Here is a 71643-nt window from a genome sequence, read left to right as displayed (position 1 = left end):
AACTGAATGATCACGGAAAGGTCACGGGAAAGGGTCTTTCCAGCGACCTTTCAGTGACCATTCCGTGGGCATTCAGTTACCATTCATTCGACTGAATGGTGGATTTTCATCCTGTGTTTAAAATACCTCTCGTCATTGTGATCTAAAGAAAGCACTTTTTGATAAAAAGACAAAGAACATGTTCAGAAGTTCATATTTCGATTAGTTTTCAGATGATATTCGTAGCTAGGTGCCAGGAGTTTTATTAAACTTTTTACTTCGATCATTTTACTATGCTTAATGAATAAAGATTTTCCTATCATTGCAAAACACCATATATATAATACTTTTTATTTTATGTCATGTTAATTAACATTGATACCTACGTTTAGATGTAAATTAATCTTAATATCTTTAAATTTGAAATTTTAAAATACTTTTATGGGGTAAAAATTTCGACTTTTTATAAAACCTTTCTGAGAACCTTGAAGTACATTGAGAAATGTTAAAGAAAAATTGTTGCATTAAAAGAATTAATTTCCAAGCTTTATTTTAAGCTTTTTGAATTGAATTATAGATTGAAGAGTTATCCGTCCTGGCTTTATCTATAGCTGAGGATAGAAGTGCCTTAAATATCTTGTAAAACAAAGACATCTAATAAAAATTGAAAATTGTCATGCAATCCAAATGTCAGTTGAAATTACATCCTTAAGGTAACAGATTCAATCATCATCACAAAAAGCATAGTTATGCAAATGAAAGCCGGAAGAAAAAGAAAGAAAAAAGTTCTGTTGTATGCATTCATAAAAGCTGTATTTGCTTTCCAATATCAGTTTAACAAATAATTATTTACTATTTGCAATGTATTACCAGGAAATCTAATTCTAAGGGGAAAATATTTATATAATGAAATACCTTCTTTGTTTGTTATTACTGGAATTAACGGTAGCAGCTGTTGCAGGAAAAATACATAACCCGCGTAAGCGGGTTATGTATTTTTTTCTGCAATAGCTAGCTGCTAACGTTAAGTCCAGTAATAACAAACAAAGAAAGACATTTTATTGTTCATGTTTATATCTGTTTAAATAATCATTTAAAATAGGATTAAAAAGATTAATTATTGTATTAATGATGCGAGCACCTTAATACGTTTCATTGATGGAACAGCCACTGATCAAGAAATCTGAACAGGCGACATGCCTGCTATAGTTCATGCAGAGATTAATGCAATTGGTTTTCTTAAAGAAAAAAGGGAGAAATATTTAATTAGTGGATGTAAATATTTCAATATCAAAATAGTTCCTCCTATATATATATATATATATATATATATATATATATATATATATATATATATATATATATATATATTTGGTGTACATGGTAAGGATACCGGTATTCAACAAATTCTTCTGGAAAATGGCTTAATTATTTTATACCCCTGTCTATTTGCATTTTAATTTCTGCCTATGTTTACTTTTAAAATTTATAATGCACATCCATTGTTTTTATTGTTTTTTCCTTATGATTATCGCTTTATTGTGTTAAGTTAATTGTTTTCAAGTCTAAAACATCTACGCACGGTCAATTTTGAAAACAAGGTAAGCTATTGACAAACAAGTTGATAAAACAAGGATATCAACAACCTCGTTTAAAGTCATCATTTCGCAAGTTCTATGGTCGGGGATACAATCACCTTGTCAGCAAATGCAATCTATCATAAAGTTGAATGCTGACTGACGTTTTTATACTCATTATTTGGCTACTACATGTATTTACACGCACCATTGTTTCTGAATTTTTGTTTTCGCTAAATCTTCTCAGAGTTCTTTGTATGTTATTGAAAATCCACAAATGATTTAAGCCAACTCTATAATGTACTGTATGGAACAGTACGTCTGAAGTTCCTCCCCAACAGCAGATATTTTCATTAATATACTATTTTCAACTATATCACCATTAAAATCCTCTATCAATTGATTTTAGCTAAATCATAAAAGAAAGCCTTTGTTTAAGGCTTGGTTTCAATCATAATGTAGACCTTTATGTGTACAAGGCACTATAGTCTCAACGCAAACGCCTACCCAGACAAAGAGCCTCGGTTTTTTAAGGCTTCATCCAAAGAATTCGCAACTTTCACTTCAAAATGCCAAGTGCTTTGCGAAGGAACAGTTGCCACATAATTTAAGCCCTACAGGTCAGACACCAGAAGGGCTTATGCAATAGTAAGGTGTCCGTCGTCAATATGCCTGTCCATCTTTCGATCTCTAAACACTTTTTTCAAAATGCTACTCCTCCTACAGTTTTGATCTGAATTCAATATAACTTGGCACACAAGTAGATTACACTAAGATACTTAATCTAGTGCATCGGTTTTTGATTTCAACGAACGGTGTTGTCATGTTCACTAAAAATAAACATTTCTGTGAAATTCTTTTTAAACGCTACTCATCCTACAGATTTGATATATGATTCAATATTACTTGGCACGCAAGTATACTGTACTAAGATACATAATTCTATTATTTGCTGCCTGCTGCAAAGATTCAAATCAAAGTGCTACTTTTCCTTTCTTATACGTACAGACCAGTAGAGCTACAGTCTCATCAGAGTCTTCTGGTTTTTATATGACTTAGGTCAGTCGCGGTTTTGACTTGAACTCATGACCTTCCGATCATGAAGAGAGCGCTCTACCTACTGAGCTACCGTGACGGTTGTTTGTGTCGTTTACTGATTTTTATTTGAAAATTAAAATAAGCACACGACTATATACTAATTTTGATTTTCAAATAAAAATCAGTAAACGACATTTGTGTTAGACAATACGTAGTTTTGGAAATCAGATCTTCTAGCATTCAATCAGAATCCTCATTGATACTAATTTATTAGCATACCCTTTTATATTCATTTAAAGCATAATTCATTAAAAACTGATCCTTGAGAAAAGGGAGCACTTGCTTGGACCTTTACTCGAATAAGTATATATCGACGACATATTTTCATTGAACAATACACATTCATTCATTCATACGTCGATTCAATAATACCCTTGTGATTTTTTAAAAATAAAAGATACCAAAGAGTCTGACACAACTACAATATAACTTATTGATAAACGTAATGATTTCAACCTGTCAATACTAGAAGTCAACCTCTCTTACTTATGTACTTGGCAATAATACCTTATATTATCACCTACATTTGGAATTTTTAGTTGGTTCCCATAGGAATTCAAATAAATTGTTAGAAGAGCTGTGGCCCTTTTCACAAAAAATCTTATGACTAAGACAAAAAACACTTCTATTCCCTAGCAATTACTGTGAACCAACTTTTATTCGCGACGACTTTATTTCGCGATTTACCGGAGTAAACCAGTTTGCGACGATTATTTTTCGCGACCAAGCATTTCTGGAACTATTTTAAATTGAAAACGAGACTTTAAGGACCAGTTCGCGGCGAGAAATATTCGCGATGACGAGGCTCTCGCGAACCTCGCCAAAATTTCTCGCACGCGAATAAAAGTTGGTTTACAGTATCTAAGGCCTAAAAAATAAGTTTTTTTCCTGTAACCCGACCGACCCATTCAAATTACCCCCGGGTGGATTTTTTTTCTGACAAATGGCAAAACTTCGTTTGATCAATCAGCTGATTCAATTTATTAAAAAAAGAAAATTAGCTTGTAGCTTGAATTGAGACATAAAATATGCAAACCTAGTTTACATTTACATTAGTTATAATGAGTAATCATTATTATAACAACAATTTTCCCCAACAACTTTCTGAAGTTTGTTTTCTGCCGCTTGGCAGCCATTTTTGATGCCATGTTGGGTGTCCACTGTAAATATGACACCTAGTATATTCAGTCCAGGGATGATTGACCATTCATAAGCAAAAAAAAAAAAAAAAAATTCCCGACCTACCGACCCTTAATTTTTTGGGAATGTTACAGGAAACAAACATATTTTTTTTTAAGCCTAAGCCATTGTATGGTACAAAATTCTTCGTTTCTATCTCAAATATTGCAAATAGTATTTAAGAAATAAATGAATATCTTTATTAAACAAAAACTAAAGATGTGTCAAACTATTATCTTAATCGTAAGATCTTTTCTGTAAAGGGCCACTGGTCTCCAAACAGTGGATATATATTGTAAATCAAAAACTCAAGAATCTTTTATAACGAAATTTTATTTTATAGTAAAAATTAAGTGTTTTGGTTGAGCTGTGAATCCTCTTGGCTTGTGAGGGATGATTGATTAACTTGAACTCAGCCTCTGTAATTTTCGGCTTTAAAAAAAACAAGTAATATTTTACAAATTTATTTTAGAGAAACCGCACTCTAATGACAATAAAATAATTAATTTTACAAAACATTCTGAAAAAGAAATAAATTATAAATAACATTTCATTTTTTAAACATATTACAGGCTAGTTGTGTTTACTTTAAAAAAATATATAAATATGTTTAACATATAGATGATTGAATATACATGTACGTACATGTACTTAAACGAAAACAAGTTGTAATATTTTACAAATTTATTTTAGAAAACCGCAACTGAGGTTGTAAGGGCCCATACGACCATTATATACCCCATAACCGGTTTCCATGACAGTTCCACAACTATTTTACTTTTTCAGTACCCATCTGACATGACCGTATGTTGTCATCGTGTGATCGGTGTTTACGTAATTTTAATTAAGAATTAACCTTTGTCATATTTAGAGTTCGTATTTAATAAATTCAATTTAAGATTTGTTTAAAGTCAATTAGTTTGAAAAAATCAACATTGTCATCCCCTGTGAACACTGATCACTTACATGAAATATTTGATCTATAGATAGTGATTGGGTTTCTTACTCAATATACGGTCCGAATACACAATTTGTAAATAAGGGTAAGGTAAAAGCTGAAAACATCTTTACATTACCAAAAAGTTACATAACATCTGACCCAGCACTAGATATATGAGTAACACATTGAAAATCAAGAGATATTGAATTAGTACAAAAATTGACATAAAAAATTGAAAAAAACCAAAAAATATAAATTATTTACACAGCAGACTAGTGTGTACAATCAGAATGTTTTTTAACAAAGTTATTTTGCAAATGACAGATGACAAAGTAAGTAATTTTTTTTATTGCAAAAGCAGCTGTCAATATATAAATATAGTATAGAATCTTGTATATAGTTTTGATAAAAGAATATAGTATAGAAACTGATAACGGAAAAATCATGTGCTAATGTTGACATTCCACTTCCATGAAATTTAAATGTATCCGCCTATTTGCAAGTACCTTAATTTCGAAAGTGGTCCAGTTCCATTTTCTGGATAAGACTTTTGAAAAGTTCTTTTCAATAACGTTTTTTTAATCATAAGAATATATAGGAAAAAAAATTCAAGGCATAAATTTCAAATAAATATGCATGCAAAAAATTATAGAATAACTAAGCAATACATTGCTTCAATATTTTAAATGGATGATTGAAGAGGTTCCAATATGACATACCAAAGTGCATTAATTCTTTAGAAACTTTCAGTAAAATCAAGTATTAAACATATGAACTAATCTGGAATGTTATTTATTCTACAGCCAATGTTCATGGAACCAGTAGTATCCTGATTAGATGAGATTTTGAGTACAAAATATATAAAATATGATACTTGTATCTCCTGTTCTAAAGGGGTATGTAAAAGATTTTGGAATAAAAGCTTGGTTTTAATATACCAGTTTGACAAATTTTGTTTACTGTACAAGTATGATGAAATATACAACCTGAAAGTGTATGTTTATTTTATATTTCTAAATCCTTTGTCTCTACATGAAAGCAAATCTCTTATGTATCTGAAGAAAACTGCTAAATAGCGTGCATTTCTGTCATCATCACATTGATTCCCGATAACGTTTCGCACATTTGGATTTGAACTTCTTCAGGGAACTAGTTGATAAGATCTTGTAAAACCTTTAAAAGTTCTTTCAATGGAAACATAAGTGGTCCCCATGCATATGCGTTGCATGTCTCTAGTTTAATTATATCCATTGCACCAGAAACACTGTTAACCGATAGACATACTCTCCTTATCTCGGAAAGTAAGTCGGCAATGTTATTGATTTGTTCTTTTACCTGTTCTTTTTCATTGGCGATTTTGTCATTCTTTTCTCTGGCTTCATTTAATTTCTTAATGGAATGCGTTTGCTCTTTTCGTTAATTGCCAATTTTTTTTTTCTTTTGTCTGATGCTTTTATTGCAATATTCTTTTTCTGACAATTGAAAATCAAGTTGTTCAGACAGCTTGGATTTTTCTGCTTCAAAAAAACCGATAGCTGAACTAGCAGTTGGAGCCGTTACGAAGATTGTTCCTACATTGATGACTGCCAAAACTACAGTTGTGCCTAAGGTGAATAATTGTTTTGCGACAGAATTCCATGGCTTGATCGATGGATGCCTGTTCCTCATTGTAAGCTTCGTGCACTGTTGCTTGAATTTCTGTTATTCTGGCTTCTGGAATCGGAGGCAAAATTGCCTCAACTTCGGTTTTTATACGATTTACGCGTTTTTCAATTTTACTGTCAACCTCTTTTTTATTTTTCTCCATGATATTTGAAATAGCCTTTTGAGCTCTCTCCATCATTGCATGAAGCTCAGCTCTTTTTTGAACCATTTCTGCTGCATTGTCTTTAGGATGAAGAGGAATTAACTTTCCAAGAGATGTAATACCATCCATTAAATAGTTGCTCGATATTTCAACGTAAGCAGTAGAAATACTTTGAACAACAAATGCGACTCGATTTGCCTCTGTCGCTTGTTCGATGATGGTGTCTTTGTAAATCGATGACAACTTGTCTCCCTCAATAATCATGTCCCGACCCTCGCGAGAATAATCCACAAAATTTTGCAAAGATGATTTCAAGCAACATTTAATAATGTTTGATATCATTTGGAAAAATTCGCAAAGTTTTCCCCATTGATCTCTGACCTCAGCAAGAGCACGTATACCTTTGCATAATGTACGTTGAATTTCTTAAAATTCAATTTTTGACAAGTCCAAACTTTGTAATTCTACGAGAGTTTTACGCAATCTTTCACTTTCTTTTCGCATTTCTTCATAAGTCTGCTCATGCTTCCGCCTAGCGTTTGATAAGTTCTCTTTTGCCATTTCTGTTTTAAATCGGGCGTTCTCACTCAGTGCCTCTGTTTAGGTCTGAGGTGAATTCGTGCCTTTTGCAGCTGAACGTGAGGGCTCCATTGGATATGCTGAAACTTTCTTTATGTTTGCTTCAAGTAATAGAATTTTGTTTGTGAGACTTTTGTAACTTTCGGAGATGATTTTAGCCTTTTCATATTGTCATGTTGTCCCCTTTTTGAATATCCAATCAAATCCGAGCATATCATTGTTGCGTCATCAATACATTGCCGCACATCAATGTGAATTTCGGAATGTTCACCTTCTAATCTTTCTCTTTCTTTATGTAGATGTTGACATATTTCATTTGCACTTCCTTTAGCAATTTCATTTAAATTTGGCTTTTCATCTTTAAAAAGTTTCTGAATAGCTTTTATATAAGCCAGGACTCTATTGGTGTTTCCAATTGCTATATCATTTGGAACAGGCGAATCTTTTTTATGTTCAGAACTAATTATGTTGGCAATCTTGACTACAGCAGTCGATTGAAGAACTAAAACTGAGCTAGCGGCATTTTTCATTGTATCTACCAAACCTTGTGCCATAAAAGCACCGACCACTGCGAATGAGGATGGCATTTCTTTTAAAGCAGAGTCAAAATCTTCTTTTGCCTGAGACATTTCTTTGTCCATTTTTTTGAAAGTGTTCTTCCAGTTGCTTTTTTGATTCCTCTGACAATCGCTCTTGCTCTTTTGCAACCCGAATAGCAATTTCTGTTTCCCTGTCCTTTTCTTCATAATGGCCTTTTACTGCTGTGCACGCCTCCAAAGCTTCTTCTGTCTACTGCATTACATAAATGAATTTTTGTTCCGTGCTGCTTGCAAATTCTTTACATGTGTCAGCAATTTCGGCAACTTTATTCAAAGATAATGGCAGTAATTTCTCAACTTCCTTGACTGATCAACCGAATAGAATTCTAACTGCATACTTTATATGGTTTTCTACGTTGCTTGTCTGCAAGCGAATCTGATCCATGCTTGTATGGGCCTCATTAAATGCATTCCAACCACTATTACTTATCTGAACAAGGCATGCTCTTAGTGAATCTGGGTACTTCAGGTAAGAAAAACCTCCTTTCGGACATCTCTCCCTTAGACTAATATCTCTTTCTGCAGACACTAGAAGTAATTCCCCCAGCAGTGATATTGAAATTGGTGCAGGAATAAAAACCTGTCCCAATTTGAATTAGCATTCATAATCAACATCAAGTCCTCCTTCTTATCAGGGCCCTTTGTAATATTGGCGATGGCCATTCTCAGGATAAGCCTCTTTCGCAACGTTATCCATTTTAAAATCTAAAAACATAACGATCAGTAAGGAAACTTATTTTGTAGCAATATAAATTGAGACGAATTAAGAGAATTTATTTATAAAACAAGATGTGTTTGTGAAACACCGATGCTGTTTTATGGCAGCTTATTTCGAGGGTTGAATTTCTCAAATACAATTCAAACTCCAAAGATCAAGGTCAACATTAATGATGCCTAAATGAGGGTTTTGTCACAAGGAATACACATGCGAAAAATGAAAGTCCTAGTTTTAAAAGTTCACAAGTTATGGCATAGAACAGTTGTGTAACTGCTTGAATACTACTATGGCTTAGGTTAAAGTTATTAAAAGTGAGTCAAACCCCTAGGTCAAGGTCATAAGGTAAAAATATTTATACCATTGAAAAGCCTTGTTATTATGAATACACATGTGAAGTATGCAAGTACTTAGCTTGCACAACTGTTCAAAACTTATGAAAAATATTAATGTGTAAATTTATTGTAAAAGTGGGTCAAACTCCAAGGTCAATGTCAAGAGGTCAAAGAATTTGTGACAACCAAAGAAAGGTATTGTCACAAGGAATACACCCATAAAATATTAAAGTCATAACCACATATGCTCAAAAGCTTTGAGCAAGGTTAAAGTTTTTGCAGACAAATAAACAGACAGGACGGATAGGGCAAAACTTGATTGATTATTTATTAAAATATTATTTCATGTCAGGAGGTACATGTAATATTGATATTCTTTTGGTGTGTTATAAAGAAAGTATATTCCAATTTGATTATTGGATGAAATATGAAGAGTTTTGTATGCCCCTATAATCAAAGATTCGATGGTACAGTGTATATAGTTTTTGCACTGCACGTCCATCTGTCTGTCTGCTTGATTGTCTGCTTATCTGCAAAATTATAATCCTTGCCTATAACTTCTGACCGGGTGGGGCTGTGGCTTTCAAATTTCATATATATGATTTCTTTTAACACCATATTTGACCTTGGAGTTTGACCTACTTTTACGAAATAATAATAATAAAAAAATTCCCTTTAAACTTGGTCAAACCATTTGAATAGTTTGTGCTAGAGCTTTCAGATTATACACCTCTATTCATTAATTTCAATTGATATAAATATTTTGACCTTTTGACCTTGGCCTTAGAGTTTGACCTACGTCGTAAACAAACTTTATCCTTGGCCAAATCCTTCAAATTTCACATGCGAATTCCTTATGACAAGACTTTCCTCTTCATACCAAAAATTTTGACCTTTTGACATTGACCTTTGAGTTTGTATTTTATTTGAGAAACTTCAACCTTCGCCATAAGCATTTGTGTTTCACAAACACATCTTATTTCTCATAATTAATTTTCATGAATTAAAAAAAAATAAAGATTAACAATCTCCAAACACAAGGAGAAAATTTCATATTTGGTGTCTTTACTTTCTTACTGCTTTTGTTTTAAACACACAGTGTAAAAAGTTATATAATTACGCATTGAATTCCTATTTTTGAATATTGTTAGTCTTATAACACACCTGGCCTTGCCGACAAATTGAAGAACGTGCGGTGCGTAAGCTCTGAATGATAATTTGTTGGCAAGGACATTACCAGAATGACGATATCAAAAAGTAGGAATTCAATACTTATCTTCAGATAATCAAATTTGTCTTTTTATATTATTGTTTCATTTTTTAAAATCTTAATTATGAATTTGGCGTCTTTCCGAACTGGTGTGCTAAACAGACGAAGGAGCTGCATGTTTGTGACGTGGATAGTTAAATAATATAAATGAATATTGAGAGGGAGAAAAGACAAATCTTTAACGCAAAGATCTTCAATTTATAAAATAACAGGTGAATTGATCTTAATTCAATTGAATCAAAACAATACACATGCTTGGTGTTCCTAGAGTATTGAAAATGCAAGTGGAAATGAGTTCCTGTTCCGAGAGTACTACATATATATTCTACCGCGCAGAGACAAGTTTTCGCTTGTGTTATAGAGTATTGAATGTTGCAGATTTCCAGTGAAAATTTTAAGAAAATTATACTAATTTTAATATTGAATTCTATTCTTTCTAACTGACTTAAACATAAAATATAATTGTACTCTTATGATTTTTGAAAACAAAAAATCCCATTTTGAAGATACAATTTTGTCACCTTAATTCATAAAAACACAATTTTCTGCTTCACAGACCTTTTTTAATTTAAGGTTTTCATTTTAGGAAAATATGCATTTAACAATTATCATCGAATTATGAATATAGAATTATTTTAAAGATCTCTTTCTACAAAACTGCAAGGCTAACTAGATGTTGTCATAAGACATTGAAACCAACACGGAAGTGTTTGCTTCTAACTTCATACCTCTTCTTTGATTGTGTAAAACTCATAAAGTAGTTATTCTATTAACTACATAAAATATATTCATGCATTAAATTGAATTAAAAATACACAGGTGAGCATTAAGCAAATAAACCTCTTGTTTAGCATTTCAAAAAAGATTAAATATCATAAAGAAACAAGATATATTTGCCAATTTTTATCATCTAATCCTCTTTTGCGTCCAAAAATCTAGAGAGTGAAAAGTTATATTAAACTGCAAATTTTCATTGTTTCAGATTTTGTTCACAAGTAGCCTTTGCAATAGCTTCTGAGGACAATATAGGATTTAACTTCTACGTTTAAATGTAGCGAAAAAGTCTTATATTTACATTACACATGTATTTTGCACCTGAAAGGTGTGGAAATCTAAGGCATTCAAAACACCATAACACAGAAAGGGGGTCAAAAATTTCAAGCACGGTTTTTATTTTGGTGTCACAAAGGTTAATCGCCGATGAAAATGAAATGTCATTAGCGGAAATCGAAAATCACGCTCAGTTTGAACTTAGACTTTTGGACTGGTTCTTCCATTAACCGTAGCTTACCCAAAGAATGGTATGGTACATGCATTTTGAAATATAAATCATATTTGCATTCAAGGTACCGATCGAGTAAAAATATAAATATAAGCAACGGATCATATATTTTTTTAAAAAATATATAGTGTCATAACTGCTAACTCGCGATACTCAAATTTGTTTGCACACAACGTTGCAGTTACGAGACTATATCTTTCAAAAAATGATGATTCATTACTTAATTAAACATTTTATCTATACATAATTTACAGGTCAATGATAAGTCATGATCTTTTAAAGAAACAATAATTCTTAAAGCAGATTCAATTTCTGTTGAATCAGCTTATCATCTTTTGTCTCATTAAAATCTTTGAAAAGGAATATACAGAAAAGAGGGCAAAAACAATTGGAAATTTGTTTTTAAACGAAATCTAAACCCAAGCTGTTCTATATAATTCTACTTGTAAATTATTTTCTACAGGATGCATTAAAACCCTTGTTCTATGTATAAAAGCACATATGCAAAAATATATGAGTAGAGACTGTTAATCTCAGGAAGGTATTCCATAGTCTTATCTATCAAAAGATTTTTTTCATTAAATTAGCAACATATTTTTGATCATTTAATGCAAATGTAAGGCTCCTGAAAGAAACCTCAAAAAGCGCACCTTATAGTTTTTGTTCTTGAGATATACATAAACTAAACGTAGCTATTTAAGTTTTCTACATACTTTGTCAAAAAAAAAAGGAATTAAAAAAGTGTCATTTCAACATTTTTTTTCAGTCTATATATAAATTTTTTTATTGAATCAATATTGATACAAACATTGTTTTTCTCTGATTTTTCATTTAAAAAATACAGGACACATGAAAAGAAATATATAGATCAAGTGAAACACACTCATAAATTTCATGGAAAACCGAATTTTTGTCAATTAAAGAAAATCCCTGGAAATTTCACTTCCCTGAACGTTAACCTTCTAGGGATCAATCTTTCAAAGTGTAAAACCTACGTATAAAACTTTAAGTTTCTTTCAATTTTACAAATATTTGTAAATTGATTATGTTACATACTGAACCCTAAAATTCCAAATTTCGTTATAATTTCATATACACTGTAACTTCCTTAACATGAGGAAACATGTTTAAGTACCTAGCCGTAAATGACGAATTCGTGACAAACATTTTATATTTTTGAAGAATGTGTCGTCTGTTGGGGAAGTTAGATGTGAATGATCTCTGGAAGACTGTTATTGAAAGCACATGTATAAAGACAAGACCCTTATAAAATCCACCATGTGCAATTTACTTTTGGTTTCAAATCTAACATTTGGACATAATAAACGCGGGAAACAACTTAAGAGGGGAAGTCGAAGTCCAACTTGCCCTTCATTGATAAAACACAATGTATATTGTTTCTGCAATGGTGGTTTTCAATAAAAGCACGGAAGAGATTAGGTGTAGTTTTTGAAAATATATGCTTTTTTCAAAAAGAATTTTTCTCAATATTTTTTTTTCTAAGTATTAAATGTAATTAAGTTATATTTTCTATCTGTTAATCAATGATATATTTATAAACTGGTAAAGTTTTTATTTAATTTTAAGTTTAATTTTCACCTCACATAGCATTTTAGCTATTATTAGAATACATATTTGGAAATTTTGACCTTTGACGAAAACTTAGACAAGCTGATTGGACACAGATTTAAAGCTCACATGTTCTCAAATTTTCTGTATAATTAAATGTTAAATGTTGCTATAGTTTTTCATATTACAATATAATAAATGTTATAAAAATCGATCTTTTTTATTTCGAAGTTATTGGAATTGAATTTCTGGACTCGTTTGAATGACACATTCTAACACTTTAACAAATTTTGATTTTATTCTTAATACTTAAAAAAAGCTGCACTTTTGTTGTGTATAAATGAAAAATATTAGAACTATAATCCAGAAAATTCAGAGAAGAAATGTTTGAAAGCAAAACCCACTCACAGTATGTTTTAAGTCTGTGCTCAGATGTGAGAGCAGACTGTAACAATTGAACACACCCGTTGAATCGTAAACATATTAACAGTAATAGAGCCCGTGCCCTGTTTATAAAAACAGTTCATTAATGTATTCAATTTGTTTAACGCTTGCTGTACACAACACTGATCACGGGTTGGCGATACTAGTGAAGGGATTTTGCTTTCGAGCATTTCTTCCCTGAATTTTCTGGATAAAAGTTGTAATATTTTCATTAATACACAAAATGAAAGTCATCTTAAGTAATCAATCGCTATTTGTATTTAATGGTAATTTAACAAGCAAGCTCTATTATAAACGTGGTGCCTTTAACTTTTCAAATGTCAAAGCCTCTTACATATACAGCAATATACCTTCATCATCTGCATTTAGAGTTTATGTATCTTAGTTGATTCGATACGCAAGAGCATGCTCTGGGTATGAAAAATTTCTAAAACAAGGTATATTATTAACCAGAAAGTTGATGAAACAATAATATCAGTAACCTCGTTGAAAGTCATCATTTCTTATGAATGTGGTAGCGGCGTATATAGCTACATAATTAAGGAAATTTAACGACCAAAAAACTGCAGTTATCTTGTTTGTCATAAAATAGCATTTATTTCTCCAAAGAGTACATGCGCTTATTTTATGAAGAAAACTTTGCTATTTGAGTTGGGTTAGCTTGAATATAAATTAGATCGGGATCAGGAAATTTTAAATCACCTCTCTTTGTTTTGGATCTTGAAATGGTACACAAATTCTGTAGCAAACAAAATAAAAAAAAGGATTCTTTCAATCACGTGTTTTCCCAATAATATTTTATCAAGTAAATTGACCAATTTTTGATTCAATGATTAAATGCATGGTTGGATTATTCTTATTCGGGGAAATACACGATTGGCTTAGATTGAAAATTTTCTATGTCAGCGTAATACTGAAACTTTTTGTTTTATTTTAATTTTTTAATAAAATCAGATTGATTAATTTATTCATTGTATGTTGTTTAACGTCCTTCTCGAGAATTTTTCACTCATATGGACACGCCACCACTTTGCGGTGGAGAGCTGCAAATTTTGTCCTATGCTCGGCACTTAGGGCCATTGAGCAGCGAGGGATCTTTTTCGTACCAGCACCTACTGCGACACGAGATCTCGGTTTATACGGCCTCATCCGAAGGACCGGTTTCCAGGTCCCACAGTGGGATTCAAACCCGCGACGTAAGGATTGACTCCTTACTTCGCGACTCTAGAGACAGACGCTCTAACCACTGCGCCATGCTGGCGACTCAGATAAATTAAAGAAATCGATATGACTCTGTGTTTCTAATATTTATAAACTCTTGAATGATTTTACAAAAGAAAGGGGGATGGTAGGGGTAACACTGATCACAACATTATAATCGGTGTTTATCATTGTTCGTAATTGTTATTCTTAATGTTACAACAAGGGAATTGTAAATACTACTTGTATGTTTATCAAGAAAAATGAAATAGTAAAAAGAAACCCAGATGTTTACAATGGATTGAGAATAAACAAATCATTTAGTGTAAAACCTACGTTTGAAACTTTGTTTATAATTTTACAAATATTTGTAAATTGATTATGTTACATACTGAACTCTGAAATTCCTAATTTCGTTATTATTATTTCATATACACAGGAACTTCCTTAAAAAAAGGAAACACGTTTAAGTACCTAGCCGTCGATGACAAATTCGTGACAAAAAATATATATTTTAAATACATCTGTTAGGGAAGTTGGAAGTTGGACGTCAATGATCTCTGAAAGACTGTTATTGAAAGCATGACATGTATAAAGACAAGACCCTTATAAAATTCGCCATTTGCAATTTACTTTTGGTTTCAAATCTTAACATTTGGACATAATGAACAGGTAAAACAACTTACCAGAGGATGTCGAAGTCCAACTTGCCCTTCACTGATAAACACACAGTGAAAACTGTCTAATCCGACACCTGAATAATCCAGCACACTGTGGTTTCCGACGATAAAATCATTTCCCATTTTTATATTTTCCATTTTTTCAACACTGTCTATCCGACAAAAAATTTGTCTTCCAGTGCATATCGGATAAGACAGGTTTTAACTGTATATTGTTTCTGCAATGCCGGCTTTCATTAAAAGCACGGATTTAATTAGGTGTAGTTTTTTTTTAAAGAAAAAGAAAACTTCTGGTATATGCATTTTTTTTTTTTATTTTTCAGTAAATATTTTTCTAAGTATTAAATGCTATCAAGTGATGACTGATCACAACATTATAATCGGTGTTTATCATTGTTCGCAATTTTTAATCAATTGAACATTCTTAATGTTACAACAAGGATTTTTTAAAATACATTTTTAATAGAGGGCATTTAGATATGTTAAAAAAGAGGAGGGGTGGTTTGAAGCAAAGTTGATGATTAACAGGGAAAATTCAAATATTGTAATTTGTAAGGGTTATACTGACCATAAATCAAGTTATATGTTGTTATCATGCATTTGGGGCTTACGTTCATATTTGGTTGAAATAATGTCCTCCACATTATACATAATAATCAACAGTATATAATACAAAGCTAATGCTTTATTTCAAACCTCAGATGTACACAATGTCCTCTAAATCCAGATATTTTCAAGTGTATACTTGCCCCTAAGTTGCTTTGGCAATAGCATAAGTTTTATCATTTTCAATGGCAATGTATTTCTTTCGTCTAAGTATTGTGATGAGACATCTTAACTTAAGCATAGTATTGGCTTGTGGATTTCATTCAAGAAACGTTAATCATAGAGTTTTAATTTTATTTCTTATCATATATTCAACAAAACGTTGGAAACCACTAGTTATAAGATCGAGGGGTAGAAACATCGGAATTTCACGAACAGCTTCAGTCAAAAATCTATAACAAGCCTTATTGTAGTTAAATACAAAATTATTGTTGATAGATTATAAATTAAAGCATTTGTCAAAATTTTTCCACTGTTATAGAAGGTTCATGCCATTTAAACATATCATTCAGCATCAACAGCAAAATTCTATTTGTCGTTGGTTAATATGGTTCACATTGATTTAACAGAATGTTTTACCTTGGAATTTGTTCAGTGTATGAATAAAGCCTTTTTAACAGAAAGTGCTAATAATCACCAATTCAATTTCGGTGAATTAGAAAAAAAAATTAAATTTGTTTTACCCTCCACTACCGTTTGGAAAGTTATAGAGTACTGTTTAGGATTTAGAAATAATGCACTGTCAGTCAAGGTCTACACAATAATTCCCCTTTTTATAAATACATGGATAATTAAAATACACCTGTATTCTTACAAGTAAGTTTGATATGTAAAAGTTTTTTCTCTTTGTATGAGCCGCCATTTAGTAGTAATATTGTCCTGTTTCTATCATAGTTCTTAGTAGTGACGTAACACTATATTTTAGTAGGCATACATGTAGATCTATAAAAGTCATTAGTGGTTACCTTTTAAAAATTCTATATTCTTTGTACATGTAATTGAGTAGCTGGAAGGATCCAGTTTATAATCTGTAGGCGCCATTTAAAAAGATTAGTTTGGTTGAAAAAGCAGTAATTAGAAAACAGTTAGGAACTCATGCAAATAAAGATAAAATATTATGCCAAAGTTAATTTTCTACTTTTATTCTAAACAAGAAAAAGATGGAATCTCAAGTATTGGAAATTTCAGGATTCTATTGTAGTCAATGGGGGGACGTTGGATACTGTAATCCCTTTTGTACGTACATGTACGAACTGTAAGCTAGACTTAAATTCTCTATAAAGTCTACCTATTAGAAATACATTTAAGGTTTCACCAAAGCTCAACAATTCATTTTTACAATAGCTCCAAAACTAAATAATGCTTTATAAAGTTGACACTCTATAGTTTATAAATATTTGATTATTTAACAGATAGAAAGTATCACTTGAAAACAGATATTTAAAAAAATACCGGGGGTATTTATTGAGAAAAATGTAATAAAAAAATTAACATATTTTTTAAAAAAATGCATCTGCTTTATTCCGCACCTTTTATAAAACCATCATCGCAGAAATAATGTGTGTTTATCAATGAAGGGTAAATTGGACGTGAATGGTCTGAAAGACTCTTATTGAAAGCATGACATGTATAAAGACAAGACGCCTTTAAATCCGGCACTTACAATGTACCTTTGGATTAAAATCTTTTTAAAAGACATTTGGACCAAATAAACACGGAAAACAACTTACTAGAGGATATCAAAGTCCAAATTGCCCTTCTTTGAAAAGCATTTATTTTTTTCTGCAATGATGGCTTTCACTAAAAGCACAAAATTGTGTTTTTTTTAAATCGGCATTTGTTAAAGCAATTTTTCTCGATAAATATCTTTATTCAGTATTCGTTATCAAGTGATACTTTCTATCCGTTCATCAAAGATATATTTATAAACTGTGAAAGTTTCAAATTTCAAACACGGAGTTTTTGAGCTATTGTAAAAATGAAGTTTTGGACATGTCGACCTGTGATGAAACATTAACATGATATATTTCCAAAGATAATCTAACACTGTCAGTAAAATAGTTTTTTGTCTAGAACAGTGTTGCTTGAAACCATTTAAAACTGCGACCTTAAGATCAACTCCTTACTCCGCAACACTAGAGAATACGCTCTAACCACTAACTTATGCTTTGGTATGCGTTAAAAGGAAGTGTGGATATCAGCATAAACAAATTACTAAATACGTGCCCATGTAACATATTTGTCTTAAAAATTCTTTCTTCGAGATATTTATGCATAAAATTTGAAAAAAGTTTTCCAAAATAAAAATTGAATGCATCAAATAAGTAATAAATCACAAAAATGCTCTTGTCTGCAAATATTTTTTTCTTTTGGATTAATCGAGATATGCCGTCCACAGTTAATGAAGTTTATGATCTTTATATAAATACTTGTCTTTTCAATGCACTTTCATCCGCCTTCATCGGTAGTTGTTACAATATGGATACTTTTAACTGCTACAAATCTATTCTGATGACCTGGCTCATTCAATGTATGTTAGTATATGGTGAAAATAATTTGATTGCATCTGTCTATAGTGGCAGATTTGTGCCACCGTTAAGGTCCGCTTTACTTTAGGGTTTTACTAATATAAAACAAAAGTACATGCAACCCAAATATTGATGACCTTATATTCTGAGAAACCGTTTTGTTAATAAAACATAACATTTTTTTCTATTCAATAATTTTCCCACATGTAACCCAAGATGAAGAATTATGACTGTATACTAAAGGAAATGTTTCCCTTAAGCTTTTTAAGTGGAAATCAAATTGGATTTAAACTGGAAATTTCTATTCCCTTTGAAAAATAAACTTCGATGGCCTTGAAAATAAATAAAATAAAAAAATGTCAACAATTCTAATGAAACAAACATTTAATAAAAGTCTTAACATTATTGACATCCAGCGGAAAATGACTCAATAAGAGCAAATATTGTTATATAAAAAAATGAACTACAGATGCATTTAACTGTAAAATCAAACATTTTAAGAAACAAGTAATAAATTATTGAAAATGACAGTAGAGAATGTTCACGAACAAGGAATTTGGGCAAATAAAAAAGGACTTTTATCCCTCTTATCTTATAAAAATTTACTTGCATTCGTTATGACATCTAAACCATCGATTTTGATTTTGCACCAATGAAGGACAAACGTTTAGGAACTATATTATGTAAACAATAATTAAAACTAGTTACATGTATCGACCACATACTATGCTTTTATCTATGAAAAGGGTTCGACACCTTCGAATTTGTTTTGCTTGAAGGCAAAGTTGGAAGATTCTAGATTCTTATCCCTTAAGCAAAGCATAAGCAGAGAGAGAGAGAGAGAGAGAGAGAGAGAGTATTTTTAGGTTACGGTACTGGTTTAAATACTTGTTATGAACATTTCTAATTCTAGTCTGATTTTCAAAACAAAGGTCTGGCATTGCTCTTCTTTGCCCAATGTTTCATTGAAAAATGGTGACAAAATTTATGATAGAAAAAAAATTAAGTAAGTTAAAATTCTGCCCAAAGCCGATTTTTAAAAATTGAATCGGGATCTCACACAAAATAGGAATCCATACAGGTTCAGATCTCTTATACTGTATTACTCACTAGAAATTTATGATAAGCACAATATAATATGTAAAAAATATTTGTTTTGTTGATTTATGAAGTTTCATTCCATTCGATTTAACAGAAATCAGTTTACTTCATTTTAAAATCAACATGTTTTGTACCCGCGGAGTAGACTTAAGGTGGAATGCCTATTTATTTTATAGATATTTGAGTCATCCTTCATTTTTTTATTTTATAGATCTTTGAGTCATCATTTTTAAACAATGATTTCAGCATTGAAAGGCCGATATTAGCTAAATTATTTTATATAAATTTTTTTCTCAATTTCGTTTCAAATTCTTTTAAAAATATAAATGACAAATATGTTGTCCTTAGTTGTGACTAGTTTTATGGTGTTTTTAACCATAGGTTTAAAAATTATTCACAAATTATGTGTTTTATTTTCATAAATAATTTTAAAAAAATTGAAAAGTCTATTCATATGATGCATTCATTTACAGCAAAAATTTTACAAGAAAGCATCTAATTTAGATGTAAATAATTTTTTTGTTTTCTTTGAAAAAATACCAAAAAAATCATATAAAATGATTAAAAGCTAATAACGGCCTTTCAATGCTGAAACCATTGTTTAAAAAGGATGACTCAAAGATCTATAAAATAAAATAATGGTGTGGCATTCCACCTTAACAGCAATGTAACGTCAAAACATAGTGTCAAGAATTTCAGAAAAAAAACCTATCAATATACATGTCATGCGGTTTAATCAAATGCCCACTCATTAAATCTTTTTTCTAATACTTGAAATAGATTTTTTAAAGAATTATTGCACTCGTTGTATAATTTCCTTTGTTAAGGTTTTAATTACTTTTATTACTCTGTTTTCACATAATACGTAACTCAGGAGCGCCTACGTCTTACCTTGTTAAAAGCGATTAAATTATTTAGAAATGGTTTTGTAATGCAAATATAGGCATTTAGTCTTTATAAAATTGTGTAAAAATTTATTTGGTCTAGATGAAAGGATGGAGGTAACCAGCAGATTAATACAGGAGTATTTTTTTTTAATTTCAGTAAAAGTGCTGATCCACTGCTTTGAATTTTAAACGTTTTTGGCTTCCGATTCGAGAACATTTGCTGTTCCGTCTAGGGTATTAACAGAATGACAATTTTTTTCTTATGATTATCAAGGCATTTGAACTTATTTCTGTTTACTTTGTACAACTGATTTATGTTTATTTTCAATGTCAGAAATCATTCGTTTCATTTTTCTTCTCTTTCAAGTCTAGTTTTCTCTTTCTTGAATTCATTGTGATCTCTCTTTTTTTGTTTAAATCTCTCTTATAAATTACGACAATTAGCTTCAGCACGCCTTACCCTATTTTGCCTGTTAGATATGTCACGTTTAGACGCAGCTGCAGAAAACGCAGCATCAGGAACAGCTCCAACTGGTCCTAAGAGGGAACCAAAACGTACAACCTACAATGGCTCTTACTGGTTGGCTCCTTCTGGCTTCTCTCTTTTTTTCTTCTAGTCTGTTTACTTCCCCCTGAGCATTGCTTAAATCATGTCTGGCATTTTGAAGATTTCCAGACAGGGTGGTTAATAATTCATTATGTTGTGATATTCTCGTATCCAGTGATGTCTTATTTTCCCTTAACATTCGTAATTCTTCATCAATAGTGGCTTTTTCTTGCACTAAGTCTTCCAGATCTTTGCTTTCCTTCTTTTCTGTATCCATAAAAAATGTAACAAGTTCATTTAGAGACGTCGTCAATTTTCTACAACTTATTGAAATTTCGTTGTTGTGATTGTCATCCTGGACATTTATATGAGCTTGTTGAATAAATTCCACATTTTGTCTCGTACATTGAGAGCCTTTCCTTTGCATTAAAGATATTTGGTCTCTAATTTGTTGTAAGGTTTCAAAGATGGATTTCAAAGGAAGATTTTTCAGTTGTTCCATTGTACAAGCTTCAATGAGTAAAATTCCCACAAATTTTAATGAGTCCAACTTTATACAGGTTTACTGTATAGATTTCTTTCTTTCTTTCACCAAAGTAAACTTGATTTTCTTAATAAGTTAGGGAAGTTAAGGATTGAAAAGTTGAATTCATCACGTTTATTATAGGGCATTTTTGTTAGGCTACCATTAATATATTTTTTAAGGAAAATATCCAAACATGAAACAAATGTGTCAGGCTCTGTGTTATATCAAATTTTATGTCAAGCTCACGCAGGGAGATCTATTGAATCGACATATGAATGAATGTAACTAATGTTTATTGATAATACGTCGAAGATTTATCTAACTATCTAAAGTTAAAGGCCAAAGCAAGATTTTTCTTCTTCTCAAATTTACGATTTAAAATAAATTCGAACGGAAAAATAGGTCTACTAATGATAACAGAGAAATCTTGTATAACTGGAAAAATTGCTTGAAAGTTGTATCTCTAGAGATGTTACCAGAGAATTTGCTTTACTTTCATACTAATTTTGACAAATATTTCATCATGTTTGGTCAGTAATCTAAATTAAGTAAACTAAACTGATAACTTATTTTGCTAACAAGTAAAGCAAGCGATTTTTAGTATGCGAAATCATATATGTTTTTTAGAAATATATCGAAGAAAATTGTACTAAAGTTTGACACGTTTTTCCCCAGCTCGACAACATGATTGAATTTTCTGCATTATTTTATGATACGTTCATATACTTTTATACCAAAAAAGTAAATAGATAAATAAAATAAAATGTAAATGTATGCATATGTATATTTTTATTATTTTAAAGAGCGTGTCTACGAGAAAACCATGCAGATATATAGAAAAATGCTCTGGTAGGCAGTCTCAAGAACAAACTAATTTTTATTATGAACTTTAAGGACACCCATTGAGAGTCAGAAATATGTTGTTTATTTTTGCATCGGTTGTTTCTATTTTTAGTAACAGCCAATAATCCATTTTGGTCAATATTCAAGGGAAAATGCAAAAAAATTGGTGAAAAACGACCATATCTATATTTAAAAGTAAACAAGAAAAAAACAATTATATGAAGAAAATGGCAATGTTTTCTCACAGAATTGAGTCGTAAGATTAAGTTGGAATCAAAATTTTTGTAATACCCCTGTACAAAAGGCTGCCCCAAGAGCACAAATATTGGCATGGTGACAAGAAATGATAATGATTCATTTTTTGTCAATATTCAGGGATATATTTCTTAGAAAGTGACGCTTCTTTTTTCAATATTTTGTTCATTTAAAAATCTCTAAGATATTATCTCAAAAATATATAAAATCCACCTTTGGACTCTCAAGGACATAAAAGTTACATCGTAATAAAATCATCTCAAATTCAAATGATAGAAAAAAGGGTGATTTTAAAAGTTTAACTTTTACAGTAATTTAAATGAATTTTGTGCAATATATTTACAAATATAAACAATAAAAATTATTTTGAATTTTATACAAGCTATAAATTAATTTTCCCCTGCTTTTCATGTGAAAAAAACGTATTTTACAGTTATTTTAGATTTTGTAAGAATTATCTCCCCTGTTGCACTCTTCTGTAGAGAAGGTAGATAATGATTATGTTTATGAAGATGTCTGTCATTTAATCGTTTTAGGCATACATTATGTTTGGTTTTAAGAAAATTGTCCTTCCTGTAAATTTAATTTGTTACATATATGCTAGTGGCCTAAGTAAAAAATACATAAAATATTATGAAATCCATCGGGATCGATGTACGGTTCCGTAACCACATGTAAACATTATGGCTTCCTGCGACGTTTGCAGAAGGATAAAACGTACGCTGAACTAGGACCTGTGGTCCCCTGCTCAGTTCACGACTATCGGGCCTGTTTACTCCGATACAAAATGTAGTGCCTTGTATACGTAAAGTGAAAATACAATAAATCGATATACTGTGAAGCCTTTACAGTGTAAAGAAAAACCCAGAAAATTTATTTTTGTCATAGGAATAACCATCTGATGGGTATTAGAAAAGATAAAGGGGGGGGGGGGGTGCTGAGCAAACATTAACTGCAATATTATGATATATCAGAGTTTAACATTTCTGGATTATGTTGGGTGACCTGTGGTCTCCCCTATGATTTTATTATTCCATGTAAGGTTATAGTATCTATATAACACAGTGCCTAACCTCTGATTTCCTTACTAATAGTAAGCGACTCAGAGTACAAACGATTTCCAGTCTCTGCATTCGCAGATCTCTAACAAGCAGGGGGAGGATGAAGATCTTGCCCCCTACCACCCCAGGCTACCTTTTCATTTCGCTCGGACTTTCCACCAATCCTTTAACATAATAGAATAATTATTTGTTAATAAATTATTTAATGTCTCCTTTGTCTTCCTTATGAGGTCATGCTTCAATAGGCGACCCCATCACTTTAACAATTTTTTGTAAACCCCTGATTTTATTTATCTTACAAGGAATATTTACCCCCTGTATTGCGAAGTTTGGGGCTGCATGGAGTTCTCCTCCCCTTGGCCTGGAATAAATCCAATCAAAACTACATTTAAAAAAAAAATTTAACTTTAAAAAATGCACATATTGTTATTTATATTTAGGATACATATACTGTATTTGAAGTCAGGCAAGTTGACTAATCCTTCAAATTCCAATTACATACATTAAGAGAATTTGGAGAAATTGTGCACTTTTTCCCTGTCAACAAATTAGGGTCGCAACTTTGAAGAATAATTTTACAAATACCATGATTTAAAATTATTGGCTACTTACAACTTTCAGTCCCATTGTAATAATGTACAATATAAAATTACCATTGTCTCATTCATATATTTGTGAAGTATGAAATCCTTATTAATGTACAATATAAGACTTACGCTTCTTCCCATAATCATAATGCGGATACCAGAGGTAAAAAAGTTAATAAGACCAGATCTAGAGGTTACTTTATATTGTAAATCTTTAGGGCGACCATAGGTCACCTTATGTTGTACAACAGAAGGGAGACAAGATGTAATCTTCTGTTCTACATCACATGGGAGACCAGAGGCCACCTTATATTGTACATCAGTAGGGGGACCAGAGGCCACCTTATATTGAACATCAGTAGGGGGACTAGGGGTCACCTTATATTGTTCATCAGTAGGGGGTCCAAAGGACACCTTATATTGTACATCAGTTGTGGAACCAGGGGTCACCTTATATTGTACACCAGTAGGGAGACCAGGGGTCACCTTATATTGTACATCAGTAGGGGGACCAGGGGTCACCTAATTTACACCAGTAGGGGGACCAATGGACACCTTATATTATACATCAGCAGGGGGACCAGGGGACGCCTTATATTGTACATCAGTAAGGGGACCAGAGGTCACTTTATATTGTACATAAGTAGGGGACATCAGTAGGGGGACCGACCAGGGGTCACCTTATATTATACATCAGTACGGGGACCAAGGTTCACCTTATATTGTACATCAGTAGGGGGACCAAAGGACACCTTATATTGTACATCAGTAGGGGGACCAGAAGACACCTTATATCATACATCAGCAGGGGGACCAGGGGTCATCTTATATTGTACATCGGTAGGGGGACTATAGGATACCTTATATTGTACAACAGTAGGGTGACCAGGGGACATCTTATATTGTACATTAGTAGGGGATATCAGTAGGGGGACCAGAGGACACCTTATATTGTACATGAGTAGGGGGTGCCAGGGGACATCTTATATTGTACATATGTGGGGGACATCAGTAGGGGGACCAGAGGACACCCTATATTGTACATCAATAGGGGTACCGGGGGTCACCTTATTTTGTACACCAGTAGGGGGACCAGATGTCACCTTATATTGTACATCAGTAGTGGGACCATAGGACACCTTTAATGTACATCAGAAGGGGGAACAGAGGTCACCTCACATTGTACATAACTAGGGAAGATCAGTAGGGGTACCAGAGATCACCTTATATTGTATATCGGTAGGGGGACCAGGGGTCACCTTATATTGCACATAAGTAGGGGGACAAGAGGTCACTTTATATTGTACATAAGTAAGGGACATCAGAAGGGGGACCGACCAGGTTTCACCTTATATTATACATCAGTAGGGGTCTAAAGGACACCTTATATTGTACATCAATTGTGGAACCAGGGGTCACCTTATATTGTACACCAGTAGGGAGACCAGGGGTCACCTTATGTTGTACATCAGTAGGGGGACCAGGGGTCACCTTATTTTGTACACCAGTGGGGGAACAGAGGACACCTTATATTATACATCAGCAGGGGGACCAGGGGTCACCTTATATTGTACATAAGTAGGGGGACCAGAGGTTACTTTATATTGTACATAAATAGGGGACATCAGTAGGGGGATCGACTAGGGGTCACCTTATCATACATCAGTAGGGGGACCAGGGGTCACCTTATATTGTACATCAGTAGGGGGACCAAAGGACACCTTATATTGTACATCAGTTGTGGAACCAGGGGTCACCTTATATTATACACCAGTAGGGAGACCAGGGGTTATCTTATATTGTTCATCAGAATGGGGACCAGGGGTCACCTTATTTTGTACACCAGTAGGGGGACCAGAGGACACCTAATATTATATATCAGCAGGGGGACCAGGGTTCACCTTATATTGTACATCAGTAGGGGGACCAGAGGCCACCTTATATTGTACATTAGCAGGGGGACCAGAGGTCACCTTATATTGAACATCAGTAGGGGGACCAGAGGTAACCTTATATTGTACATCAGTGGGGGACATCAGTAGGGGGACCAGAGGACACCTTATTCTGTACATCAGTAGGAGGACCAAGGGTCACCTTATATTGTACACCAGTAGGGTGACCAGAGCTCACCGTATATTGTACATCAGTAGTGGACCATAGGACACCTTTTATGCACATCAGAAGGGGGAACAGAGGTCACCTCATATTGTACATAAGTAGGGAACATCAGTAGGTTGACCAGAGATCACCTTATATTGTATATCAGTAGAGGGACCAGAGGTCACCTTATATTGTACAGCAATAGGGGGACCAGGGGTCACCTTATATTGTACAACCGTAGGGGGAGCAGGGGTTACCTTATATTGTACATCATTAGGGGGACGAAAGGACACCTTATATTGTACATCAGTAGGAGATAACAGTAGGGGGACCAGAGGTCACCTTATATTGTACATCAGTAGGGGGACAGAGCCTTCAGGTCAGTTTTGACGTTCGTTACTAGGTGGACCAGAGGTAAACTAATATTGTACATCAATAAGTTGACCAAAGGTCACCTTATATGTTATTTTATTATGGAGACTAAAGGTCACCTTTATATTGTAGAACAGAGAGGGGACTATAGGTCACCTTATACTGTACAAGAGCAGACGTCAGATTATATTGTACATCATAAGGGGAAACGGAGGTCACCTTATACATCAATAGGGGTTCAGAGGTCACCCTATGTTGTTAATCATTATGAGGACCTTAGGTCACTCTATATTTTACATCACAAGGGGGACCAGAGGTCACCTTGTATTGTACATAAATAGGGAGACCAGTGGTCCCTTTTGTTGTACATTTTTAAGGAAATCAGACCTAAAATAAAATTTATATGAATGCAGAGATAAAGCATCAACGATTCTAGACACCTAAAAAGAAAACAAGGGCGGACCAGAGGTTACAGATAAAATGCATATTAACGAGATGCTAGATATTCACTTAAGAACACGACAAGAGGACTATGGATCTTATAGGTCATCTGAACATCTTGTAAAACTTTAAAACTTTCGTTTCAAATAATCGGTAATACTTAGCAATAATTAGTAGTGCTCATCGACAAAAAAAACCCTCATCCTGAGGTCATACATTTCACAATTTTGAAAAAAGGACCATTGTTCATAAAAAAAATTGGTTTATACCAAAGAACAAATTTCAAAGCATTTATTCAATTACAGTATTGTTTACAAATTACATGGTACCCATGAGCCAGGGGCCTTGAAATTTATAATTCTGGAAGACGCTCCCTTGCTTATCATAAATATATGTAGTTAGTTTAATTAATATCCAGGAATTTCAAAACTTTGGAGAGAATACCCTTCCTCATCACAACTTTGCATGTAGTTAGTTTGTTTAATATCCAGGGGCAGAGGGAAATATTTTTAAAGAATAAATGCATTTTATAAATTAATATAAATTTTTATAGCCCTGTCCTAACCACAGGGCCCCTGACCTTGGGACAAAAAATTTCACAATTTTGGTATGGAGTCAATGCTTAAAATAATTATGCCAACAGTTCGACGGCTTGATGTTAATGAGTAAAGAAGATTTTTAAAGATTTCATCAATTGTAGTAGTTTCGCCCAAACTTTCTTGCCTTAGGGGGTGGAGAGCAGGGACCATGAATTAAAAAATCTCCCCTTCGCCCATAGATGCTTTATGCCAAAATTGGTTGTAAATGATTGAGGGATTACAGAGAAAAGCTGAAAATGTTCGAATGTTATCGCAAAATGCACAGCGCACGACGGCAGAAAAAAAACTGATAGCAATATGTCACATGAGTTGATTCAGGTGACCAAATAAGGAGTCCTTTGGTCTCAATATTTATGTAAAATATTAGGTGTCTTCTGGTCTCCCTGTTGACTTACAATATAAGATGACCTCTGGTCTTCTTATTGATGTAAAATATATAAAGTGTCTTCCGGTTTCTTCATTCTTCATTGTCGTTCAAAATAGTGTTATCATTAGTTTTAATGATGTACAATATAATGTGACCTCTTGTCCCCCTACTGATGTACAAATTACGAGGGCTGTTCAATTAATAATGTCCTGAACTGTATGACATACAATACAGATATCATATGGCATTAAGCTTCAATTTTTTGCATTATTGCATCTTTAATGAATTTACAACAATTGATGTGACTACTTTTCATCACATAGTTTAATTGTGAGAAGCTGGAAAACAAGGGTATTCGAGACACTGCATTAAAAATGAATTGTAAAGAATCAGTAAATTAGAGTGAATTTAAACCGTTCATTAAAGCTGCTGTAAAACTTGTTAAGAATCCCAAAGAAATACTCACTGAAATATGTAAAAATTTACTGCAATCAATGTCTGTTTTATAGACAATTGAGCTTTGGATTTCAATGATAAAAAATATATATATAATGGGCATCAATAATGGATACCGTACTTGCAAACAAAAATTATACAAATAATGTACTGTTTGCCAAATTTCAACAAATAATCACTGATGGTGTATGATTGACACATAGCAAAGAATGGAGGCGTACAAGGCGAGGACAATCCCCCGCTATGATAAAAGACATTTCTCAATTCGAAAAGTAGTATTTTTTCAAAATTTTATCGTTTATAACATCTTTTACATATCAAATTCTGTATTACATTGTTTTAATAAACTATGAATAATTTATTTTTTACTCATGTTTTTAAGACATTTGAAAACAAAAAAAAGAAGAAAAATCTTCATGTATGATTCGAACTCTCTTCATAGCTCAGGTTTAGTCCAAGACCAACCGCTTTTTTTTATCTTTTATTAACCATCCGCTTTAACCAAGACGCTACGAAATATATTCACTTTTGACGTCTTTCAGTGTGATTTAAATGGACGGGTTTGTTGAAGCGGAATTTTTTTCAGAAAAGTTCGATTTTCATATAGAATGGGTTCAGATTTCATTTTTTGGACACATGAAATAGATTTCACATTTACATTTCCATCATTTAAGCGTTCACAAAGAATGGAGACTTAACCCATTCAATTTCAAAATTCGTTTTTTATAGCCCTATTAAACCCATTTTCCACTAAATATGCTTAACTGTCAACTTTGAAATAAATATTATCAAATGATAAGTCGTTCAGAAAAATAAAATAATAAAATATTTTGAAGATGACATTACTGATAACATGATTTTAGAAAAATATAACTTTTTTGTGATTTTTGAAAATTGAAAAACATTTTGTCTCAGAGTGGGGGATTGTACACGCCTTATACGCCCTCTTTCAAAATAGACATCGCCCGTGGGGATCCGGGTTAGAATAGGTCCTCAGTACCCCCTTGCTTGTCGTAAAAGGCGACTAAATGGGGAGGTCCTTCGGATGAGACCGTATAAACCGAGGCCCCGTGTCACAGCAGGTGTGGCACGATAAAGATCCCTCCCTGCTCAAAGGCCGTAAGTGCCGAGCATAGGCCTAAATTTTCAGCCCTTCACCGGCAATGGCGACGTCTCCATTTCAGTGAAATATTCTGGAGAGGGACGTTAAACAGTACGCAGCTAGGATAAGGCTGCCCGTAAAATATCAAACTGTTCAAACTGTAGTTACTTCTCTGAACTACCTAGATATGACGTCATAATAGAATATGACGTCAAGTCACTGCATACTTGAGCTGACATGACGTGGAAAGTGTCATAATTATTACATGGCATGTAGATTTATTTTGGGGACTTTTTGTTTAATTCAAGTGTAAGGATTGTTTTAAACTCGAGTGTGCTGTTATGATTTGAACATTTGAAATTTAAAATATCTTTATACCTTTTGCTTGTCCGATATGCACATATTCAAACAATAGCAAAAATGATGTGTGATACGCTCCCCTTACACGTCCGTAGACGGAGTTAAAATTTATGAATCGTGTTTATATTGGACTGGCACAAGTGATAAACAAGGCCTAGGACAAATTAAAAGTATTCTGTGTAAATCTAGAAGAGAAATATGTCCTCTAACTGAATTTTGCTGGGGGGTTGTGTGCAGTTGAGCCATTTTTGAATAAATCGCGATAAAGAGTGGAAAATACCCCTTCTTATGTTGGTAAGTTGAATTTCTCGTAAAATATTTTCTACACGAGTAAAGGTAAAACCTACCCCCAGCACTTTCTATGTACCAGAGGTCACGATGAAGTGATCCATGCAACAAACTTTGCACAATGATTTTGTTTTGCACTTGTGCCGAAGCGATTTTTGTGCAACAATTAGGATATCATAAAACTCCGTCACGTGATTATCACAGTCATGTGACATCACTAAAATGCATGAAAATAAAACCTGATTAAACTATTATCTCAAGTTGACTGCAATTTCACAACAAGGATTACACATTAAAATTAAAATTTCGCTCAAAATAAAATGTATATTTATAAGGCATTTTAAGCCTTCGGACAGCCTTATCATAACTGCGTATACAATCAATCAATCAAAATAGACATCATTTCGGGAGTAGTTCACACTGTTTTAAAAACGTTTGACAGAAAAAAAGCTTAGAACTCAAAAAAAACCCTTTTTAAAAAAAAAATTGAGTGAAAACGACTATGTATAAGAATATATGAACAATTATTAAAAATGTCAGTAATTGTAGCTATCCACGTTTACTTGAATTTCAAAAAGATAATGAAACTTGAATCTATTGCTTAAAACCCTCAAAACAAAATTTACAATAAGATGTACTTGACAAAAAACAGCAAAGGTCTGAGAAGAGCAGAGCATTGCTAGAGCACAAAAATAGATTTATAGGCAATTTTCTTATTCGTATTCGGGGATGCAGTTTAATTTCTGGAGGAATCCAGAAAGCAATTTTTTTTTGCAAAAAAATCAAAAGGTTAATGAGAATCAGAAATCCACAACATTAGATTTTTTTCATGACAGCGTCCAAACCCGAAAGCCCTGAAGAGTAAAGGAGTCTTGGGGAAAAACGAAAGTTAATGTTCATTAACATTAACAATATTCGCCAGATCTTTCGCCTTTTGACTTCTTCCATTTGCCAAACTGGAGAAAACGCCTTTCAGAAGGAAGAAACAAGTCCAGGAAATCATAGGATGTGCAATATTCCAGTATACAAAGGTTCATACCCGAAAATGAGTTCAAAAACAATTGAAAATGAATCAGAAATTGAATAAAAAATGTTACTTACATGTGTTTTAATGAAAAGATAATTTTAGGTTAAATCATTATAACTAAATTATTGAAAAGCGACTTTTGTTTCTTTCCGAGCACCGAAGACACTATTCATTAAACGACCCTTGTATAAGGTTACCTACCGATGTCAATATCAGGCGTCCTCTGGTCCCCCTACTGATGTACAATATGAAGTGACCTCTAGTCCCCCTACTGATGTACAATATACGGTGACCTCTGGTCCCCCTACTGATGTGCAATATAAAGTGGCCTCTGATCCCCTTACTGATGTACAATATAAGGTGACATCTGGTCCCCCTTCTGATGTACAATATGAGGTGACCTCTAGTCCTCCTACTGATGTACAATGTAAGGTGACCTCTGGTCCCCTTACTGGTCCCCTACTGATGTACAATATGAGGTGACCTCTGGTCCCCATACTGGTGTACATTATAAGGTGACCCCTGGTCCCCCTGCTGATGTTCAATATAAGGTGGCCTCTGGTCCTACTGATTCACAATATAAGGTGACCCCTGGTCCCCCTGCTGATGTACAATATAAAGTGTCCTCTGATCCCCTTACTGATGTACAATATAAGGTGACCTCTGGTCCCCATTCTGATGTTAAAAAGAAGGTAACCGCTGGTCCCCCTACTGATATACAATAAAAAGTGGCCTCTGGTCAACATACTGATGTACAATATAAGATGTTCTCTGGTCCCCTTCTAATGTACAATGTAAGGGGACCTCTGGTCCCCCTACTGATGTACAATATAACATGACCCTGGTACCCCTGCTGATGATCAATATAAAGTGACCTCTGATCCCCTTACTGATGTACAATATAAGATGACCTCTAGTCCCCCTTCTGATTTTAAATATAAGGTGAACCCTGGCCCCCTGCTGATATACAATATAAAGTGGCCTCTGGTCCCCCTACTTATGTACAATATAAGGTGTCCTCTGGTCCCCCTACAGATGTATAGTGTAAGGTGTCCTCTGGTCCCCCTACTGATGTACAATATAAGGTGTCTTCTGGTCCCTCTACTGATGTACAATATAAGGCGTCCTCTGGTCTCCCTACTGATGTACAATATAAGGTGTCCTCTGGTCCCTCTACTGATGTAAAGTACAATATTAGGTTACCTGTAGTCCCCCTACTGATGTACAATATTGGGTGACCTCTGGTCCCCCAAATGATGTACGATATAAGGTATCCCCAGGTCCCCCTTCTTATGTGCAATAAAAGATTACCTTTGGACCCCTATTAATTTAAAATGTCAGGTGACCTATGATCCCTCTGATGATGTACAATATAAGGTGACCACTGGTCTCCCTAATGATGTAAAATATAAGGTGGCCTCTGGTCCCCCTACTGATGTACAATGTAAGGTGATCTCTGTTCCCCATATTGATATACAATATGAGGTTACCTCTGGTCACCCTTTGTTACTTTCATGTTTCTGCTAATATATATATATTAGAAAGTTGATCTTTATAAAGTTATAAATATGATTATTTTGGAGTAAGACAAAGAAAATTGTCTATCATATAAAATTAAATTAATATATAAGGTGACCTGAGGTCTCCGTATTGATATCGATGAATTTACTTTTGTGCCTTTGATGCCTGAAGAGTTCCTAGAATGTTTTATTACTACGCAAAATGACGAACTATTTGCGGGGGACCCCAGGTCCTAGATGAGCGTACGTTTTATCCTTCTGCGCGACGTTTTGTATGTCCTCAGAAAAAGATTCAGGTGCATGAATATTGTCAACGAGTCTTCAAATTCTGGCTCTGATTTTGATGAATATGATTCTGACAGCGAACATTCATTTGGTAGCGAGACGGATGTAGTGATGATGATACCGAATCAACAACGTTTGATTTGAAAGTGAAACAGGTACGTGTAGTTGGATCTTGGTTTATAATACTATGTACATTATAAAAAAGGCTTCTTGATATTTAAAAAAGAAATAAATAAACAATGTTGATGGGGACTTGAATTTATACGAGAGAAGATTTTTAACAAGACAAAATCAGGTCTGGTACAATCACTAGATTTAGCTACGTAGCTTGATTTACCTACTTAGTTAGCTTTATTTACCTACCTGAAGTAGCTTTATTTAGCTACCAAAGTTATTTATTTCTATAAAAAAAATCTACCTACGTAGCTAAATCTAGTGATTGTACTGGACCTGAATATATACCTACATGTAGCAAACATGTCAAGAGAAATATTAAGGTTGGTACATATACATGTAGCAATAAAAATATCTGTATAAATTCAACAATATTGCAAAATACATACATGTATGCAACATATTCACATTCTGCTGAATTACAAATAGCACAGAGATCTAAGTAGCTTTTGTGGGGTGATGAAGAGGGAAGGAAAAGTTGAATAGGCCCAGGGTTTTCTAAGACTGTTTACTAATAGGGTAAATTAAGAATTAGATAGGTGGGTCTTCACTGTCAATTAAATCCCCATAATTGCCTCATATGTGGGATGCATGATTATAAAGAATCTCATGAAACACAATATTTTTTTCAGATATTTATGAGATGTTATGAAGATAGCTACAGGTATGATTTTTGGCTTTATATGGAATAGTAGAATTTTCTTTATGGGAGATCAAATTTATTTTGAAAAAAGAATTGTCAAATACTTGTGCAGACTGCAGACTATTCAAATTCAAAGGTCACCATGTGTTCCTTGACAGGTTTGTGTTTAAAACAACTGATATTATAAATATAAGACTGGGAAATTGTACTTTGTAAAGAATATTTCATTTCATTCTTATATTTCTCGTGTAATTTCAGATTATTCATATTCATTTCCCTGGATAGGGCTGGGCTTTACAATTGAATTTTCAGCTGTGGAGCTATAAAGAATTACTACGTAGGGTTTCCAATGTAGTTTTGTGAACAGAATCCAGAAATAAGAAGAGGAGGGACAATGCAGATGCAGCACGAGCATGACCAATTACTTGCCACTGCTGAGAATATGGTAAAGATGTGTTATACCATAGTATAGGAATTGCCTTGTCTGTCTTTCTGTCAATTTGCCACATGCATTTTTCCCTATTCTGTTACTTTACTCCAAGAAGATAAGAAGCTCTTGTTTTTTTCAAAGATAGCCAGAAGAATTTGTGTATAATCTTACCCAAGTCATTTGATGACATTTTCTTAAATTGGAAAATATAAATGTAGCATTATCATAAACATGACATTTATTTAAAAAATCTTAGAATATGTTAAGTATGGTTTATTTCAATATAATCTGAAAACTGTCCTTTTTCACAGGTACTGTATATGCCAACTTTTGAAAATTCCCATGGGGGATTTAGCGCGTGATGACAATTTTCAAAGCTTTAAATTCGCGACATTTTGTCGTGAAATTAAATGATTATGAAATGATCTTTTTTAAATTTATAACATCGATATTACTTATCAATACAACTTAAGAATTAATTTAACACAAAAAATGTTTTTCTTTCCAAAATTGAAATATTTCTGCTAAAATAGGTGCCTCTTTCACTTAAGAAGGGGTATTTAGTTACATATGTAAACAACATTTTTTTTATTACCAGAACACATAATTTAGTGAAAAATTGAAAATTTTACAACTTTTAAATCATTTTTTCAAAGGCTAAAAAATATGAGGTTTTGATACTGTGAAGTCCTGTTTCTGGAAACATTTTTGAGATTTTTTATATATTATAGAAATTCTAATTAGATATTAAATTTACAGAAATTTATGCCACCTATCTAAAAGATTTTTTTTTAAAGTCATGAAATTTGTCAGGGTTGATGGTGCCATGTGGGTATTTCCTTAAGTCATGCACATTACTTTTGGGAGAAGGGAGGGAAAAGAAATTCTAATTGAAATACACTTGATTGTTTCATCTTAATTTTTTCATAATATTTTAATTGGCAATTTAAAAATATTTTTCATTATAGGTAGATAAAATCATCAGCTATGCTTTGTAGTTTTCTACTTTCGTTTTTAAAAAACGATCTCTTTGGATTCCGATTTTATGGTTTAATTAGTATTTTATTGTCTTTGATTTATGTTTTTAATAAAACGACTAACAGTTATCACGTTAATCTATTTGTTTACCCCTTAAAACTGACAAGATAATCCCCTAATTCCCCCAAGCTATAAGCTACTCGTACCTAGACAACTGCGTGCGTTCATGCGTGAAGTGATTTCCTGTGGCTAATTGTCAAAATTCAACGGTAGGGAAACTTAAAATCTGAAATTTTAAGTGATTTTTTTTTTCAAATCGGGAAATTTGGGCAATTTTCTCTCCCGATCGGGAAGGCGGGATGAAAGGGTAAAATCGGGAGGATCCCGCCTAAATCGGGAAAGTTGGCATGTACCGTACATGCTTTGAGTACTACTTTTGTGTATTTGGAGACAGTCCAGTTGTTCTTTAAACCAGGAGCGGAAATTTCAGTGCTTGTTAAATTTTCTCCAGAACCTATTGGATGCTACATAGGAAGAAAATGGGGTCATACTGAACAGAATAGTTTGGAAACACCTTATAGATTTTGAAAGCTTGAGACCTCAAGATCAACCCAAATGGTGTACCGAACTTGAAGAAAAAAAGACAGTTTATAATTGAAGAAGCTTGCGTAGTGACCAATATTTCAGGGTATTTCATATATGTTAACTTGTACGATTTTATTGGTACACGTACTTCAACATTGTTAACATCTTAATTTTTGTATGTATCAGGTTTCACTTGCAGGAATACACAAAAATTCAGAGTAAATTTTCAGTGTTTGTTTTGCTAGATAAGGTCAAAGATCAAGGTCAACAGTGCTTTTGTTTTACCAAATATAACACTATTATAAAGACTAATTTCCTGTATACAGGTATAGCAAATAATTCAGAATATGACTTGGAAAGCTGTGATTTTTTCTTTTAAATCTTATCCTAATTTAGAATCATGATATATACTTAAGCAAGTGGAATTTTTTCAAGCATACAAAATTTCAAGGTCATTTTAATTTTGGAAGTGAATATAAAATATCAGGAAGCAGTCAAGCATTGTAATTTTTTTTGTTGTTGAATGTACTTAGTTACTGAGTAATATTCAAATTTGAATCTGCAATGAATTTAAAAATTAGAAAAGTCCTAATTTGTTGATTTTAAAAACTTGGTGTTCATTCATTTTGAGTTTGTTGCCATGACAAAATGTCTGTCAAGAAAATGGTTCTGATATTCCTTTTTGTTCAGTTTGACCCTTGACCTTTGACATTGTGACCTAAAAATCTAGAGGGGTCCTCTACTTTTCAAGAAACCAGTATACTAAATTTGATGTCTGTGACGCAATGGGTCCTCAAGATTTTGAATGATTAAAATCTACATTCTGGTATATCTAGCGATTGTAACCCTTGACCTTTGACCTTGTGAACTCCAAACTAAAAGGGGCCATCTACTTATTTGCAGGTACCAATGTACTATTTTTATTATCTATCGAGCAAATTTATTTTTTTTTCCTAAGATAAGAGAGAACACACTTGGTCTATTGACTGACAAACAGGTTCTAAGTAGTATGTTAATATCACCCTTTTCAAAGACAATGTAAAATAATACAAGTCAGCCCCCCCCCCATTAACCCCATTTAACCCCTTAGAAATAATTAAATTGATTAAGAGCAAAAATATACAACATACTGGTATTTTTCAATAGCAAAATTTAAATTTTTGAAAATATTTAACTAAGTTAAAAACTCCTTGCTGAAGTTCAAGGATGAGATAATTTGAAAATTGAAAAAAAAATGTCCAACTTTAAGTAAAAAGTACAGCCAAAAATTTGAGAGTCCAAAGACAGATTTTTTATATAATGTAGAAAGACATGATGTCTAATAATTGGTATATGATTGAGTTGATTCTAAGCGTCACTTTCTGAATATAGGTTTTTGAAAGGTGAGTATTTTCACCAGTTTTCAAAAATCTGGAAATATGCCAGATTTGTGACCTTTTTGCACTTAAACGGGGGCACAGTTTGTGATTATGAAAAATTTTCCGAAACAAGTGTATCTTGTTACTTTCAACCATATATGGATATTTTATATCATTATTAAATAAAATGCTGAATTTTTGAATATAAAATCCTATAAAATTCCTGTTTTCAACATGTGTAAGGACCAAGAATTCTATTTTTAGTAACAATGTCGATATACCCCCTTAAGTGAGACCGCACTGAAAAAAAATTTGTGGCAAAATATTTCATATTATAGAAATAATTTACACACAAAACATGAAGTTGATCAGAGAACCTTGCTCCCATAACCTTTTGCATGGTTTTCTCGTAGACAGATAAGATAAGATAAGATAAGATAAGATATTCTTTATTTCCTCCAAATTAATGGAGAGTTTGTATGAATTAACAGATAATTAACTAATTAACAACAAAAATTGCAAAAAAGAAAACATATATATATATGTACAATTTTCTGCTAGGACATTACAGGTTTCGACAGTCTATGGCAAACAGACTTTTGTTTTTATAAACTGTTGAGGCAACTATTATCATTATGCATTTCCATTTTGTGAATGATATGTTTTCAAAACATGTGCCTTGAACACACCCCATTAAAGATAAAAACTGTAGTTCAGGATCTTGATCCTCAAACAAAACATACTCATTTACATCAAGTATATCTAAAATGTCCTCAAACATATTTTCTCTGTCGTCTAATAGTGTAAAGCAACTTAACATCAAGTGCATATTATAGTTACTTGTTACCTTATTACAAAATTGACAAAATTTACAAACAATTTTCATCGATGAAACCTGAATCAAAAAATTGACTAATAATCTTTTTGAGGGATCTTCTCTAGCAATCTGCCACAATTTATTTGGGTTCAACATAGTATGTATTTTACTGAAAAAAGACATATCAGGATCTACAGACAGAGCAGCACGCCATTGATTTTCCTCTGCTGTCCATATTGTTTTGATAATCATTCTTGAAAATTCCTTTTTACTGTATAGAATGCTACAATTGTTTTCAAACATATCTAAGAGATTGTATTTCCTAGCCGTTTGTAACATGTTTTTGGTTACAAAAAATTTTTCAGATACATGAATATCAGAAATAAACTTATAGATCTGATAATGTACAGAGTTTTGTTCTGACCTATGGAGTCTACCAAGGAAAAGTAGGCGACATTTATCAATGTAGCCCTGTATGGTCCACAGTCCAATATTCGATATGCTTGAAAGCGATGGAGAAAACTTTGAGAATCCTTGAATAATCCTGGCGAAGTGTCTTTGAACATATTCAAGTTGTTGCATGTCTGTTAGTGGTAATAAAGGCCATATCTCGCAAGAGTAGAGGGCAGACGGTAGCACGACCCGTTTCCATATTTTTGCGGATACAACGGGATGAATGTCAGAGTTATTAACACCAATAGAATATAAAGAGTGGATTTTTGATCTCGCAGTTTTACACACTCGTTCTGTAAGTTTGTCACTTTTTCATATTTTCCTGGAGAAGAAAACCAGCATACACTGTACTTTCAGACTGAGGTATTTCACTGCCAAAAAGCGTAGCGCTACAAGATATGTAACATTTTTTGGTTTTTCTAAATACAATAAAAACACTTTTACTTGGATTATAATGGAGTCTCCAGGTAAATGCATAGTTTTCTACAAGGTTAAGTAAACACTGTAATGATGTTGGTGAATTGCTCATTAAAGCAGTATCATCTGCTAATAGAATACCTGGAATGTGTAAATCACCCAGTAAAAGGCCTTTGCCATTTTTGCATAGCTCATATAATAAATCATTAATATACACAAGAAACATAAAAGCACTAAGTACTCTTCCTTGTCCTACACCTTGTGAAATTTTAAACAAATTGGAGTTTACACCACAAAATGAAACAAAACACTTGCTGTCATTATACCAGTATTTTAAAATTTGCCAAAATCTGGGATCTAATCCAAGATTATACAACTTAAATAACAAACCATTGTGCCAGATTCTGTCAAAGGCTTTTTCATTGTCTAAAAATGCACAGAAAACTGGAGAATCTCTATCTACATAGTAACTTATAGCTTCTTTTAGAACATAGCAAGCTGGAATTGATCCGTAATCATTTCTAAACCCAAACTGTAAATCATGTGGAAATGATTTGCCACTTCTAACTAAATCATCTTCAATTTTTGACAAAAGTATTTTTTCGAATAATTTACTTACTACAGATGTCAATGTAATACCTCTGTAATTGGTAGGAATACCTTTATCTTTGTTTTTACCTTAATAGATACACTCTAAAAAAAGTTTTACTTGTTGTTTTTAAAAGAAGATATTAGATTAAGAAAAACTAGTAATTATTAGTAATCCATTTAGTCAGAATAGCAAGTAAATGACTATCATGGTTAGTAATTGTAAACATAATTAGTAATAAGGATGAATTCATTTACTTATAAAATGATTTACTAAATATAAATAGAATTACTTAAATTATAGGAATTGTATTACTTTAAGTTAGTAAATAAACTACTCATTTTTGTTAAATTATTATTACTTAATTTAGAGATAATATGCTCTCTATTTACTAAATTTTATGAATTATTACTAAGTAAATGTAATTCTGAAATTAATAAAAATCTAGAATATTATTACTCAAAAGAATACTAAGTAAATGAAATACTTATCATATTTACTAATATCGACATTATTTACTAGAAACACTGCAAGGTACCGACCCTCTGACATGTGAGTACTACTCACAGATTTCTTTATCAGCGTTCCCTAATTGGGCCCTCTGAATATTTTGATAGAAGAAATCTTCTTATGATGGAAACAATTATACTTTCTATTTCTTTTGCCAATTTCTTTGTAATTGTTTTATTATATATAAGAATAAAACATAGGATTCCAAATTCGAAAGCCTTAAAAATTGAATAAGTTGTATCTTTTTAAGGACCATTTTAAAAATGGTTAAACATTTCAAGTACTTAATATCGCATTTTTATTAGTGTGACTTTTTTTTCACATGAAGGTATATTTAGAAGAAAGATAACTCCTCCTCACAGACAATTAGTGATTAGACTACCATATTTAAGTAATTACTGATCTGAATTCTCCTTGATTTAGTAAATAAATTTTTGTTATAAGTAAATCAATTAAATACAATTCAAACAAGATGTGTTTGTGAAACACCTATGCCCCTGTATGGCAACATAGCAAAGGTTAAACGTTTCTTATGTGAAAATTTAAATTATTGGGATTTCTTGATATCTCCAAGGTCAAAAGGTCAAGGTTATTGGTATCTAATGAAAGGTCTTGCCACAAAAAATACATATGTGAAATATGGAAACACTTGCCTAAACCCTTCAGAAGTTTTGGTCAAGGTTACCAATTTTGAAATGTAGGTCAAACTCCAAGGTCAAGGACAAAGGGACAGATTTGGTGGTACCCAAAGAAAGGTCTTGTCACACGGATGAACTATGTAAAGTATAAATGCACTAATCCTAATCCTTTTAAAGTTACAGTTAAGGTTTGCCCTTTTTAAAACTGGGTCAAACTCCAAGGTCAAGGTCAAAGGGTCAAAGTTCTTGGTGTCCTATAGTAATTACCGTCCAATATCTATCCTACCAACTTTGTCAAAAATTTTTGAAAAGCATATTGCTAATCAAGTACGTGAATTTACGAGAACTTTTGACCTCATTATGAGCTCACAGTCTGGTTTTAGGGAATTCCACTCTTGCCAAACAGCACTAACCAAACTTACCGATAACTGGTTGCATGAAATGGACCAAGGAAATTTAATTGGCATAGCTTTTCTAGATTTTAGTAAAGCGTTTGATTTAGTCAGTCATGATATCTTAATAGAGAAATTACGACATTATAATTTTGATTCACTAACAATCAAGTGGTTCCAATCATATTTAAACGAAAGGAAGCAAAGTGTAAAAATTGGCGCATGTTCTTCCGATATTTTACCTATCACAGCAGGGGTGCCACAGGGATCCATTTTAGGCCCACTCCTATTTTTATTGTATATAAATGATCTTCCTTTATGTGTAAATTACTCTAATATTGATATGTTTGCGGACGATGCAACTCTGCATTTACCTAACAGCAATGTACATAATATTGAAACACATTTAAATTCTGATTTACGTGAAATTGAAAACTGGTGTTTACAGAATCAAATGATACTGAACACAGACAAATCTAAATGCATGCTTATGTGTACACAACAAAAAAGATCAAGATTAAATAACCCAGTACTTGATGCAAAAATTTCTGGCAAAAACTTGGAAAATGTTGAAGTTGAAAAACTCCTAGGTATTCAGATAGATCAATCTCTTCAGTATAATTGTCATGTTGATGCAGTTTGTAAATCCCTGAGATACAAATTATTTACGCTCCGTAAAATTAAGAAATTTCTTCCATTAAGTACAAGAAAACTTTTCTATAATGCATACATCTTGCCTACAATAAACTATTGTCTCACAGTCTTGGGTAATACGTCCAAATGTAACATTGAGAGAATTCATAAGTTCAGAAACGGGCTGCTAGAATTATTCTTGATGCAGCACCTGACCAACCATCTAAGCCTTTGTTTGAAAAACTAGGATGGTTAAATGTTTTTGAGTTAGTTACGTTTCATAAATGTATTTTATTATATAAAACTTTTTATGGTATGAGTCCAGAATATATCCAGAATCTTTTTATTTTTCACAGTTCTGAATCATACTCATTGCGTTCAGAATTTAATTATAATCTTCGATTACCAAAGCATCGAACAATCTTATTTACAAACTCTTTACAATATTCTGGTGTACATTTATGGAATAGTCTACCGTTACATGTTAAATTATCGCCATCTTTACCTGTTTTTAGAAAGAATTTGGAAAAAGTTATAATTAGCCAACGTCTGTAATTTTATTATAATAGATGTCCTTTTTATTGATATTACCTATGTCTTTTAAACTTTGTATATTGACTTATTTATTGTCTTATATTTTCATTAATTTGTATACTACATTCGATTATGAAGTTATAGAATGAGCTTATCATTTTCATGTACATTGTATATATGTTTGATTGTACCATTTTATGTATATTGTTTGAAATGTAGAAGGCCCCGGGGAAGAATAGTAATTTGTACTAATCGGGTTACCTTCTTTAAATAAAGCATTATTATTATTATTATTATTAATGGTCTTCTCAAAATAATTACATATATGTAAGTATGAAAGCACTATTCCTTACCGTTCAAAAGTTATGGACAAGGTTAAAGTTTTTTCACAAGGATGGAAATCTCCAGGGTCAAGGTCAAAATTTCATAGTCGTTGGTATTCAATGAAAGTTCTTTCAACAAAAATATATATGTGAAGTATAAATGTCCTGGTATTTACTGTTCAAAAGATTTGGATAAGTTTGGATTTTTTGTGTATAAGTGAGTCAAACTTTAAGGTCAAGGTCAAATTTGTTGATACTCAAAAAAAGGTTTTGTCACAAGGAATACACGTGTGAAATATGAAAGTCATAGCTCCGCTAAATATGGTTATAAATAAAGTTATGGGAAAGGTTAAATTTTCTGCGGATGAACAGAGAGACAGCTAGACAGACAGACGGACAAGACAAAAACTATATACCCCCGAAACTTCGTTTACGGGGGCATTCAAATTTTAATTATATAGTAAATAGTGGTAAAATGTAAGTAAAGACCAAGTAATGTAATTACTTATATACACAAATTTAAGCAAATATAAATTACTAAGTAAAACTTTTTAGTGTGTAAGTAAAACAATTCTTTAAAATACAAAAATCAAGTAAAACATTTGAATCTAGTAATTGACATATATTTCAGTAATTGATTTTAAATTTTAAGTAAATGCTTAGTAATTATCTATTACTTATCTTTTTTATTTCAAGTAAAAAATGACTACTAAGTAAAACTTTTTTAAGAGTGTAGATATAATTTTTCCTACTTTAAAAATTTCAGGGACGTATTTTTCTCTAATTATAGGGTCACGTGTCTCGGAGAAGTAAATGTAATCATGTTCTGTCGAACGGTATATTTATTAAAATCTCAAACGAATTAATATCCTGATTAGAAGTGTGCAATGACGAGACTTTAATCTAAAAATAACGCTTACCTGTTAAATGTTCCGTTGTAGTATGGTAAATAATAGTTTATGTTCCGAATTCCTATTACGATCATCTTTATATAAAGAGATTTTTAAATGTCTAATTTCAAATAGATTCACAAATGTAATTTATACTTAACGAGTTATTTTAAATTCGTTTGATCGATAAATTGTTTAAAAATTATTTTACATAACAATAGGACTTTGATCTGTGCTAAAACTCGCATATGTATTTTAAAGATCTCAGTAAAAAATCCAACAAGGCACAAAAACAGAGAGAAAATAATATGAAGTTGTGAGCAATTTCAAAATAGAAAATCTGTTTTTATCAACATTTTTCTAGACTGTTACATGAAAGAAAATATTCTCATGGGTATTTTTTTTTTGTAATCACATTATTAAGCTCGCATTTCACAAGGAAACAACATTTATCCATCTACAGCTTTCTTATTTGAGTTTACATTATTCGAGTGCAAAACATTGTATGCAATTAACTTTTAAAATTGAGTATATTACCTTTGTCGTCAAAGAAACACAAATTATTGTAATTAGATATCTATAACTCGATATTTTTTCTGTACTCAAGAATTTATCCACTTTAAGAGACACTAAATATAATGTCCACCAACCGCTCTTTGAATCATTTGGGAGTTTATAGTTTTTGCCCAGTCCGTCTCTCTGTCTGTCTATTAATTTGTCTGTCTGTTTATCCGCAAAAAATACCTTACACATTACTTTTGATTTGATGGGGGTATGGCTTTCATATTTCACTGTATTTCTTGTGACAAGAATTTTCTTCGGGTACCACCAATTTGATCTGTTAACCCTTGACCTTAGAGTTTGACCTATTGTAAACAAACCAAACTTTAATCTAAGCCACAACCTATGAGCAGATGGTACTAGGGCTTTAAAATTCCGCAGGTGTATTTATAGAGACGAGACCTTTCAATGGCTATAGCATCATCTCGGGTCTTTCCGTCAGAGGTTGTAGATCACGGTATGTTAAATATTTATGCATTTCCTGTTTATTTGAATATAAGGTAGATGGAGTTAGAAGTCCATTTTATTGTACATTTTAGGTAAAATCATTACATTGAATAAAGTTAAACTCCATATGCCACAGATAAAAGGTCTCCATGCATTTATTTCAAAGATCGTGAGAAGGGAGGGTAGTCATGGCGTCTACCATATACATTCGAGGTCGTTTTTGCGCTCGTCGGAAAGGCACGAGAAGTTGCCATTGCTTTCAATGGGTCTAGATATGACCTTATCTTGATCTCAGAGTTTGAGCCACTTTGATAAATTTTAACCTTGGTCATAACTTGTGAACAAAAATACAAGGGCTTTCATGTTTCATATGTGAATTCCTTGTGAAAAAACCTTCCTTTTGATACTCAGACACACTATTGACCTTAAGACTTTGAATTTGACATGCATTTGAAAAACTTCAACCATCGACATATGCAATCAGACTGGGGCATCAGTATTTCACAATCACATCTTCTTACTTAATTATCTTTAATTTGTAGATTCAAAATTTTTCTTTTGAGTATTTATTTCTAAACAAAGAAGGATCAATATTTAGTAAAATGACTGGATTCAAAGAACGTCATGGAAGGTCGTGGTCTCTGAAGCCTAGAAGAATTCCAACATTTACAATGACATGTTACATTGACGAATAGTAAGGATTTAGTCGATCAAGCAAATGTTCTGAAAACTGATCATCTATTCAAATACATTTTTACGATCAGTCGTAGTCTATAGCTTGGTCAGTTTTCACCGGATGTAAGCGTGTTTAAAAAGGTATCACTGTTGGAGCAATATATATCTTTTTGTTATCTTTTGTAAAGTTATCCATAAAACGTCTAAGAAAGCGGAAGAATCAAATTATCATGCAAGATGACGAAACCTGTTTACGTGAATAGCGTTTTGGAAGTGTCACTTTGCATAGTTTGTAATTTATTTTTTGCTCAACTTTCATATATAGAACTCCCATCGGATCGAATGTATATACTCTATAGTTATTTGATGCTGGACAGTATAAATCTGACAGGGTTTTGAAAAATTTACCATATAATTCTGAACATACAATACACATAAAAGTTTCTATAAATGAATAAACAATCCCCCCAACTGTTATTAATCATTTTCAATGTTAATCAAGCCTTACATAATTTAAATCAAAAGATATATTTTATAACTTGATAAATTATCTGATATATTTTTTTATTCAAATAAAAAAAAGTGGTATTTGAGTCTTTACTTATCACAATAGATATGTACAAAATAAATTTGCCTCATTGACATGTAGCCAGTTATATCCTGTTACTGCTGATAAAATTTACAACACCTTATAATGTTATCTTTTGATATCATATTTATATCTTCAGGACTATCACAACACGTCACACAATGAAGTCAAATATTGTCTGTACTTTTGTGTTGTGATGACTAGATGATGTTTGTTGGAGTTTAGTATGCTTAAATATGATGAGGACGTTACTCGTTTTATTATTTTGTCTAAAAAGTAAGTAGTTTTAAATGTTTGGGTTTTTTTTTTGTCTAAAAAATAGGATAAAATATGTGTCCCATAAATTCAGTGAAACATGTGCAGGATAGAATTGATTAGATAACACTTTTTTATTTAAATTTTATCATTATGAACCTTCTTTTTAAATGGATTTTGGATACATCTATAATATATATTTTATGAAGCAAAAAATATTGCTAATGTACATGTATCTAACTGATTAACTGAATGATTTTCAGGTGTAAGAATTTAAATAATCTTTGGATAAGTTAATATTAAATACATGTAAATGGAATTTTAAGTGGATATTTTCTACCTATCAATTTTTAGTGATCAAATAATTACGTTTCAGGTGTTTATTGTGATCTCTGCTTCAACAAGTTTACTGACAACACATTCTACTGCCAGTCAAGATGCTGTGATTATCAATGTTGTGTTGCCTATGATGACGACAAAAATTGGTAAACCCCGAAAGTATATGAGGATTAATTACTGTAAAATCACATATTTTCAAGGGTCAAACTTTTGTGGTTTGAGGAAAATATATTGATTCATGGGGATTCAATTTCGAGGTTGAAGAATTATTCAGTAGTAATATATGTGAAAAATTGCATTTCTTGGTGGACAAAAATTCGTGGGTCTTTTCATGCCTTGAAAACAACGAAAATTAAACCCCCACGAAAATGAATAATTTCACAGTATACCATATACATGTATATTATTTTTAAAAACAGTAAACATACATTCTTGGTCGCTTTTAAGAGAGAGAGAGAGAGAAAGAGAGAGAGATGTATGTTTATATTTGGTTTATAACTTCAGTAACTGTTTTGATATGCATATTTTTTTCATATGCACTCCGGAACACATAATTTGCATATATTAGACAAAATAAAAATTGTAAAACAACTATAAAATAAGTTTTATATATTGTTGTTGCCCTGTTTATAATATGTACTTATGAACATATAAATACGTATATATTAAATCTACTTTGATAAAGTATAATAAGAATAAACTTTTAGCACACGTTTTCCAAGCCAAGAGTGCACGGATATTACATACATGTAAATGTACTTTATTGATTTGTGTCCTACAAGCAATCTCTGAGTTAAGTTTCTTTTCTCGATCGCAGAGCATTTTAGACGACACTGTTTATTTGAAAAAAATTAAATTCATCTAACATGTTAAACTGTATGTATTCTTCTTTTATCTCAAGTTATATTTAAATGAGATAAAAATTTTAAATTAACAGGAGCAGTGACGAGGTAGCGGGAGCAGTCGTGGGAACACTGTTAGGAGGGACGATATTAGTTCTAGTTATGATATATATAGTAAGGAATTTCTGCTTAAGGAGACCCAACTCTCAGTCAGGATTTACAACTACCAGGATTGCTATCATAAGTAACGGTATAAATGCATCTGAGGAATCCATTTTTTTATATCAGTTTCGCTTGAAAATTGTATCAAAAGACTGGGCTATAATTAATAATCAATGATTACTTTTAAAACATCCCTTCAAAAAAATAATGGAAATACAGTACATTAAACTGTATGACAATCGAGGTGACCTCAGATTGGTCAGATTTCCTTATTTATGTAGCATTACGTCACTTGCTTATATGGTGTTTATGTCTCTTAGCTTCTCAACCTTGCTCTTAGTTCGATCAATTTTAAAAAGACAGGCTACTCAGTGATAAGTTGATGTTACAGCGATTTCAACATGCTCGTTTAAAGTCGGTATTTCGTAAATTTTATGGTCGTTATAATGACCTTATTTGCAAATATTACGTATCGTGGAGTCGTAATTTATCTTGTTTCATACAAATTATTAGCCATTTGATTTCATACTGAGTCGACCACCTATAGTTTTATCTTCCTTATCAAATCATAGGGCGCACGGCGGGTGTGACCTGTCAACAGGGGGTGTTAATTCTTTCTTGGCATTTGACCCCATCTCCTTGTTTTTCAATTAATTGTATTATATATACATTTATTTTTTCATTGATCACTGTTCGTTATCTTTTCCTTTTGTATTATTTCAAAAAATATTACAAATGAGATCCTCCATTCACTTTGACTTTTATGCTTTCGGACTTATTTCAAGTGTAATGAAAAATAAAATTCAATGCTTAAAACAAATATGCAGTTGCAATCCCTAGTAGTTAGATGAAGCTCGTTTAGCTGTGCTACTTATCTCTAATATAGATTTTAAATTATAAAATTAATAAATATAATTCTAAGAGGACTTTTATTCTGTAGTTATAACGTAGAAGTTTGAAATGAATTTTTAATAAAATAAAGCTTTATATAGGTCAAACAGAGCAAATTCCAATGCAATCAACTGCGGGTAAGTTGTCAAGATACCCACCATCCTATGAGGAATCACAAGCTACTGTTATAGGAAGGACAACATACACGAGATTCCAGGACGAAGAGTAAAACAGAGAGAGAGAGAGAGAGAGAGAGATACTTGTGCGGGGATTGGGGTTGTTTCCATGTTATCTACTTTACAGTGTAATGTTGGAAATATAATGACTACATGCTTTTGATACATATATGTTACTTAAAAAAACTTCAGTGAATATATGATGAGTCTACCAAAGATTACACATTTATCCTTATTTTTTTCAATTCATTTTAGATTCATTATGGTATTTTTCTTGAGGATTTATTCTATCAAATGAAGTGAAATGGTGTATTTTTAGGGTAAATTACCAAATAACAAGCATTAAAAGCTAATAGTTTTGTTGATGTTTCTGGTAAACATATATGATATTGTTTCCTTGGAAAATTTCAACCTTTACTCTCATTGGAATGTTTTGTAAATGATTTTGTTACGCAGTGCATGATGCATGTATATTATGTTTAATAAGTGCAGTGTAGATACTATATTAAATATCAGGATATTCCTTCCAGATCACGAGTTCTCGAAAGGTTGGTCGATGCATAATATGATAACTGAATAATGTGTTTGAGTTTTACACAATTTTATGTTCAAATGCGTATTGTATAAAACATTATCACTAAAAGCTAGAAATTCTCTACTGTTTTTCCAGTTTTTAAAGCGAATTGTTTACCTTTGTGAAATAGTATTTAAGTACACAGGAGTAGTCTTTCCTTTATGTCGATCAAGGCTTCATGCATGAATACATTAAGTTAACATGTAACTTATCGAAGATATTTGTTTAGAGTACATGATTGCTCGAATTGCACTGTATGCAGTATGAACTGACCAGTACATGTTAAAACTAAGACTTCAAATTAAAAGACATTTATCGAATCTGTACTGTTACACAAAGTTGCTTTTCTGTACTTTTCAATTTTTCTTTAAGTTCTTTTCTTAAATTATTTTATGTTAATGGATAAATATTTTTTTTAATAAAACACTAGAAAACCTTTATTTCTTTTGTAATCATTTTAAAAATAACTAATTTAAACAGCTCTTTTGCACACGTCTTAACTGTAAAAAAAAAAGAGTATATCAGAGGTATCTGTTTAAGACAGACATAAGAGAGTAAGAGATAAGGTGGAGTTATCAATATCTATACAATGTATGATGTTTCTCGACAACTACTTACTTTGTTATACAAAGACACCTTTCGAAATTTTAATAGATAAAGAGAGATTCACTCTCTTTTCCAAACTAATAACACCTATCAATTAAATGCAATTAACAAACTACAAACCATCAATAAAAAATCAAAAGCATTCAAATTCTCATAATTTGCCCTATTTATGCTAAAACTATTCATAAGTGCAATAATATTATACTAATTCTCAAAACCATTTAAGCTCCTGTTGACAAGTATATGGCAAATGCCAAATTAACATTTTGACAATACATGTACATGATGGGAAAATCGTGTCAGACTTTAAGGTATTTTTCAATCCAAAGATAAAGAAAGGGGACCACAGGAATTAAAGGCATTGCTCCTCACACATACAGTTTATACAGGTACCCACACACGGAAAACATTTCTTTACCTGCATATAAAAAGCTTATGCCAAAGAGTTTCTTTAAATTATGTTTGCTCAGGTTTTAATTTTACATAGATTTTTTTCTATGCTGAAAAAAATGATCATTTTACGCTGTTGGAAAAATTATTCCCAGTCTGACAATATGCAAGGGTTTTTTGACAAAAGATCATAGTAATTTAAATACGTTCTCATGCACTGCAGAGCTTTCCACTATTTGTGACTATTTATTTCTAAATAAGACCTTGAACTTTTTATGAAAAAAGAGTATTAGACTGAGTGAACAAAAATCAATTACTTAATACAATATTTGATCAAATCCAAGTACAGAAGTTGTAAAATATTGAAAGTTCTGTAAAACTAAACAAAGTGAATAAAAAGTAATTATAAATATTTCAATTTCATATTTTGATGCAAAATTGAAATAAAGTAAACTAAACATATTCTGCACCTAGTTACGCAATATTTGCATTTTTTTCTCGCCTTTCTGCAAATGTGGCAAGGAAAGCAAACATCAATGACTTAAAAAGATATAAACCGATTAGGATTTGAAAATTCTTTTACACAACTTTGAAAACTCAAACTGCCCGGGATATGGATTCTACTAGTAAGTATCGTCAATATATTCATGTTCAAGTTTATTTTTCTTATATATTTCATCATAGCCTACGATTTGTGCTACAAGTTATGTTGTTGGATATATATTTTTGTTTAATTTTTCTGTTCACAAAGAAAAAAAAATTACAAAGTTGTTCGTGTAACATACATTCATGTAACACTAGGGAAAATGGCCATAAACGTCTTTAAAAGATTAAACAGCAATTATGATCGCGTTAAAGAGCATTTCAACATCTTTTTTCAATTGTAAAATGTTCGTTGAAAATTATGCTCTCATAGATATAATCGTTTTCTTACGTATTTTCGCATATTGATATAAAAATTAATTAAATTTAATATCACTTTTGAAATAAGTAAAACACCAACAGTATCATATCGATAGAGATTAATACAATTTATTAAAAAAAAATTACTTATATTAATTGCATAAAACCACACCTAAAACCATCGTTATAAATGTTTCAGTAAAACTATTTTACCTCCATCTAAAAGTAACCTCAAACATAAAAATAAAATGAATATTATGTCAAATGTAGATGACAATTTAAGAAGTTCAGAAACGCTATTTTGAATATGACAGCGATTTGTATTTCTTGTATTTATATAACAAAGATTTAAACTGAGAAAAATGTCCTTCAATGTACAGGTATTTCACACATTTAAATATGTTTATTTGAATTAGAGAACATCTATTTATTTATATTTTTTATGCTAAAAAGTTTTGGAAACTTTTCAAACAAAAATTTAAAAGCGTTTTTAAGGAGGAATATGATATTCAAAAGAAATGTATTTTTTTTCAAATAACAAGATGAAAATCATTTGAATATTACTTTAAAAAATTAAAATAAACTCATCCTAATGACGCGTACATTATATATATATAAAACAATATTATATATACAGAAAAGTACTCAAAGCAAAAAAAAAAAGACTCTTTTTTTCTATCATTAATTCACTTTCAATGATTTTAGGCGACATTTTTTGTGATTTCAGTTTTTTTTATATGATTTAAATGTTTATACAGATACAAAACAATATTTTCAATGAAAAAAATGCAAGTATAAAGGTGGATTTCAAAGGGGAAAATCGTGAAAAATATGTTTCATCAATAGTCATTAAAACCTTTGAACATAATTTTCTTTCAACGTGTAGTTTATTTTCTTAAATAAGTCAGAAATTAAAACCCAGCTTTCACTAATTAACATTTGGTGAGAATTAGAGCTATAGAACTTACCATTTAAAGAAATACAGTACATGTATTAAAATTTTGAAGTCCTTTCATTGGGTAAAAGGAAGTAGTCCTGATATCACACGATCAATAAAAAAATCACATAATGAAAAAGTGCATCCTTTGACAAATATTTGAAATAAATATTGTGTATTGATAAATGGCAAACATCTTTTATAGTTGTTTTTTCGTATCCTATTTTTATACTATATTTGCTTACTTGAGATAGTTTTCCTAACCTTGCGTTCATAATGCTCAATCAAAAATCGGCGAATAAGTGACAGGTAATTCCTTTGTAACACATGAGTATCTTTTCAATAACTATCTTTTCAAAGTAGACGTTTTGACCCAAGTGTACAAAAGTTGAGCATTGCATTAAATATGTAATTATATATTTCTATAAACTGAGATCCAATATTAGATTGAAACGTTTATCCCACACATATTTATCTATGAGGGGTCCAATATATATTCCCCTATTATAGTTTTTAAAGCAAATAATGGAAAAGATAAGAAGCACACAAGAGTAAGATCAAAATTATTTCTCTCATTACGTTCAACTAGAAAGATGTACATTGTAAATTCTTGTGAAAAAAAACCCTATAAAAATATGTGATACTAGTGAGTAATTGAATTGTCTTAATAGAGAGAGGAAAAAACGTTGTTAGACCAGATAACCAAACGAATACAGAGAGAAGAAAAAACATGTCTTCCAGTCATCTGTCTGATGTTGAAATCAATGGCGTCATTTCCGGAGGGACAACCCCAAATAATAATAACGTTGAAACGGGTAAGAATGTAGAAAATATAATAGATTCTTTGGCACTGTACATAAAACTAAGGAGTTTGATTCCATAGAAAGTATTTGCAGTTTTAGATTGTCTTGACTTAATGTCGTAGGTGTGAAAACAAATTATTTAAATTGATTCCATAAGACACATAAGAGTTCTTAGTATTATTATGTAACATATACAAAATTACAAAGCCATATTTGATTATTTATTTTACATGCATTTATTTTTGTCCATTTATGCATTAAAAAACATTTAATTTATATCAGTTTTTTACTTTACTTTTCACCTGAAAAAAAGTTAATGGCAATGTTCTGATACTAAGGGAATTAATAAAAACCCCTATCAGAGCCAGTTATGCACATACTACATTCGTACTTATTAGAAAGCTTTGTAAATCGTTTTATTGTTAATTTTCTTGTACGTAAATATAACTATATAACTATCAAATATTTTCTGCATTTTTAAATAAAACAGTACTCTACGTATTTAATGTTTATATAACATGTGTTTGATATTTAGATGATACGTCAAAAGGCGAAGGAACCGCCCAGAGTGAATTCAAAAGTCATTCAATTGGTAATATATTTTTATATAATATTCCAAATTAAATAAGGGAGCCAATGTAATCAATGTTATTCATCTGGAGCTTTAATATGCTACATTGTAAACAATATATTAGTTGTTTCCCTTGTCTTAAAAGCAAGATAAAAGAGATGTGTGCACTAATATGCATTTATTTTGCAAAAGTCAACATAAATGTACCACTTTTTTCTCGCTTCTCATTTAGAACACAAAATATTTTCTTCACGAGGTGAATAAAATTGGTTTTGGCACTGTGCATCTATTACTTGGATGATCCTAAGCATTTATCGTCAAGTTAATTAAAGCATAATAAATCTTATTATATCCAGAACTCTACTTTACTCGTGATCTTTAACGTCTATTTCTTTTTCCAGGAACCGGACCGCTTCTGATCTCTGTCAGTATATGGTTTGTTGCCATTCCTTTCGTCATCTTTGGGGTCGAGTGGTCAAATATTGCCTTCCATAGCAAGGTAGAAGTGGTCGCCACCATGGTTGTGTATTTTTCCTTCGGAACCGTAGCGGTTATAGCCTTCTTTATATCTTTGTTACTTAACGCTTTAACTGAGAAAACTCAACAGACATTTCTACAGAAAATATTGAACTACTGGAAAGAGCTGAGGAAAATGCATTTTCCCAAAGCAAACGCTGGGATGGTCATTCAGTTCGTATTGTTTATTATCTTCGCCTGTGGGTATACATTTAATACCTTTACTTATGCCGAGCATTTGCATACTGATCATGTTGACCAAGGTCTTCTGACGTCATATTCTGTAGTTTGCATCGCATTCATATGGATTCAGGTAATTGTACTTATATTTCTGCAATTTTACGACAAGAAAATATCAAGCGGAGGAAAAGTCCTTCGAATGGTTATAATCGTATCCAATGCCTGTAGCTGGATGAACGCTTACTTGTTCGAATCCTCCGAAATATTTGAAAACAAGCATGAATCAACTTCAAACGCCACGTCACACAATTCTACAAACGAACATTGCTTCGATAGCACTCACGAAATCGCAGAAATAATGTTCGCCCCAGTAACTATTGAATACACAATGATGGCAATCGGGTTTTTATTTCCGACTGCGTTGGAAGATGTAAAATACCAAAGGAGTTGGAAAATGACTAGCTTGATTATAGCTTCCTTGATTATCTACGAAGCAAGTGTATTTGGATTCTCCATGTATGTCGTTTTGCAATGTACAAAAATTGATGAAACAAAAGGAATTCCCATAGAGTTCTTATTCTATGTCATTCTAATTGCTATTTTGTTCACAGCTATGATTGCTCTTCTCATAGTGTGCGTGATTCTGAAATCACGGTCCAAACTTCGGAAGTCGAAAGACCAACATTTACACATGGGATCTTTTATATTATTAGTTACTGCTTTCGGAAATAATTTGTACCACCTATTGAATTCCATTGCAGTCTTGGAGCTGGATTCCATATCTGTTTTCTATAAAAGTGTTGCTTTCGTACAGAATATTCTAGGACTTGTCCTTGCATTTCTACAGACTTGGTTTCTTCTAGCCATTCATAGATATGATGTAACGGACGAAACCCGAAGGAATCCGAACAGCGATAGTGGATGTACCTGCCATGCCAAGACCAGTCTAAAACACAGCTGCCTCGCTCTGGCGGTAATGAACTTTGGATTGTGGACCTACGGAAGCATTGCGGAAATCCGGGAACCTGTCTTCTCGTACTTACAGCAGAAATATTACACAGGCCCCTCGTGGAACGTGATACTGAAGATTATTTTTCCTTTGACTATTTTTTATCGATTCCATTCATCAATGGATTTTCTGAATTTATGGCTTCATTTTGCAAAGGAGGATTGAACTTGGAGAGGAATTAAAAGAAAAACAAACACAAGTTCATGAAATTTTTATTAAAAAATTAATTTTGTGAATTTTGAAAAAAAAAATGTTTGTTCTTCCTTCAATCGCAATGCATCATAAGGATGATAAGTATGGTATAGATGGTGAAATAACTTAGAAAGCCCCGCCTTTTGTGTGATAAGAATACCAGGCCCCGGGATCATGAAGCATCTTAAGCTTAAGTCAAAAAATGCCTTAGATGCTGAAATTTTTTAGAGGTCAAGCAGCCCAAAATGAAAATGCTTTCCGATTTTGTATCATCAGTCTGCTGTTGTATGCAAATTATGAGTTTCCTTTAACAAGTTTTAAAGATTTTATAGAAATTTAAAATTTTGACTTAAGTCTGTTTCATGATCCCGGGGCCAGATGTTTGTAAATGGATTTTAAAGTATTGCACATGTGCAATTAGGTGTTATTTAGCACTATATTATTTTGTTTGATTGGTTTTGCGGTAATTCTATTTGTGAATAGTTTTTCTTTTGTTACAGTTTCTTATTTTGTGTTTATCTTCTGCGGTTTGATAACTGTTTATTTTAATTTTCGTTCTTGAATTTTCTGTTTGTGATCATTAAACGTTCTTAAACTTGCTATGTTGTTATACTCTCAGGCTGGTTATTAATCATATTTTTTGATTTCCAATTCTTCTCATGGCAACAACGCATTTATCAAAATAGTACATACACTTTGGAACGTAACACATTGTAAAATGGCTGAAATAATAGAATGTGGTTATGTAAAGACTTACAGCGCTATTTTTATGTTTGACATAGTTTATTCGTTGAAATAGGAATGCATAATACAAAGAAATAGTGAAGTTACACAGTGAGAAGAAGTGTATTATTCCACTACTGTATTGCGTAGTACAAAGATATATTCGCTGTTTGTTTCATTATAAAACAGCAAAAAAAAAAAAAAAAAAAAAAGGAAAAAAAAAGAAAGAAAATATGGTTATTTTTATAAAACTGAATATATAAAGTCTCCAGATATATATTTTTATTCAGGTATTATCATCTATGAGGTTGATTAATTTCACGGGCCCGGTTGCCTATGATTTATGTAGAAGATTTATTTTCTAGAAGAAGCATCAGCCGCTCCCCTAACGGATCCTCGGCGCGCCTGGCTTTCCTCTCCATAAGAAGCGATCTAGCGAGGGCATGATGGTCAGGATTAGGGGATTTAATTGCAGAATGCAGCAAAAGTTGAATGAATGTATCTCTCTGAAAAAAAGATTAATTGTGCCGCACGTTACTATGTTAAAGACTGTTTATCTGTACAACCAATAAAACATCTGAAAAAAGTAGTGCTTATTCAGCTGACTCAGTATTGGACATTAAACAATTATTTAAAAAAAAAAATTTAGAAAAATATATAACCACACAATAAGTAGTGTGACCGTTGAACCTTTTGCATTTTTTGTTAGTTAAATCCTGCAATGCTCTTCTTCTTTTTGTTGAATTGAGCTCAGTACCTGTGCAATACTTCCTCCGATTCTATGAAGTGACGCACGTATGGAGTTGAGACAGTTTGCCGCGGTTTCCATGTGCCCTTCTTCGTGGGCTGTTATCCCAGCACAGAGCGGTATTCCCACGTCAAGCGTTACCTGGGCGTTTGTGGCCGAGTTGTCTCTACAGATAGTAAAATGTTCTTAAGTACAGATCCACGTAACAATCGACCAGTAAGTGATGCTGGGATTCTCAGAAAGGAATGGTTTTTAACTCACAGTTGTTCTTTGACTACCAGTGTGTCATGTATTTAGAGACGCAAGAATTGTTTGAAATGACTGGTCAAGCAAAATGCTTAATCAGTTAAAAATGGGAAACAGGTATGTTTACCTGAAGTGTGTCTATTGCAAAAATATTTAAGAATGTATTTTTCTTGTTAAGCTACATAAGAAAAATAATAAAATCACTGATTTACCTTTCATTAAAATCTTTCAAACAATTCTTGCGTCTTTTTCACATAAAGCCAGAGGAAACTTAACCCTCTTTTGAAAAATAAAGACTTTATGTGTATTTTCACGTGATCGGCTAAAACATAATAGGACAAGAATATACAAGGCGATCACATATATAATGACTGAGGAATTATATCATGCCAAAGTTTAAAGTTTGTAATCATGGAAATTCATTATTTACTTTGCAGAACTTACTTCACATATTGTTTTAATTCTTCAAGCATATTATGTGCACGCTCTTTTTCTCCGTTTCTATGTAAACAGAGTAGAATGTGTGCATCCAGATACATCCACATGTGCTGCCCAGCTAACTTATCCACATGCTCAAGGATGCTTTTCCATCTTTGCGGAGCGTTTATATCTACAAGACATATGCATTTCAAAGGTAACATGTTTTTTTTTTTTAAATTACAACATTCTTTAATCTTTTTTGTTCAATATTCTAGGCTTCTGAGATGTTCAAATAAGTAAAATGTGGTATTTATCTACATGCATTTTCGAAAAGTGATATTTATTGAAAACTTTCCACTAAGTATACTTGTACTTTGGACTGTTTCCTTTTTTTTTTATTCCTGAAATGACAATTTTTTCCGTTGAAGAACAAGAATCATGTTTTTTTCATCCTAAGTGTGAAACATACTGCTTGCCTTCAAAAGACAAGCGATACAACAGAGAAGAAGCATCATTGAAATTTCCTGGACTCCCAAGTCTTGTTAATATCTGAAAAATTAATTCAAAAAATTATTAATTTCCTGCAACCTGAATTCATAAAATTTCTAATAGAACATCACTGTGTTAAAAAGATGAGAGTGTTTTGAGAAAAAAGTGTTTAATTTTACAAAATATTAAAAGATTTATTAAAACAATATTCCGTCTTTTATTACCTTTTCATCAAATGTCTTGACTGCATCATCGAATTGTCCCTTAAATGAATGAACTTACATATTAACATTCCATTAAGGTTCAGTTGATAATAAGAATATGATTTTACTTTTTGCTATGAATGAGAAAATAAGTTTCAAGTCATTACATGTATAGGCGAACTAGAGCACATAATTTTCAAAGCATTAGTCATAAAAAAGCATAAAATCTTTTTAAAAATCAAACATCACCACTTGTCATACATGTATGTCTAGTACACACTGTTAAGGAATGAGTTTTCTGTGACCATGTTGCTTAATGATAAAAAGGCAAATCTGAATTAACTTTAGCAAGATGAATCAAAGTATGCATAATGATTAAAAGGCAAATTTAAATTTACTTCAGCAAGATGAATCAAAGTATGCATAATGATAAAAAGGCAAATCTGAATTAACTTTAGCAAGATGAATCAAAGTATACAATCACATACCTTTTCTACATAAAATAAGGCTTCATGCCAAGCAATGTGACACGCCAAGCTTGCTGACTAAAACAATGATAAACATGGTCAAAATAAATGTACAATCCAAAGCAATACTACAAAATGTATGAAATTATTTACTTCTTATAGATTTTCTTCCATCACTTGTGTTTATTTCTCAGTCAATTCCTGCTAGCACAAAAAAGACCCCTCGCAGCTCAAATGGCTGTAGGTGACGAGTAAAGGACAAAATGTACAGCTCTTCACCGGCAAGTGGTGAAACCTCCATATAAGTGAAAAATTCTCGAGAGGAACATTAAACAAGATACAAACAAACAAACATCCTTACCTCCCAGTATTTGGCTTTACTCTGAAGGAAGGCCAATCCTGCGTCCAGCATGCCCTTCTCTAGGTGGATGTGAGCCATTGTGTGGATCGCAAAAACTTCGCCTGGAGAAACAGCTAAACTCTGAAATATTGATGTAGTTTATATATAATGATTAACTTATAAGATTTATGCATGTGTAACTTTCTAAGTTCTGACTTTAGTTTTGATTACAAAAACAAGCATATTTTTAAATTTCAGCTTTATTGATATTTTAAAACGCAAATTAATACAACGTAAAAAAAATCCATATTCTAATAGATGAAGGTAGTGCTAAATCTCTTAAGGACTCCTAAAGATTTAGCATGGTTACGCATCGATTAGATTCAAGAGTTCTTTTACTGCATAATCTATACGGTAATATGTTAAGAATATTTCTTTAAAAATGAAAATATTACAATTTTACATGTAAATCTGAACATCAATACTGTACTGGATAGACTACAGTTAGCAATGATTTTTGCATTTGTCAGTTTCACATTTATAAGTAATCAAGACTGTAATGGATCCCTACCCTAACACCAGAATCCCGTTCCCGGAGCCATGCATTTCATATAATTTTAAGAGATTTATTCTTATTCATCATAACACTGCACTGTGTCTCCTTCAAACATGTGAAACCAAGGAAAAGAGAGGGCATTCAATAATCAATGCATTTTTCTGCATAACAATCGAACATCAAACCTCTGACCAAGGGTTGTGAAATTCAAAGTATCAGAGAAGTTACATTTATGATGTACATAGGCAATTTAGCCACATATGATCCACATATGCATTGCCTTTCATATGTGGAACATATGTGGCTAAGTTGCCTGTATAGATTGTCTATGACGAAGAGGATCTTCAAGAACTATAATTTATATTTACAATACTGTATGATCTATAGTTATACCAGATCTGCAGCCCCTAAACTCAAGCTATGAAGGTTAAAGTTTTAGAGGAGGCAGTCAAAAATCTAAGCACATAGTCTGTCTGCTTGACACTATGAAGAAGAGGAGAACACAGAATTTAAACATTTTCATCATTTGATCAATATATTATTACCTTGACATTTAACCCCCTGACATTGGAAAAGGAATTATGAATTCACAATAAACCAAAAAAACCTTGCTCACAATAACTAAGCATTTCTTCATAACAACTAGCTAGATAATTAAATTGTCTGCATCATTTACTAGAGAAGAGAATATATTTAAGGAAAGTATACATTTTCAATACATGACCAATACACCCTTTCCTTTATGCACTAGAAGTCTTTACCCTGCATGGGTTATGACACTTAACATTTTTAAATAGACGGCCCATGTGATATGAAGAAAATCATGATCATTCACCTTATATACATCTTGCTCAGCTTCCACTAACTGCAGGTTTTCTTCGTGTGCAAAGGCTCTCCAACCGAGTATAGTGCTAAAAAGATAAAAAGGAAGGACTGATTACAATGGTCAATCAAACAATGATATTAAAAGCATTTAAGAGGATTCTTCCTCACAGCTTTTCAATTTTCTTTTGACAGATTGTTCTTCATACATTGAAATAAATTTACAGTGTTTAATATTTACTTTTAACATGTTTAGTACAAAGATTTCAAGTTTTTCAGATTCTTCTTTAATTTTCGCCTAAAGTTAAATTTTGCAGAGAGATGTTTGTGTTTTACATGGTTATACGTGTACCATTACAAAGTGAAGTATGTCAACTATACACTGACCTATACCCCGGGGTCTCGGGTTGATATGCCTCCGCCACGAAGGTCATCATCTCTAGTAACTCTTTAGACATTCCTAGTTCGTAATATTTAAAGAAAGCCATCAGACATGCAAATAGATCGGTTGGTGAATCGTTTAATATGCTTCTGTATGTAGCAGCAGCCTGTAGCGTGTTCCTACAATAAGAAAAAAAATATCACCGTGCTGTTTTATTCTGACCTATTACTATTTCTATGCAACAATTAACTGCGGGTTCAAAAATGTTGAGAAAGTATAATATTGAATGTTAAAATTATTGGGTAAAAAATATACTTGATTACGACAACATTTGTAGTAATGTAACAAAACATCTGCCTTCTTAATATCATTTTTACCAACACATTGATAGTCAAATAAAAGAAAAAGTATGATTTGAAGTGCAGAATATAACGTTAAATTTGTACCCTTCCGCCACTTCTTTTAAGGCTGTCACGTGTTTACTTTCTCTTTCCGTTACTTTCTGTTTTACAGCCTGGTTTGAAATGTCCACCACGGCTTTCTTAACTTCCTCTGTATCGCTCTTGGAGCCGCCACATTTCATAGAATTTACCAACACCTGGCCCATAACTAGTGAAGCATGAAACACAAATTGTAAGTGAAATGATAGACTTTTGGTCAGTATGACTGCACTACAAATTTGGTTTTGTTTTTTTTTTAAATTATTTTATGTACTTTTATGCGTGCACTGTAGTGAATTTTATATCTTTTATCATTTATTATTGAAGAATCTAAATTTGTAAATAATTTTTCTATTAGGTGAAAATGAAATATAAAAAAAAACCTAAGTCCATTGAAATTACTCAGAACACATGAAAATGACAATTGGAGATGATAAAAAGAATGCAAGAATACTACCAGATATCTACTAATACTATTTATAAATGAAAAGAAAACCGATTTATATACTATTTATTATTGGTCCTACCGAAGTTTGGGTCGGCTTCCAGCATCTTTTTAAATGTGTTACCGATACCTCCCATCTCGGTGTCTGGATACATGGACGTTAACTATATAATACATTATAAATATAATAAACCATAAGATATCATAATATATCAAAAGATGTCATAGTTTTCATCATAAGATATCATAATATATCATAAGATGGGTGTAATCAGTTTTTCTGTACCATAGAGTCAAAAGTCACCTTATGTTAGGATCTCTTTTTCAATTAAAATAATATAAATTTTAAAAAGCGAATATATACAGTATTTTTTTTTATTCCTATACGCAACTAATCTCGGCCAAGATTTGTTTTATTATTGGAATAAAGAATACCCTTTTGTCATGGCTGTTTCGAGATTTTCGTAATTCAGTTATTAATAGGATCATCTGCAAGCAGCAAATGAAAAAAAAAAAAAAGAAAAGAAAGGAGACCTTATACACGTACGTCGGTCCGCCTATAAGTCGGTTGTATTTTCTGAGGTTATTTGGAAGGGATTTGCCATTGATCCGCTTATAAGTCGGTACAACTTTTTGCCAGAATCAGATGCTAATTCTTAATAAATGCTCTATTTTACCCTGATTTCAATTTATATTTTTAGAAATGAAGTCGATTTTTAACTTTAAATCATACAAAAATAAATAATGCCCACTTAAGATAAAAAAAAAAAAAAATTATTTAATACATGTATATAAAATACATGTAATTTATGTATAATCTTACTATATAAATGATAATAATCCAGACTTTGTTCAACGATAGCTGTTGAAAATGTTTATAGAATACAACGAATCGCAATCCAGAAAAATACCAGTCTTTTTATGACTCGCCTGTAAGTCGGACATAGAGTTTTGCACTAAAATCTAACCCTCAAAATACCGACTTATAGGCGAGTATATACGTTTATACGTGTCAAAAATTTATACATACTGTATAAAGAAAGTCAAGTTTTATTGCAATCTTAAAGCAATTTATAATGTACATGTATAAAGGATTAACGTCTGTAAAAGTGTATTGTACACGTACATGTAGACCTTCAAAGAATATATGTATAAATGCATAAATACCTGTAAAACATGTATATATGCACTATATAGTTATAGCAATGTATGAAATAGATGTAGAAAAATAACAGTATTTAAGCTTAAAAGTCAATTAAGTACAAAATAGGAGCATAGTAAACACGGACTTCCAAAACATCAGAGGTGGGATCAGGTGCCATGGAGGAGTGAGCATCATTCGCCGACCGCTCATACCCGCCGTACCCTCCTTGCCATAATCGGGAAATAACGGAAAAATCCGTCGACAACTCAGTTTTTAAAAAATGGCCTAACAATCAGTTTGCTAATTGATAAACTTCAGTCAACATTTGACTCAATGGTAAAATGTATTTTCCGACAAAGTCATTGTATCGAACACAGAACTTAAGAAAGGATGACTCTAAAAGAGACTGCTGATATTCTTGTTTCATCAATTTTTTTGTCAATAATTTACCTCGTTTAACAAATTTTACATATGTAGAACATGCTCTTGCGTTTCGAATCAACTGAGAGATATAAACCACGTATGCAAAACTTAATGAAAAACGGGATTGCTCTAACTTTTCTGTCATCAACTTCCCTTACTTACGTAAAAATTTACCCTTCACACTTATATAGGGGGCTTATGTAACCTAACAAATTCTTTACGCAAGAGCATAATTACCCGAAAACAATTTATGAAATGAGGAAAACTATTGACAAACTAGTTGTTGAAACAAAATTACTAAAACAGAATATTCAAAATTTCGCAAATTCTATGGAGCGACACAATGACCTGGTCAGCAAATACAATCTATCATTAATTAGGTCTAATGCTGACGTTTTTCATTCTAAATGTCAGGTAAATACTCACACACTGAATTGTTTTCGGGTTTTCCCGTATGTTTGATCATGATTTAAAGAGCACACAGCGGGAGTGACCTTTCGACATGGGATGCTTACTCCAACAGGCACCTGATTCCACCTCTGATAATTTGGAGGTCCGTGGTTACTCTGCTGGCAAGCTGTACTTTTTCAATGGATTTTTGAGCTTGAGCATGGTTCGTTATCTCTATATCTCGTGAACTTTTCATGTGTGTCCTTATGGTGCATGTATATATACATAAATATTTGAAAGTTCTTTTACACATAATTGTGCACATTGTAGTAACTGTCATGTAATTATACGATCTAAAAGCAACCAAAAATCAACATATAAAATACAGTTAATGCATTATACATGATTGATTGTCAATTTTTCACTGAGTAATTATTTCATTTCAGAGCTGATGTCATAATTAAAGTGAAGAAATACTTGTGTAATGGCGGCATCAAACAGTCTGCAGGCTTCGTCGTTGGAGCAGGTCATGGGAAGATTGGAGTTTCTCCATCCCTGTCAATAAACGTGTGTATTATCACAAATAACTTCTTAAAAATATTTTGATAACTTCTTGTTAAGTTCACCATTTGTAAGTAAAAATTTCAATTGCGTAGTATCACTTCATGGGTGAATTTCAAATATTTATAAAATGGGTAAAACTTGATGAGAATTTCTGATTTTAATTAATGCAAGTATCATTACAAGAAAGGACTTTTGCTTCCGTTGAAACCTTGTTCATTTCTTTTTTAATGAATTAAGATTATTTTGAGAGAGACCTTCATTTAAACTGTCCAGCAGTATTTAAGAATATATGCACAAATCTTAAAACAAATCAAGCCTAGAATTTCGACCAATGTCGTTTTTCTTATAAAGCGTATCAATCAATTTCCTTATCTGAAGGAGCTGATAAACATTTAATAAAAAAACATTCGATAGATATCAATCTCCTATGCTAGCAGCCTTTACTGAAATTCCATTACATCCCCGACGACTCTCCGTACATTTAAAACATTAAAAACATATTTTATTTTTGTTGTTTTTAATTAGAATTTGATCCTCCCGCTTGTTAAATGATTTTTTTTTAATTCCGTTTTTCTTACCTGACAGTCCCTCCACGATCTCTTCATTCTGTTTTCGGTATATTCCACAATCCGCTTATTGTGTTGATTTAGTCACATGCACGACCTAATTATAGATCGACCGGAATGACGAAGTTAAATACTTACGGTCATACAATGTGAATATAAGATAAATATGTGAAAAAACATAAGTATCACATGTAAAACTGCGTACACTTAAAAATATGTTGATACGCTAGTCCGCGTGTAAAAATTGATTGTACAGTGAACTGCCTGTCGATTTAGGTATGTAAAAAAGTAAGGTTACGCCTCGGGACAAAAAATAAATCGGAACAGTTTGTTTACTTTTGTAAAAAAGGCTTTGAATAAAATAATGCTATTGGTGTAAACTTTGAAATATCTCTTTATAGTTACACAGTGATACCATCATTTATAGTTACATGTATAAAACTTGTGCATATAAGGCCGTAGATTGAGTATTGTAATCTTTAATAATTTTTAGTAACCTTAACTTTAAACCTTGAATTTCTTGTCGGGGGGTATAGAATTCTAATATTGTTTACTTCCCTAGCTTCCCCAGCGTCTATCTTCTTCACAACTTCTACAATATCTAAGTGTATGTTATCTGATTCACTACCTGGGTTTTGTAGAGAGGAGAGGATCAAAAACACTTGGCTAGCAAAGATGTTATTTTTTCTATTTGATTTAATTAATTAATTATTTATTTTATAATTTATCTATGCTACTTCCTTATTCCGAATTTGAAGTTAAATCTAGTGATTAAATTATCACATGTACATGTGTAATTAATGTTCTCTTTTTATTTAATGCGTAGTTCGTCTAAACGTCTATGCTATGAGATAATGAACTCTATTAAGGTCAAGTGGTTGTGCGAAGTGCAATGTATTTTGCCGTTCAATCTTGGTATGAAAAAAATAAGGTTATGTATTTGGGCTATAAACAGTGTGATCTCCAACAAAACAAATCGGAACAGGTTCTAAAATGTATACTTATTATTATTAATAAATATATTTGATATGTTAAGATATAAAGAGGAGCAAATTTCCCATTACACTATATTTAATTTGATTTAATAAATGTATGCCTTGAAAAGTTAACAGTCACATAGGAATGATTTAATTTCAGAATGTCCAACCTTTGTCCCCAGTGTAAAAATCGATTCTTGTATCTCCTTGAAAAGATCTTCCATGAGGCTTTTCAGCTAAAATTATTTTGAAAATCAGATTCTTTAATGTGATTGACTGAGGTTATTTTTGAGAATATGATGTAAAAGGTAAATCGGATAGGCTACAAAAATAATTTATAATCCATTTTTTTCACACAAGATTTTGAACGGATTTTCCCATTTACCTAACAAGGAGAAAATGGCAGTCAATTGTGAAGAACAGTAAAAAAAAAACCACACAGCTTGCGTTGTTGGAAGACGTGAACTTCAAAAACTACATAGATATTGTCAATCGGAAACTCCAGGACCACTTTAAACTATTTGTTCATATAATCAGAATGTTTTAACAAGATAATTTTGCAAGTAAGCAATGACAAGGTTTGAAATTTTTTAAAAGTTTTATTCGAAGTAAATGCACCTGTTTATGTTGACAAAAGGCCTTCAAAGTCGAAATTAAATCATCATGGGGAATGGTTGTATAAATTGTTTATGATACTGAATTTTCTATTTCACTGCTGTTTTTATTTTAGGGACGAGAAAAATGATGCTTTAAAGATTATTTACTGGAACCCGTAATGAATCCTTGTTTTGAAGGATTTTTAAGAAGTTCAGGAATAAAATATAGGTATGCTTTTTCAAATTCATTTTCAATTTTGGAAATATTACAATGATTAAAACTGACATAATTTTGAAGAATTTTCCTTTTTTTAAAGGGAGGTTTTTTTATTGGTAAGGTTAAGATCAAACTTGTATCGATGATGGAGCTAGAGATGGATACTGTCGGACTTGTTCCAGATGCTGGATCTGACAAATTTTCGTCATAGGATTGAAACGTGTGTATGTTCTGAGAGGGATCATACCCAAGTAACCTTTTTCCTTATTTAGTCAAGATTGAATGCGATTCATGCAGATGTTCATTACTAGAACTTTCATTAAATGAACAACTCTGTGTCCCTATTCATATTATTCAGTATTTTTTATTGCATACTATGTATGCTTTATCCAGGAGATAATGGAATGCTGTGAACTGATCAAAGTTTATTTCAGACCTTCATGATTTCCCAGACATTTTTATCTCGTTGCTGTTTTATCGATTTTTTTTTATCACAGTCTAATATTTGAAGGAGTTATGACCATCCTTTTTTTTACAACTTGTATAAATATCATAAACCTATTTTTTATTGGAAGAAAGGGCCAATGTGACGTACAATACATATCAAGTTAGAAGGACTTATGAGTACAAAATCAACTCTTATGTAGTGATTTCTTTCTTTCTATAACCAATGTGAACATTTTTTTTTTACCCAACATAGCTTGTGCAGGTAAGTAAAACGTATCTAAACAGGAATTAAAAAAAAACATTTTTCTTTACTTATATATAGGAGTAAGAAAATATTCAGAAAGAATATCGTATGTATTAACAATTATAGATCATTATATGTGTTATTCATCGTTAAAATTTTGTCTTACAAAACCTTGAATGATCTTTTTTTGTAGGACGCAGTCTGTTGTAGGATTATAGTCTTGAGTTTTAAATCCATACACGTTTAACATTGTAACAATTTTATCTGATAATATATATTTTTTTTTAAAATGAGACAGAGCTACTTTATTTATTATGTCAGTGGATATACTGCATATCTGCATTTGTCCGACATGTCATTCTTTAAAACTACATGTCTATTAATGCTTAAAGATAAATTTTTATATTTCGTATTAGGCAACCATTAATATTTCAATATTTTATTGGTCTTAACAAATTAATATGACAAGTTTGTCTTCTTTAAGTGTTAAATTTAAGTACTGCAAATCCAATGAGTACTGCAAATCCATAGTTTTAGTAGTAATGTTGCATCAATACGACACTTAGAAGAATATGCAACACAAACATTTTTTTTAAACGATGATACTAAAGAAATAAATGGAAAATGATAACAGATTTAAGACTGAATATTTCAAAGTAATTAATTACTACTGGTTTTTATTTATATAGATAAAACTATGTTTTATTTTTGTTGTTTTATTTAGTGTTTGTATTACATGTATATCTCAAAAGAGTATTAGAGTAATACAACTTTACTTTTATTTTTAAATTTATTTTGCGGCTGTGGGGTCTTAACTTCCGGCCAAAACACTGACAAAAGCTGACGATTGCTCTTTGAACAATAAGACCGGCTTAAGGGACTCCGACCCTCAGCCAGGAAGGACAACTCTTTAATTTATAATTTAATTCAAAAAGTCTTTAAATGAAGCTTGAAAATTAAATCTTTTCAAGCAACAATTTTCATTATATGCCTCTCAATGTGCTTCAAGGTTCTGTAAACTTCTCAGAAAGGTCTAATTAAAAGTAGAAATTTTTATTCCGAAAAAGCATTTTAGATACATGTACCAATGTTTATTAACATGATATGAAATTAGAAGTAATTTATGGAGCTTTGCAAAGAACCTTGAAGCACATTGAGAGGCATATAATGAAAATTGTTGCACGAAAATATTTAATTTTCAAGCTTCATTTAAAGACTTTTTGAATTAAATTATAAATTAAAGAGTTGTCCTTCCTGGCTGATGGTCGGAGCCCCTTAAAGTCGTTTATATACCTGAATCATTCTATTATTACCCCACTTACAGCGTGAAAGCTGTTCAACTTAATCTGAATCGGGTTCGATATTCTGATTGGTTTGGATGCGCTCATGAAAGTGAAAGTAAGGAAAATGTTTTAGGTAGGATTTGTTACAGTACTAGAAATATTAATTTCATGACAATTTTTTTACCCAAAAAATATTTAATGCAAAACAGCTCTTTTTTTTTTTTTTTTAAATTCTCTATTTTGTGCACAAAACACTTAGGAAAAATTTACATGCTGAAAATCAAACAGTTGAAATCGGACGTATTAATTATTAAAATTTAAATTATTATTTCATAAAAGTTATAGGTTCATTATCATCATTTAACGCAACGATTTAAACAAGCAGATTGCATAATCAGCATAATTAGCTTAATTCAAGACTGGTTTTTGTTTACAGGTAGCTATACACAAGGCAGCGTCCTTTCCTTGGGGTTTCTCAGCCATTTTGATTAAGCTAGATACCCCACACCAAAGTTATATTAGGAAAACCGACCGGGTTTAAAAGCTCGGATTTAAAAGGAATAATTCGTAATTAAATCATATTTTCAAATTAATGATCTATGTAACCCTAATCTGCTAAATTAATCATTTAATTATGGAAAATTTATTTGTTTTAGGAGAACCTCCGACTGTATTTTATGTCGTTGATGCACCGTTCAAAAATTTCCAACTATGGAAAAAGAAGAAGTACCATTCACAGTACACATGCTTCAGATGGCCACAAAGAATGATTTAGACGATGACGATATTGAAAGAACTTCCCCGGATTTATATACGGAACTTCATATTGCGATATTAAATGGTAATATAGATGCATGTCGTAGAGAGGTACAAAACATTGAGCATATCAATTAATGATAAAGATGTAAGAGGCGATTCAGCAATTCATTTAGCAGTGCGCTGGATAACACCAATAGGAGAAGATTTAGTAAACACTTTGCTTTCTGCTGGAGCGAACGTTAACATTCGAAACAAATGGGACCAAACCCCACTACATCATGCCGTCTTTGCTGGTTCTGGCCGCAATGTAAGTTGTTTACTGGCACAGGCAAATATAGACGTGAATGCTGCTGATGTAAATGGTTACACGCCCTTGCATTGTTGTTTTCGGTACAAATTAGACCATGGAGGAGAAAGTTTCGATAGAGAAGGTATTCTCAGGAATGAAGGAGACAATTTGCTAGAAATCGCTGAAAAACTTATATTAGCAGGTGCAGACATAAATGCAACTACAAAAAATGGAAACAGCATATTACACCTTATTGTCAGAAAAGATGACAATTCAGAACTTTTGAAATTAATGTTGGAAAAGTACTTTGGATTCAATTATTTTATTAAAAATTCTATGGGGGAGAATTTCTTGCATGTATATGTTACAAGTGAGGTTTTTGAAAAGGTCATTGAAAACATAGAGTTTATTTCCATAAACCTTCCCAAAGAGATAACAAGGACCTTGCTGAATGATGAAGACATATATGGAAGAGCGCCTTGGGCAAACATGATAGATACAGGAAATATTGATGCGGATTCGCTCGTATGGATGGTAGATCTGGGCTCTAATCTTTCCTCTGCAGACTGTATGAAAAACACAGCTTTACACAGGCTAGCTGGAGTGAGTTGGGGAATTTCTTTTCTTGATATATTGGAAATACTTATAAATGCAAATGACGATCTGAACTCCAAAAATGTGTTCGGAGAATCAACTGCATTTGTTGTCTTTCAAGAAGAGGTGTTCAATGTTTTAATAAAAAGAAATTTGGACTTCACTATAAAAGATCGGTGGGGTAGATCTCCTTTGATGTCAGTACTAAAGCATAGACCCAGACCTGAATTGCTAAGAAGGCTTATAATGGAAGGAAATGTTGATGTCAACGCTGTTGATGAAAGCGGTTCCACTGCACTTCATATTGCATCATATCACAATTTTGAAGAACAAATAGAAATTTTACTAAGCCATGGCGCGAATGCCTTTGCTGCAGACAACTTAAAAGAAAGACCTTTGGAAACTGTTAAGCGACACTGCAGCTACCGCTGTTACAAGCTTCTATCTCACACAGAAAATACCGAACTTCTTTATTCTCGTGTCAAATCTTTCGAACAAATGCTTCTTGAATTGCCAAAACGCATTCAATGTTCAGTTATCAAATCAAAAGAAAGTATTGAGCATGCATTGGATCTCCCAGAAAACCGTGCGGAAATATTTGACTTTCTAATGCATACATACTATGACAGAACACCGGAAAATGCGAACGAAATTTTCCAAATCAATCAAGAAATTGTAGGACTTGTAAAAACATTGTGCAATAGTATTGCATCATATGATAAACGATTTAGCATGTCTATTTTTCGTACTGGGTCTTCAGAGGAAAACACTAAGGTTGGACCTCCAGACGAATTCGATTTTGCTCTTTGCATTAATGAATTGCAAGAAATAACAACTATCGTTATGACAAAAGAATGTACAGAGAAGGGCTTTGCATGTCTTAAATTTTCTAGGAATCCAATACCCGAAGACTACATACAGTTTTCAGACTTGGAAGGATATTTCCTAGCATTTCCATATCTTGGCCTATACAGAACCTATCTAAAGAGAGCTCTGAACGAAGCATCAACATGGACCAAAGGAAATCTCCTTTTCAATTATGAAGATGGAAGTTATCAGTGGAAAGCCTGTTTTCAACTTTGAAGTTTACTGGATAGGATGCGTTTACAAACAACTTAAAATCAGCATTGATCTGGTTCCAGTAGTTTACACACCTGGTTGGTGGCCAAAGAATATTCATTTCCCGGATTTTATTGAAATGAACGAAAATGTTCAAAAGGCAGGATGTTTTCTAATACTTCAGACGAGAAAAAATGACTTTGATAGAAACAATCTGATAGCTAGCGATGATATATATGAGACTTGTAACAACAGTAGAGATGTGAAAACCCGAAGAATGCTTCGCGTGTCTGCTGCACCTGCAGAAATAACACTCATGAAAACTCTACCAAGAGTTTTTCGTTCGGCTTATATTTTAGCTAAGATTATGAAAAGCAAAGAAGTTTGTCCTAAAATTGAAATTGACCAGCTTCCATCGACTCTCTACACTCATCAAAGTGCCTTCAAATTGCATAAGCCACCCCCTATTAACCCATCTCATGTCATCAAAAGTTACATGCTTAAGAACTGTACATTTTATCTTTGGCTTGAATTGCACAAAAAAATCTTGGATGAAAATTTAAGCAGCACGGACATTGCTGGTCGTCTCTTTCAGTATTTGCTGAAATTCACAAATGTTCGGCAACTTAGCCCGTTTTTCCTTCCTTATTCGGACGTTTTCGAGTTTGAAAAGGATGAATATATATCTTCATACAATAAGTTTTTGCTGAATTTGAA

General features: G+C 32.2%; 3 protein-coding genes and 1 pseudogene across 3 annotated transcripts; 3 read left to right on the top strand and 1 right to left on the bottom strand.

Annotated features, from left to right (window-relative positions):
* The first annotated feature begins 45978 nt into the window (after positions 1–45978).
* Positions 45979–48483, top strand: LOC134245374 (uncharacterized). Its single transcript, XM_062727664.1, has 4 exons — positions 45979–46023; positions 46379–46487; positions 47279–47433; positions 48338–48483. Exons 1-4 carry the CDS (start codon positions 45984–45986, stop codon positions 48463–48465), a joined length of 432 nt encoding a protein of 143 aa, XP_062583648.1. The 5' UTR covers positions 45979–45983; the 3' UTR covers positions 48466–48483.
* A 4069-nt stretch (positions 48484–52552) lies between these two features.
* LOC134245371 (uncharacterized) lies at positions 52553–55066 on the top strand. Its single transcript, XM_062727662.1, has 2 exons — positions 52553–52637; positions 53598–55066. Exons 1-2 carry the CDS (start codon positions 52553–52555, stop codon positions 55064–55066), a joined length of 1554 nt encoding a protein of 517 aa, XP_062583646.1.
* A 974-nt stretch (positions 55067–56040) lies between these two features.
* Positions 56041–64721, bottom strand: LOC134245372 (tetratricopeptide repeat protein 38-like). The gene is made up of 13 exons (XM_062727663.1): positions 64474–64721; positions 63809–63886; positions 61457–61538; positions 60936–61098; positions 60495–60668; positions 60121–60196; positions 58751–58870; positions 58411–58467; positions 57944–57982; positions 57707–57779; positions 57255–57420; positions 56574–56730; positions 56041–56322 (listed from the first exon to the last, which is right to left on the bottom strand). The coding sequence occupies exons 1-13, from the start codon at positions 64498–64500 to the stop codon at positions 56158–56160; spliced, it is 1377 nt and encodes a 458-aa protein (XP_062583647.1). The 5' UTR covers positions 64501–64721; the 3' UTR covers positions 56041–56157.
* A 4166-nt stretch (positions 64722–68887) lies between these two features.
* On the top strand, positions 68888–71631 carry LOC134245375 (uncharacterized; annotated as a pseudogene).
* Positions 71632–71643: the final 12 nt, after the last annotated feature.

Source organism: Saccostrea cucullata, unplaced genomic scaffold (assembly GCF_032062105.1).
Source record: "Saccostrea cucullata isolate Sc308-1 unplaced genomic scaffold, CSIRO_AGI_Scuc_v1 ctg6252, whole genome shotgun sequence".
In the NCBI taxonomy this organism is placed as follows: Eukaryota; Metazoa; Mollusca; class Bivalvia; order Ostreida; family Ostreidae; genus Saccostrea; species Saccostrea cuccullata.
The sequence above is the reverse complement of the archived record's forward strand: the minus strand, read 5'-3'. Positions and strand labels throughout refer to the sequence as shown.

Bases quoted from the DNA above. Each gene is read 5' to 3' on its own strand.
- LOC134245371 (XM_062727662.1), top strand. From the start codon at position 52,553: ATGTCTTCCAGTCATCTGTCTGATGTTGAAATCAATGGCGTCATTTCC. The intron at 52,638-53,597 runs GTAAGAATGTAG...TTCTTTTTCCAG, and splicing joins TAATAATAACGTTGAAACGG to GAACCGGACCGCTTCTGATC.
- LOC134245372 (XM_062727663.1), bottom strand. From the start codon at position 64,500: ATGAAGAGATCGTGGAGGGACTGTCAG. The intron at 61,099-61,456 runs GTAGGACCAATA...ATGCTTCACTAG, and splicing joins GGAAGCCGACCCAAACTTCG to TTATGGGCCAGGTGTTGGTA. The intron at 56,731-57,254 runs GTAAGTTCTGCA...TACTATCTGTAG, and splicing joins GAATTAAAACAATATGTGAA to AGACAACTCGGCCACAAACG.
- LOC134245374 (XM_062727664.1), top strand. From the start codon at position 45,984: ATGATGAGGACGTTACTCGTTTTATTATTTTGTCTAAAAA. The intron at 46,488-47,278 runs GTAAACCCCGAA...TTAAATTAACAG, and splicing joins TATGATGACGACAAAAATTG to GAGCAGTGACGAGGTAGCGG. The intron at 47,434-48,337 runs GTATAAATGCAT...AGCTTTATATAG, and splicing joins GATTGCTATCATAAGTAACG to GTCAAACAGAGCAAATTCCA.